Below are 72,089 nucleotides of genomic sequence, written 5' to 3' on the forward strand. Positions count from 1 at the left end.
AGTTTGTTAATTGTAATATTTTCTTTAAGCACTATTAGATGATATTTGTTGTCTTTGAGTTTAAGATAGCGCTACTCACCTGCATATTATGACATGCCGTATTGTGTTGCAAGTTGTTGATTATGAGGAATAAACGGCAATTAAGAAAGAAATGAATTGTTTAGCTAGACATATGGTTTGGATTTCTTCAGACTTTGTAGTAGAAATTCGGAATCTTTTTGATGTAGATCTTCTTGTTTGGGATCTTAATGGGCATGATCAGTTCTTATGGAGTTTTACAGTTTCCTTTGGACAGAACTGAAGAAAATGGAGGAATGCATGCGATGAGTAGTTGTGGTCCATTGTTTCCTTAGGATAATTTCAATGTTGATGCATAGTTGAAGTTCTAAAAAGGATACATTGCTTACTTACGATAAATTGACAGTTTAGATGAGATGAGAGATATGGTTAAATTTATAGTTATGGACAACCTTAGTTTGTATTTAGTTAGATCTTCCAGCATCTTATTTAGACTTGCAGATTTTGGTTTCTTTTGCAAGTAACTGGACATGAACAGCCTAGTCTTAGGAGAATTCGGTCGAAAGTTGTTTAGCTTGAATGTAGCATCTAGACTTTTATTAAGAAGAGCAGTGCAAATTTTTTATTAAGAAGAGCAGTGCAGATTTTTATTAAGTAGAGCAGATTTTATTAAGCATTTTAAGTGCAGATTTTAGTTAACATTCAAGTGCAGTTTCGTTAAGCTTATAGTGCAGTTTTGTTAACACAATATGCAGATTTCTATTAGTTAAATATGCAGAATTTTGATTAGCATAGTATGCAGTTTTATTGAGCATTTCAGTACAGTTTCATTAAGTATTTTCATGCAATTCTGTTAAGCATTTTAGTGCAATGTTAATAAGTATTTTAGTGCAGTTTTGTATGAGATATCCTTTCATTAGAGGTATTAACAAGTATAAGAAAGATAAAGGAAAGAAAGGAAAAGGTCAAGGCCTTAAGTAAATCCCAAAGTCAAGACTTTAGGGATTTTGGCACACAAGGTGCCTATTAAAATGCCAAGGCATTTAAAGAAGAAGTAATTAAGATTATAAGTATTTTACTTTTAAGAAGAGGCTAGTACCCGACTTCACAAGGTTGTCATTAAACAAATCCAAGTGTCCAATTCCAAGGTCTTGGCCCTGGTAGACCAAGGTCTGCTCTTTTAGGATTGGTGGCTCGCTACCCCAACCTATTAGGGAACGCGCATAAAATGGTACTATGTCTGGGCCCAAGAGAAGTTGATTACTATTTTGAAGTATTAAAAGTATAAGCTTTTGAACAAGTAAAATAAGTTTCACATCAGTATAAAAGTATTAAAAAATAAGTTTCACATAATTATTAAAGAATAAGTCTTTAAGCAAGTGAAATAAGATACAGAAGGTATTTAGAATTCAGTAAGTTAAGTTCTTTATGCAAGCATGATAGTATAGACTTGCCTTACATGTTTAGCCTTTCAGTATGTTTCTTTACTAATAGAAGAGCATGAGTTAGCTTACTGTTATTTGCTATTTATGAGCATGATTAGCTAGACATGTTTAGTATTTCAGTTAGTATGATTTCTTTGCTATGTATGAGCATGAGTAGCTTTACATGTTAGCATTCAGTTTTAGCATGTTTTTATTTATATACATGCATATCAAGTTTTTGTGAGTTAGATAGCGCTCACTAAGCTTTATGCTTATAGACTGCATTTCCTCCTACTGCAGATAAAGGAAAAGCTAAAGTATGAAAGGAAGGCGACAAGGTGGTGGTGATGAAGGTGTGTGATGGCTGGACTATGGAGAGATCAAGAGTTTGCTAAGGAGTTGTTAAAACTTACTTGTTTAGAGTTTCCTTTTTCTTTTCTCCTTAATGCTATGATGAAGTTGAGATTGTAATTGAGTCTATTCCGCACTTGTGGCTTGTTATGTTTTATTGTTGGAGTATTATCTGTTTACTATTGCTAGAGTAGTTTCCTTCTTCTTATTGAGTTATTATATTGTGTGGTTGAGTGATTATATGTTCCAGCCGCCTGTGGCTGAGTATACACTATATGTATTGTTGAATATGGTCACCGGTACAAGGGAGATATTGCCGAAATTTTTCGGTAGGGTTTCCATGTGATTTTTAATCATACCGATTAAGTAGAGTTAGTAGTTAAGTAACGGTCATCCTTAGAGAGTAGTAGTAGTAAGAAGGGTGGTCATTACACATACATCCTCAATCATCCGACATACCCTGGCATCAGACATTCTTTGATGTCACATTATGACGGAAGATATGAGAAGTGGTATAAAAAATAATTCTCACCATTGGCCAGGTACGCGCGCACGTACATATCTACTATAGTTTTACTATTTTTTTTCTTCCTGCATTTTTTGCGTTATCCTGTTTCTGACTTAAGCATCTGAGTGTCTGTTCCAGGGGCCCTTTCTTTGGTTCTCGCGTTAACGATCCTGTGTGAATTTTCTATGTTGTATGCGGGCCCACGAGTACTTCCTCCCCTTGCTCTTCTCGAAGATCTAAATCTTACAACACATTTTCGATTCCTAGAGTCCAGTCTTCTCACCATCAATGTTCTCACTCTCCTCACCGACCCCTACCTTCCGAACTAGATCACTTGTTAGTATAGTTTCAAAAGAAAGATTTTTTTTAATTAAAATTAATAAATCTTATTTACACTTAACAATATTTCAAGAAATATAAAATAATTTAATAGTTTTATCAATTGTAAAATGTTTATTATCAAAGTTTGAATAAAAAAATTAATTAGTAACTTTTCAAAAAGTTAAAAAATTAATTTTTATTTAAATATACATTTTTTAAAAAATTAATATTAATTTTTAAAAAAAATATTAAGGCATCAATTTTTTTTCATTTGGAGTCTAAAAATGATTGAGACATCCTTATTTCTGGAACTTTCATGATTCCCGAAGCCAAGATGCCTCTATGACTTCTTAAAATTAAATATTATTTTTTAGGAGCATGTGGCAAAATGTACTACTTATATCCTCTATCTCTATGTTTGATGAGATTGTTGATATCATTACCACACAAATAATATTGCAATGATTTCTTGTTAGCAACTAAACTCAATGTCCATCACCTATATATAGCATCATTGTAGCAGTTGTGACAAAATTTACAATCTATTCCTATCAACAAGAATTTAACATACAATTCAATATATTAGGTATGCAATTATCATAATTCTTGTCACCATAATTCTAAGATTGCATACCATATTAATATTATCATAATTTATGACATTGTGTACAACAACTTATACATATAAGCTGCTTATCTGGCTTCAGCAATAACAAGACAAGTTATTTCTCGCCCTTTTATTTCTGTAATAATAACTTAAGCACACAAAAAATATAAGATATCAAATAGTACATGATCTGCAGCAACTACTGTCATCATGTAACGCCCGCCCTCCCTGCTAACCCTAAGGGACGGGGCTACGATACTCTACGTACATACTACAGCGGAAGACTTAAAAACATTTTCTTAGTTTAATAAAAACCGAACTACACTAATATGGTTTCCATAACATGATAACAAGATAAATAAAACATAACATCAAGTCAACCATATAGTACTACAATTTACGAAACCAAAGTGTAATTCTTAAAAGGTTCTTAAAGCAGGTTCTTATTTGGTTGCCTAGCCACCGCCACACACATCTCCTTGCCTCTCCTGCTGCTCCTTTAGCTCATCCAGCTTTTTCCTTTATCTGTGGTACAAGGAAAGTAAGCTATGAGCACTCATGGCTCAGTAAGTTCCTTTCCTATTCACTAAAACCAAAAATCATCACATAATCAAATAATGTCTCAACATAACATAATCTCAACTAGTCATGGCATAACATATCATACTCTTTAAGCATATCATGCAACATAACAACATCATAACTAGTCATGGCATATTATCTCTTACAGCATAGCATGAAACATAACATAATCATATCTAATCATGGCATATCATAGTATCATCTTAAGGTAGCGTAGCATATCAAGTTCTTAAAGCATAGCATGAAACATAACCTAAGCATATCTAATCATGGCATATCATAGTATCATCATAAGGTGACATGGCATATCAAGCTCTTAAGGCATAGCATGAAACATAACATAATCATATCTAATCATGGCATATCATAAATCATAGCATCATCACAACATGATCATAAATTATATGCAATATGATTTTGAAAACATGTATTCGAAAAAAACATGTGTATGTCTCATGATCTTTAAAACCATTTCTTCTTACATATATATACTTGAACATAATATCAACATATTCAGGGCCCCGGCTTAGTACCACATACATACATAATGCGCGCATCCTAAGTAGATCCAAGGTAGCTAGTCTTGAACCTACTAGGAAACTAGGCCCGTAGCTCGACCTAGGGGCACGTAAGGAGCCCACCCTTTACTAGGCCCGTAATTCGACCTAGGGGCGCATAAGGAGCCCACCCTTTTGGTACAAGCCATTCAAAGTAAAATACATGTCATATTTATATATATCATACATCATACAAGCATGCATCACTTAGGCATACATCATATAAAAGTATGCATCACTTAGGCATACATCATGTCATAAAAGTATGCATCACTTAGGCATACATCATATCATAAAAAGTATGCATCACTTAGGCATACATCATGTCATAAAAAGTATGCATCACTTAGGCATACATCATGTCATAAAAGCATGCATATTTTAGGCACATAGCATATCATCAAAGCATGCACATTTCTATCCACATAGCATATCATAAAAGCATGCATATTCTAAGCATATAGCATATCATCAAGCATGCATATTCTAAGCACATAACATATCATCAAAGCATGCATATTTCTAAACACATATCATATCATAAAAACATGCATATTCTAAGCATATAGCATATCATCAAGCATGCATATTCTAAGCACATAACATATCATCAAAGCATGCATATTTCTAAACACATATCATATCATAAAAAATATAAATCACAAGCATACATATTTAAGCATAAGGGTGTACCATGTGATTATACTATCATAAGAAACATGGTAACATAGTTAACTTGGGTTCTAAGCTTCCTAATCCCTTGGGTTCTTATCATGGCCGAACCCCCTTAGATCTCAATTTAGGTAGAAATAACCTCCAAGCATGTGGAACCTAAATTATCATTACATCAATTTCATAGGAAGCATTATAAGCATGATTTACTTGGTTTCTAAGTTCTCCAAGTCCCTAAACTTCATGTGGCCGAATCCTATCAGGTGTGAAACAAGGTCTCAAATGTCATGAAAGTATGGAAACCTTAAACCACATTTATAGCATTTTTTTTCCAAGTAACATAGTAAGCATATTGAGCTAGTTCCTAAGTCCTTCAAGCCCTTAACATATGTCATGGTCAAACTTTTAACAAGTGTTCATTAGGGCTAAAAAAATAAACATACAAGCATGTGAACTTGAACTAACATCATGTATAAATTCATAACAAGACATTATACAATATGTATGGCCGAAACTTACCCTAGCCTCAATTAGGTCATTAAACAACATATTGCATGGGAACTTTGTCTTTCTACTTATCATATTTCATGTAGAGTGGCATAAGCATATTTAATTTTTGTTCTAGGGTCTCTAGGGCATCTATCTCTTCATGGCCGAAACATACAATGGTCCATTTAGGTCATGGAAAAATTATACAAGCATGTGACACAATCAACACATTATCATATTTTCATAAGAAGCACTTTTAACACATTTGGTTTCATTTCTAAGGCCTCTAGGTCTTTTAAACCCTACTTGGCCGAAACTCAACAGTATATAAACTTGCTTCAAATAGCCTAAAAGCATAAGAAATCATACAAGTTTCATAGCATGTATAAAGACAAGTATAATAAACATACATGTGAATTGTGTCTTAGGCTTCCTAGGTTTCTTTCCCTTTTTCTTTTATTTTTCCTCATGGCCGAAACCTACCAATCTTTAAACTAGGTTTTAAGTGGCCTAAAGCATGGAAAACCTAAGTAAGTTTCATGGCAAAAATTACTAAGAACATCATATACAAAGTTGGTTCATAAACAAGCTGGGACCCTTGTGATCTTACATGTCATATATCATGTAACTAATTTTCTATACTCCAATTAAACATGAGAGCATTAAACAACTTTCATATCATAATATCACAGAGGTCTTGAGCATATTAGAATTTTGTTCAAGCTTTTCTAAACTATCCATCTTATCATGGCCGAAAATCTAAAATAAGAGTTCATGAATTTCTAGCAATGTCCAACATGCAATTCTTTAAGAGAACTCTATATTCTATCATACAAACATGGTTACTTAAATTTAAAGGTCTTCCTAACCCTAAGCCCTTTTCTTGGCCGAAACATATAAATGGATTTCTTTTGATTCCAAGTAACTTTCAAGCAAGAAAACCAATAAAAGACCCTTAGTAGTTCATGGAGAGAATCTTGTACTAGTTTGGTTACACAATGTTTTCCCTAACCTCCTTAAAATATTTTTGGCCGAAATTCTAGGGTTAGGCACTCCTCTGATCAAGCATCAATTAGGTATAAAAACATGAATAAAATCCTTCCTACATAGCATAGAAAACATATCATGAAATAAAGACTTGTTTAAACCTTCCTAGATTTGAAAACCCTTTCTTTAGCCGAATTTTCTTAAATTCTTTCCTAGGTTTTCTAATCCTCATAAAATCTGAAAATCACATAAAAAGCCTTGTACCACAGGTGAGGGGAAGCTTACATCCTTTTCGCTTGTGGATCTAAGGTATGGTGATGGAAGAAGCAGCCTCTTCTTCTAGTTCCTTTCCCTTGATTCCCTTGCTAAGTCCTCCTTGTATCTTAGGCTTTCTTAGGGGAAAAACCTTGGCTTTGGGGCCGAAGATGGAGGAGAGGGGACTGATGGTTTCGGTGAGGGAGAGGAAGAATGAGAGAAAATGAGAGAAAATAAATTTTCTTTTCTTGCTCCCTTTTATGTTAAGGGGGAAGAGGTAGCAAAATTGATTTTTGCTTTCCTTCTCCCTTAGCCTTTTTTTTCTATTTCCTATTTATTTTATTTATTCATTTATTCTTACCATTCATGATGAAATAAGGGGGATTGAATCCTCTTAATTCCCTCTTTAAATTTTCGGCAAAAGCAAAGAGGAAGAGGGAGAGAAAGGGAGGAAGGCAAGTTGCCTTTCTCTTGTTCTTTTCTTGTCTTCTTTTGGCTAGCTTTTACTCTCACCCTTATCATGAATTTTCCTCCTTTGCTATCAACATCTTCTCTCTATCCCAATTGGTTTCTACTAATTAATTCTATGAATAATATAAGAGGTTCAAGGTTCAATCCTTGACCTTCACTTCTTTTTATTTCATTTTATTTCTTTTTGCTTCAACTCACTTCCTATTATTTTTCTAAGGCAAAATCCCACATTCATATATTTATCTTACAAGCTTAGTGGGTATTACACATCAAATAGGGGGATAGGATGAACAAGTAGAGAGAATATATTTTCCTTCATCGTGGTATTAGGCTCTGTGAATGCGTCGACATGCTTGTATATCAATTCGGTAGATCGCGAAGAGTGGAGTGATAGTTCAATTACTTCCCTCGACAATCCAGTTGCATTAAGGAGCTCCTCGTTGATAGTCTTCCATGCATCTTCAACAAAGCCTAGGAGCTTCTCGCATGCAACATCTTTTGATGTTCCATATTCCTTCATATAGCAATCTACCGTTGAGGCAACATGTGCCCTCTTTTGTTCTCGCTTCATCCAAAAAAAAAAAAATCTATCAACCATTTATATATGAACTTGCATATGTTCTAGATTTCCTTTTGGGATTATGAATTATCTCTAAGTTATGGTTACGTTATTGTGTACCTCCTTTGAAGCTATGTCATTAGTGATACGAACAATTATTGCACAAGCTTCGACAATCTTAGGAAAGCTTGTGAACCATTCAAATGCATCCTTTGTGGCCACTGCCTCCTCCATGCCACTCAAAAATGCGCAATAAAACAAGATAAATCCCTCACTAGCTTCTGATTGGTGGTTGCACTAAATCAGAGCAGTACCTGCTCTGATACCACTTATTAGATTGTGAAAGTCGATAGAGGGAGAGAGTGAATATCGATTTAAAACTTTATCAAGAGATTACTCAGCAGAAAATGTATAAGAGAAAAGAAAGAACAACGCTAACATAGTTCGATTTACTTGGTTCGAAGCCTGTGTCGACTTCTACTCCAAGGTTCGCACACAAGGGTACTTTCGATGGGAAATTCACTAACAATTCGAAAATTGATTACAAATTAAGTACAAGAATGCTAATGACAAAATAAAACAATGCCGACAAAGAAAGAAACTAGAGGAACAGCGCGTTGTCAGAGCTTTGCAGCGTCACAGGAGCACAAGAGATCAGATTGTGAGTTCTTGTTGGAGTTTCAGCCTTGACCCTCCTTATATAGGAGGTTCGGGGCGCCTGGAACCTTCAGGGCGCCATGACCATGATGTAGCCGAGCCAACCAGGGTGCTCCAAGTGGCGAGGTGATGCTGAGGATTAATTTTTGCCTCCGGGCGCTCGCGTACCTCCCGGGCGCCTGGACCCTATTTTCCAGCGGTTTCCTACCTGCAAGAAAATGTTAGTCTGAGACAAATATATATCCTGAAAAATAGAGTGTTAGCACAGTTTATCATTAAATAAAATATTAATTAGATTCCGTCTCCTCGAGACCGAAATCTAGTCAAGATCTCGACTTTAGAGTTCCGAAATGATTCTAAGTCGGATCGGCGCCTAAGTTCCCTTCCCGGGAACGCGTCCTCACAGTCACTCCCCTCCAGTGACTTACCTTCACTTACCTTCCAGAGGTTCGGTCAGCCCTTCGACCCGTCTGGACTTCGTGCCAGCTATCTAGTCAGCCCGTCGACCAAGCTGGACTTCGTGCCAAATGTCTGGTCAGCCTATCGACCCGTTTGGACTTCGTGCTAGCTATCCGGTCGGCCCGTTGACCTAGCTGGACTTCGTGCTAGCTATCTGGTCGGCCCGTCGACCTAGCTGGGCTTCTCCTACACACTCGATCAGAGTGTTAAACAACAACAAAACTAACTTAACCTATTTTGTCATTCATCAAAACTTGAGTTAGATCATTAGTGTTAACCGCACCAACAGTACAAACCCATAATGGAAAACCATCGTAATGAAAAACATGGGCAAAGTACCAAAAACTCGATATAAAATACACAAGTGCAATAACTACACATCACAAGTCTGTAGTTCACAAATAAGGAAACACAAGTCCAAAATAGAAAATCATCTCGACACAACGTGGGGACTAGCAACTGAAACCTCCTGACGACCTTAATCTGAAATAGAAATAAGTCAACGGAGTGAGTTCAATGAACTCAGCGGGTATTGAGCAGACATGCATAGTACGATATAGCTATCAGTAATAATTATGTAGTACAGTCTTCTGAATAACAACAGGAAATACAAACTGACAATAGAATAAGCTGTACTCACCAGGACCTCCTATCCAGATGTAAGGGTCGTCAGACCAAATACCTAATGCCTCCTGTATGTATGTCAATCATATGCAATCACCAAAAATGAATCATCCAAATGCAGCAATCACAAGCAATAAATGCAATCCATGCATATGATGCAAATGACATGGTCACCCCTGACGCCAGTCAGCCACCTCACACGCGATGGTGAGGCCGAGTGGATAGGGCTATGACAACTGTGCACTCTGCCATCACTACTCCTGAGTGACCGAATGGAAAGGATGCTGTCGAAGTACACCTATCCTCCTACCCCAAATATAGTGGGGGAGCCAAAGTTCTCATCTCCCTGTGTCATAGTCAAGAGGAGGGATCCCTGTCCGCTACCAAGCTACAGTCACACTACCCATGAGCAGACCAACGGAGCCCTGATAGAGCTAGTCTGCACACACCCTACCTGATATACCACTAATCCATGAGTGGTTGTGTGTGCAGATCATGTAACTGGCGATGTGCTCAACAACAATGGAGCCGACAATTGCTTAGCATGCAATCATGCAAAATGGTGTATGACACTAAAGCATGTTACTCCTGAAAATACCAGCCTCCTCATAATGTGTACCAAAAGGAAAACCGACTCCATAACAATGATTTAGATATACATGCCAAATAGTAAACCTAGGTACACATGCCAAGTAATAAACTAGGTACATATGCCAATTATATCTAGTAGCTAGACATGTATCCGGTAATGCATTATATGTCACTAAATAGGTACACAATGCAAGAATCAAGAGGACATAAGAATAAATACATAACTGATAACAGCAAGAGCATACTACGGTATCAAGCAGTGAAATACCAAGTCATATATAAATATAATCATTACTACTAGATATAACCTACTACGCATATTAAAATGACAATATCAAAAGATAAGTCAAGGGTACCCGCCTTAAACGAAAATCGTATCAGAAAATTCCACGTCGAGACACTCGTCTCGAATCAAGGTCCTGTAACATATGATATATAGATTTAGCTAATTATATATGAATTAAATAGCTAAATCAAATCCCCAAACCTATTTAAGGAATAATTGAAATACGATCATTATCCAATCCAACTATTGATTTAATCATAGTATGAGCACTATATGCTCAACCTATCTATTAACCATAGATCAGCTAATTCTAAACCATTACACACCCAACTCAATCCAACAATATCCAAAACAGAATATGAGATGAAATCTCTACTAATCTGACATTAAGCACATCTTACCCCTTAACCAGATCCAGATCGGATGAATGCTGGATGTAGCTGTGGAGGTGAGTCTGGCAGAGGACGGAGTGATGCCAACACTAGGGCATTGATTTGATAGTAATCAGAGAAGAAGAAGAGTGCCAGGGCAATGTGACATAAACCTCGATCAAGTGGCACTGGTGCAATCAGGCAACGACGTCGCGCAGAGATCCAACATAATTAACCAGCAGCGTTGAGCAAAGATCCAACACCGATGGCCATGGTTCAACCTCGACAAAGGGATCTATGAGACGGAGGCAACAAAACCTAAAGTTCTACCGACGATGACTCCTTGGGTGGTATCAGTTGCTATCTTGTTTGGATCCACAAGTGAGAGAGTCAACACAAGAGATCCAAAGATAAGAAGAGAATCGTCAGCTTACACCTGATGTGAGGTGTGGCTTGGTGTTATAGCACACGATAATCGGGAAAGCAGGATCGATTGAAGGTCGCGTCAAACGTTGTCGATCCAAACCCTCACAAGGAGTCTATGGTGATCTATGCCGACAATAAGGGGAAAAAGGGCACACTGATGAAGAGGAGGGAATCAGGATGTCGGCGCTAGGGAAGAGGGAAGGCGGTTGGCGCTCTATGGATGGCGACCGATGTCGTGTTGTGGCGACCGGAGGTGACGCGTTGCACAGGAGGAGAATGTTGGAACCCCAAGGTTGTTTTAGTGTGATCAACAAGTTAAGTTAGGTCCTGTGTGCTTTTAACCTTGTGTCTAAGTGTACATGAGCTTAGGATCACAGATAGTTGAGTGGAAGACGCAGCTAGCGAGAAGGACGGCACGTGGTGCGCCAGAGGGATGAGGCGCTGCAGAAGAGTACAGGAGGAGAATGTTGGAACCCCAAGGTTGTTTTGGTGTGATCAACAAGTTAAGTTAGGTCCTGTGTGCTTTTAACCTTGTGTCTAAGTGTGCATGAGCTTAGGATTACAGGTAGTTGAGTGGAAGATGCAGCTAGCGAGAAGGACGGCACGTGGTGCGCCCGAGGGATGAGGCGCTGCAGAAGAGTACACCAGTGGACGAGAAGGAAGCGTACGGTGGTTCCGAGGGATGAGAAACCGGAGCGGAAGACTGCTCGCGGAGCAAGAGACGCAACTAGCGAGAAGGTCGGCATGAGGTGAGACCAAGGGAAGAAGACTGCGAATGAGTACGTTGGCGGACGACAAGGAAGCACATGACAATTCTGAGGGACGAGAAGCCGGAGCGGAAGCCTGCTCGAGAAGACTAGAAGTTGGGTTCGGATGAGCCCTATTTCGGATGGCCGAGATCACCCAAGCGAGCGAATGGAGCCGGAGCAGAAGACCTTGGCTAAAAAGTCAACGATGTTGACTTTCCCTATTCGGGGCGCCTGGAACTGTCCGGGGCGCTCGGACCAAAAATATATCCAAATCTCGGTCAAACCGAGATCTGTGCATTGAGGATAAAATTTTATTCTCCCAGGGCACCTGAAACCCTTCGGGGCGCCCCGACTAAGGCTATAAATACAGCCTTGGTCCAGAAGTTTTTATTCAACTCAAGTAATTCATTTCCAACACTTGTACGCTTCATTTCTAGATTAGCTTCTTTGTTTTTGCGCTTCACTGTTGTAAGAGACTTCTCCGCCTGAAGGAGTATTTAGTGCTACACTTTCCTTGGATTAACAACCTCCCCAGTTATAACCAAGTAAAAATACTCTTGCCTCTTCTTTCTGTTCTGTTTAGTTAATTTACTTTATGCAAGTGTTATTCTGTTGAAAGTTTGAGAAGAGTTTCGCTTTATTATTTTTTAGGCTATTCAACCCCCCTTCTAGCCGGCCCCAGCGGTCCAACAAGTGGTATCAGAGCCAAGGCGGTTCAGGAGGACTAACCGTCGAACGAAGCAACGAAATCATGGCCGGACCGAGTAGCTACCCACCGAAGTTCGAAGGGGAATTCGCTAGCTGGAAAAAATAATTGCAGGTATTTTTTAAAACTGATTTCGATTTATTATTAATTATGGAATTTGGTTTTATAGCACCAAAAGGCAAAGAAAAGTACCAATAGACGAAAAAGGAGCAGGTCGACTACATGTCAAATGGCAAGGTAGAATTCCATCTACTGAGCGTTCTCTCACTACAAGAAGTCAATCGGATCGGCAACTATGACTCCGCGAAGGAACTTTGGGAGAAGTTCCTTGAGCTGCACGAAGGAACATCCGAAGACAAGCTCGCAAACGAGATTTACTCCACAACCAGCTCACCAGCCTGCGACTTGGGGAAGACGAGACAGTTGCACATCTGCACTCAAGAATTAAGGAAATCATCACCGGGCTCTCAAATCTTGGAGAAAAGGTAAATAACTGAGATTCGCTAAGGTATGCCCTCAATTCATTTCCTAGAAATACAAAATGGGCATCACTAGTAAATGTCTTTTATATTTCGAAAGATTTAGAAAAAATTATATTAGAAGAATTTTTTTCTACATTTGAAGTGCATGAATCAAGATGTGTAGGTACGAAGGAGCCCAAGAACAACGTCACCCTCAAAGCATCGAGAGACGAACCTGAGCCGGAGTCTTCTCTCGATGACGAGGAAATTATAATGATGGTAAGACGATTCAAGAATCTTTGTAAGTCTAGAAAAACTAACCATCCGCAAGGTAGAAAGAAAAAGACCATCCACTGCTACCACTGCGACGAAGAAGGACACGTCAAGGACAACTGCCCCAAGCTAAAGAACAAGGACAAAGATAAAGGTAAGAAGCCTGTTCAAAAACGCAAGGCATTAAAAGTGACGTGGGACGATACGTCGTCCGAATCGAAAGTCGAAGCCTTCTCCGGACTTGCACTAATTGCAACTCATCAAGACGACGACTGCGAGTCAAGCTCTTCCAAAATGAGCATCGAGAGCATCGATGAAGGGGGAGCTACGTCGGAAGATAGTAGCAATTCTGGGGGAGGCACGGACAACGAAATCGACAAGGTAAGTCAGGTATGATCTCTTCCTCCCGATAAACTATTTAAGTTTATTAAATTGTTAACTAAGGATTGCTGTAAATTAGAAAAAGAAATTAAGAATTGAAAAATAATATTAGCTAAATCTTGTCCAATAGAAGAATTCGACAGAATTAAATTAGAAAATAAAAATTAAAAGTAGAAAATGATAATTTAAAAGTACAAGTAAATAACTTGAAAAATCATGCATGCTTATATAATACCAGTGTTAGAAAATTTAACAATTTAAATTGATATTTTAGATATCATAAGGGACAAATTAGGAATATTTCAAAATGATATGTCCCTAAGAAATTTCTAGTTAATCCAGTAGGCTAGAACCTTTATTGGGTTGCAAAGTCATGTTTAAATTGAACTTTTAATCGAATTTAGCACTTTCAGTGAGAAAATTAAATAGTCAGTTTCTTTATGAGGCTTTGTCTAAAGAAGTGGTTGTTGCTCCAATAACCAAGAAGGACTAGTGTCTCACCACAACATGAAAGTCAAAATATTGAAATAAAGTGTTTAATTAACTTTCTGATAAAGCATTAAGACTAAACTTTAATAATACTTTAAAAAAATTTTCAAACATCTTTTTTTGGAAATCTTTCTAAAATATTTTTATACTTAGAAAAATTTTCGTACGTAAAATTTTCACTTAGAAAAATTCTCAAAAATTATTTTTGCCTAAGATAAAATTTATTCTGAAAATTAGAAATTATTACTTAAATTTCTTTTTACTCAAAAAATTTTTACCTAAAGTTTTTACTTAAAATTCAAAAATTTAAGTTAGAAATTTTTAAAATATTTCTTTTGTAAATTTACTAACTTAGAATTTGTTTAACTTAGAAGTTTTTTTTAACTTAGATACTTTTTGAAAATTATTGAATATTTTTAAGTAAAGTTAAAATAATTTTTCTGAGTTTCAATTTTTTTTTTACACTTAGAGTTTTCTTATAACTCCAATTTTTTTATGTAATCAAAAGGGGAGAAGGAAATGTATAAGTCTAGGGGGAGGTAGACCAAATTTAAATTTTCTATCTTTTTTGTACTTTATTGAAAAATTAGTTAGTTTATTTTTATGTCTATTTACCCTAACTTAACTTGGGTTGCTCACATCAAAAAGGGAGAGATTGTTGGAACCCCAAGGTTGTTTTGGTGTGATCAACAAGTTAAATTAGGTCTTGTGTATTTTTAACCTTGTGTCTAAGTGTGCAGGAGCTTAGGAGTACAGGTAGTCGAGCGGAAGACGCAGCTAGCGAGAAGGATGGCATGCGGTGCGTCCGAGGGACGAGATGCTGCGGAAGATTACACCGGCGGATGAGAAGGAAGTGTACGGTGGTTCCGAGGGACGAGAAGCCGGAGCGGAAGACTGCTCGGGGAGCAAGAGACACAACTAGCAAGAAGGTTGACACGGGGTACGACCGAGGGACGAAGATTGCGGATGAGTACGCTGGTGGATGAGAAGGAAGCACGCGACGATTCCGAAGGACGAGAAGCCGGAGCGGAAGCTTGCTCGAGAAGACCGGAAGTTGGGTACGGGTGAGCCCTATTCCGGATGGCCGAGATCACCCAAACGAGCGAACGGAGCCGGAGCAGAAGACCCGAGTTGAAAAAGTCAACGATGTTGGCTTTCCCCATCCGAGGTGCCCGGAACTGTCCGGGGCGCCCGGAACAGTTCGGGGCACTCGGACCGAAAATATATCCAGATCTTGATCAAATCGAGATCTGTGCGTTGGGGAAAAAATTTTATCCCCCCAAGGCGCCTGGAACCTTTCGGGATGCCCCGACCAAGGTTATAAATACAGCCTTGGTCCAAAAGTTTTTATTCAACTCAAGCAATTCATTTCCAACACTTGTACGCTTCATTTCTAGATTAGCTTCTTTGTTTTTGCGCTTCACTGCTGTAAGAGGCTTCTCCGTTTGAAGGAGTATTTAGCGCTACACTTTCTTTGGATTAACAACCTCCCCGGTTATAACCAAGTAAAAATCCTCTTGCCTCTTCTTTCTGTTCTGTTTAGTTAATTTACTTTATGCAAGTGTTATTCTGTTGAAAGTTCGAGAAGGGTTTCATTATATTATTTTTCAGGTTATTCAACCCCCCTTCTAGCCGACCCCTGCGGTCCAACAAAGAAGAAGGTCGGCGGGAGCGCACAAGGAGATCGGATGGCTGTCGGTGTGAGGTGGAGAAGGATGGAAGACGACGACGCAAGGGGGAGGTATGAGTTTTGTACTCGTGGAAGAAGAGGAAGCGAAGCGTCGACAGGTTGGGGGAGACAATCGGGTTCGAGGAAGAGGAGGAGCTCCACACCGTGAGAGGGAGAGGCAGCGTCGGGCGAGAGGGGAGGGAGATGGCGTGGGTGAAGATGGCTAGGGCACGAGCAAATGAGAGAAAATGAAATATTATAAACTTAGGTATCTCTAATTAAATTCTAAGTTAATTCTTTAATCAACTCCCACTTTTGGATATTCCAAACAAGCTTTTCCCAAGCTTATAAACTCATCTCCTTAAAATACGCCATCCGAGCTCCGAATATTTTTCAGAAAATCCCTAAAAATTTCTTTATAGTTATCCATCATTTTCGGTATTTTACAATATCAATAGTACATGATTGTAACGATACTGTCATCAAACAAGAATAAGATGAAGAAGTAGATAAAAGATATCAAATAGTACATTCCACTAGTTGTTTTGCAATATTTTACAGATGAAGTATCATATCATGTTTTCTAAAAAGTAACCTATCATATCTTAGTCCAACACTAAAATTGAATATAAAGCCAGAATGTTTGAGGTCATTTGGCTTTAAATTTTCTCTCTGAATAACATTTGGATACCATTAATATATTTAAAATCTTGTGTGACAATATTAGCATTACATATCTTGTTACAAATATGGTATCTGGAAATTAATTTTTTTTTTTTTTTAAAAAAAACATGTGGTGAATTGACAACAACTTATTTTCTATATCTCCATGTATGATAAGATTTTAGATACCTTCACCACACCATTAATAAGACAATGATTTCTTATTAGCATCCAAACTCAACATATTCATCACCTCTATAATGTCATTAAGTGTGTAAGAGGATGACATCTTTGTTACAATGGATAATGGATCACTTCCCAACAGTCTCATGATTTACCTCCATATAATCTAGGGACGGATTGTGAAGGAAACTTGAGATGAGTGTAATTATCTTAATTTTGTTACAAAAGCAAGGGGTAATGATAGCAAAAGTAGTAGTAATGAGTCTCGTCGGAGACATCCAATAAATTTGGATACAGAAAAGTAATAGTTGTTGGATATTGGGGCCTTAAATGGACCAAAAAGATTTTGAGGAAGGAAGTCATCAATTGTTGAAAGTCGTAATTGACTTCAAAATTGAAATCTAAGATTCGCGTAGATAGATTTAAACTATTAATTTGCTCAAAACCGATTAAGGGTGAATGAGAAATTAATGTTTAAAATCGGCCCAAAATAACATTTATTATTCATTAATAAAGTGCATGGGAGAATAGTCCCACATCGGAAATTCTCGATGTGTGTTCTCTACTTATTAATGAAGATGTATTAATGGAGTTAACACAAAAAATAAAAGGACAGGTGCTCCCTTAGCCCAGGGCGAGTAGGTGCTCGCACCTGTGAGCCCGCCACCCGCCACGTGCGCACGTGCGCAATGGGCGCAATGGGCGCTTTGTAGGCGCACTTTGCACTTACGCATCGTCGCGAGGAGCTTAAATTTATGCTCCAGGTGACATTGCAGTGCCTACGCACGTACGCATCGTCGCGAGGAGCTTAAATTTATGCTCCAGGTGACATTGCAGTGCCTACGTGACACTCGGGTGACGTGGCAGTACCTATGCGGCATCCTCGTGGGCAAAGGGAGATGACTGGACAGTTGACTTAGGGAATGGATGGCTACCGTTGATCAATGTTGATCAAATAGGTATGATGGATCGCTTGTGATGCGATCTAGAGCGTTGGATCGCAAAGAGTAACGATCTGACGGCTTGGGATGAGACTTGATCTGAAGCATCGAATCAATGGATCCAGATCCGATGGCCGATGACAATAGGCGGGATCTGAGGGTCACAACTCCTCAGATCTGATGGATGAGATTGAAGTGGGCTTGGTGAAGGGTTACAACCCTTCAGAATGGATGATCTAGATCGATCCAGCCCAAGGAACACATCCACTCACCCAAAGGACACTCAACCTCTTCTTTTAGTATAAATAGAACCCTCCAAATGATGGAATATTCACTCAATCCTCTCTTCTCTTCCTCAAGCATTCATCTCATCTTGTGCATTCAAGAGTCCAAGAAGTCTACTAGAAGGTTCGCTGGTCTCGGAAGTCGGAGTACTACGATTCCGAGACGTTCGTCGTCGTTGTATCTTGGGAACGAATTGCAACAATCTGTTAAGCACCGTAGCGGAGCAATATCGTTTACGGAGATAGTGTCGAACACTAGCCTCGACGATCAGTTTGCATACTCCAGAAGCTACCTGGGAATAACAGTCGTAAACGATATTTCGTGCAAACTGATATGACTACCAACGACATTCCGACGGCCATTCCGACCGTCGTTCCGACTGCCATTCCGACAACCATTCCGCACGGAGAAAAGCTGGAGAAATTCACCGGAACCGACTTCAAAAGATGGCAGCAGAAGATGTTGTTTTATCTAACAACGCTAAACCTTGTACGGTTTTTGCACGAAGACACGCCAGCCGCTACGGAAGGTAGTAAGGCTGCTAGCGATGCATGGTCTCACGGAGATTTTCTGTGCCGTAATTATATACCCAACGCCTTGGACAACACGTTATATAACGTATATTGTTCTCTGGAGACGACGAAATCTTTGTGGGAATCCCTTGAGAAGAAATACAAGACCGAAAATGCTAGATTGAAGAAATTCATCGTCGGTCGATTTCTGGATTTCAAGATGGTGGACTCAAAAAGCGTCTCATCTCAAGTCCAAGATATGCAATTAATACTGCATGATCTGGATGCCGAAGGCATGAAGCTGAACGAGACATTCGCAGTTGCTGCGGTAATTGAGAAGCTCCCTCCGTCATGGAAGGATTTCAAGAATTACCTAAAGCACAAGCAAAAGGAGATAGGGCTGCAAGACCTGATCCTGAGGCTACGAATAGAGGAGGATAATCGAAAGTTATCCGACTCCAGAGGAACCAAGCGGACTATAGACGAAATGTCCAACCTGGTCGAGCCGAACGCTAAAAAGCCGAAGCAGTTCAAAAAGAAGGCTCAAGCAAAGAAGTTCAAAGGCTCCTGCTACAACTGTGGAAAGGCAGGACACCTGTCCAAGGACTGCAGACGCCCAAAGAAGCCAACCAAGGGGCCAAAGGATGCTGCGAATCATGTCGCAACCTCTCTTGAGGACTTGGATCTCACTGCGGTTGTATTTGAAGCCAACTTGGTGGATACCAACCCGAAGCAGTGGTTCATTGATACTGGAGCAACTCGTCATATCTGTTCCGATAAGGCGATGTTCTCCAAGTATACTCCGATAAATGGCAGGAAGCTCTATATGGGTAATTCCACGACGTCGCCAATTGTTGGACTCGGAAAGGTTGTTCTGAAGATGACGTCTGGAAAGGAGCTAACACTCATTGATGTACTCCATGTTCCCGACATCAGTAAGAACCTAGTTTCTGGAGCGGCATTGGTCAAGGCCGGATTTAGGCTAGTGTTCCAGTCAGACAACTTTGTACTTACGAAGAATGGTGTCTTCGTAGGAAAGGGGTACCTAGAAAAGGGTCTATTCAAAATGGTTGTAATGCCTGTACTCCGAAATTTTAATGGTAATAATTTATGGCATGATCGACTCGGACATATGCATAATAATACTCTCAAACGTCTCGTCAAATTAAATTTATTACCAAACGTCAATGTTGACGGAACACACAAATGTGAAGTGTGCGTAGAAGCGAAAATGACGAAACTACCTTTTCATTCGGTGGAAAGGACAACAACTCCTCTAGAATTAATACATAGTGATCTATGTGACTTGAAATTTGTGCAAACTAGAGGAGGTAAAAAATATTTTATTACTTTTATCGATGACTGCACAAAGTTCTGTTATGTCTTTCTTTTAAGAAGTAAAGACGAAGCCCTAGAGGCGTTCAGAACCTATAAAACAGAAGTTGAAAACCAACTTGACAAACGAATTAAAATAATTCGAAGCGATAGAGGTGGAGAATATGGTGCACCGTTTGATGAATTTTGTACAGAATCTGGCATTATCCATCAAACAACGGTGCCTTACTCACCTCAATCAAACGGTGTTGCCGAACGTAAAAATCGGACACTAAAAGAAATGATGAATGCCTTGTTGATAAATTCAGGCTTACCTCAAAACTTGTGGGGGGAAGCAATATTATCGGCAAATCACATTCTCAACAGAATCCCTCATAAGAAAAATGATAAAACTCCATATGAACTATGGAAAGGCCACGAGCCATTGTACAAATACCTGAAAGTGTGGGGGTGCTTGGCAAAGGTCGAAGTACCTAAACCAAAGCAAGTAAAGATCGGACCTAAAACGTTCAATGCGGTATTTGTCGGATATGCCCATAATAGTAGTGCATATCGTTTCCTAGTTCAAAAATCAGACATTCCTGATATACATGTGGGAACAACCATAGAATCTCGAAATGCGATATTCTTTGAAAACGTATTCCCAAATAAAAAGGGAAACGTTGAAAGTGATAACAGCGGAAGTTCAAACAAAAATGACGTTACCGAACTTAGCTGTTATAAAAGGACTATTGACGATCAAAGTGAAGAGCCATGTTGTAGCAAACGGGCTAGAGTTGAGAAATCGTTCAGGCCAGATTTCATGACTTTCATGTCAGAAATGGAATCAAGAACATTAAGTGAAGCTCTCTCTAGACCCGATGCTCCAATGTGGAAAGAAGCTGTCAATAGTGAAATTGAGTCTATCATGAATAATCATACTTGGGAATTAGTAGACATTCCTTCTGGTAATAAACCATTAGGTTGTAAGTGGATACTAAAACGTAAGTATAAAGCTGATGGATCAATTGACAAGTATAAAGTCAGACTTGTAGCCAAGGGGTACAAGCAAGAGGAAGGCCTTAATTACTTCGATACATACTCACCGGTGACAAGGATTACGTCCATACGAGTGCTAATAGCCATTGCAGCACTGTATGACCTTGAAATACATCAAATGGATGTTAAGACTGCGTTCTTAAATGGTGAGTTGGAAGAAGAAATTTATATGGAGCAACCTGAAGGGTTCATGGCTCCTGGAAATGAGAAAAAGGTGTGTCAACTTGTTAAGTCGTTGTACGGACTTAAGCAAACGCCTAAACAATGGCACGAAAAATTTGACAAAGTAATGTTGTCAAATGAATTCAGAATAAATGAATGTGACAAATGCATTTATGTCAAAAACACACCTGAAGGCTATGTAATTGTCTGTCTATACGTAGACGACATACTAATAATGGGCAGTAATCATGATGTAATCATGACTACAAAGAAAATGTTGACTAGAAATTTTGATATGAAAGATATGGGTCAAGCAGATGTTATATTGGGAATTAAAATTCTCAGGACACCAGAAGGGATAGTTTTAACACAATCCCATTATGTAGAATCTGTATTGAAAAAATTCAATGCGTACGATCTCTCTACAGTGAAAACACCTATGGATCTAAGTCAACACTTAGCGAAAAACCATGGTGAGATCATATCGTAGTTGGAATATTCTCGGATAATAGGCAGTTTGATATATTTCACAAACTGCACACGTCCAGATATTGCCTGTATAGTCAACAAACTGAGTCGTTTTACGAGTAATCCAAACGACACCCATTGGAAAGCATTGATGCGAGTTCTCAGATATTTGAAATATACTATGAACTATGGATTACATTATGGAAAATATCCCGCTGTGTTGGAAGGATATTGTGATGCTAATTGGATATCAGATACAAAAGACTCCAAATCCACTAGTGGATATGTATTCACGATCGGTGGGGGAGCAGTATCTTGGAAATCCACTAAGCAGACTTGCATTGCTCGGTCAACTATAGAATCCGAGTTTATAGCACTAGACAAAGCAGCTGAGGAAGTTGAACGGCTGCGGAATTTCTTGGAAGAAACCTGTGTCTGCCGTACTAATCCACTGTGATAGTCAATCGGCGATTGGAAGGGCACAGAGTAATATGTATAATGAGAAGTCACGACATATACGTCATAGACATAATACCATTAGGCAGTTGATCTCGAATGGAGTGATTGCAATCGACTATGTTAAGTCCAAAGATAATTTGGCAGATCCTCTAACGAAGGGGTTGAGTCGAGATCAAGTATACTGCTCATCAAGAAGAATGGGATTAAAAATCTACAACTGAAAACGACTGTAGCGGTAACCCAACCTTGTTGACTGGAGATCCCAAGATCTTGGTTCAATGGGACAACGAAGTTACAGAAGTTGTGGTCCAGCACATTAGATAGTTTATCTCTATCCCAATCCTAGGATGAATTTGTGCTGTCCTACCTCATGTAGTGAGGTTAAGCTTATGCTTTTAGTGACTTCTATACCTGATAAGGTGGAGTATGGTAGGATACTCTTGATAGAAGTGTCACCTATGTGAGTGTGAAGACATGCCGCTTCAATGAAACACTCATGAATCCAAGATGGTATCCATGGCCGAAACGGAACCAACCATGAGAACCTAAAGTAGGTGAGATAGATCTCTGTGTGGGTGTTATTGTCTAAGTATACACCAACAGCTGAGCAGTTCAAGACATCACGTTCACTGCGCAGCCTAGTATACTCGATAACATTTCACTACGGAAGGTTCAAAGCCACAAGCTACCTCTCCCGATGCAGTGACTTATCGATTGGACTCTTGTAAAGTGTCAGCATGCATATACGCATTGCATTAATTTCCATTCATGTGGGGGATTTTTGGATATTGGGGCCTTAAATGGACCAAAACGATTTTGAGGAAGGAAGCCATCAATTGTTGAAAGTCGTAATTGACTTCAAAATTGAAATCTACGATTCGCGTAGATAGATTTAGACTATTAATTTGCTCAAAACCGATTAAGGGTGAATGAGAAATTAATGTTTAAAATCGGCCCAAAATAACATTTATTATTCATTAATAAAGTACATGGGAGAATAGTCCCACATCGAAAATTCTCGATGTGTGTTCTCTACTTATTAATGAAGATGTGTTAATGGAATTAACACAAAAATAAAAGGACAGGTGCTCCCTTAGCCCAGGGCGAGCAGATGCTCGCACCTGTGAGCCCGCCACCCACCACGTGCGCACGTGCGCACTTGCGCAATGGGCGCTTTGTATGCGCACTTTGCACTTCTATAATGTCATCACCTCTATAATGCAATTAAGTATGTAAGAGGATGGCAATAATGTCATCACCTCTATAATGCAATTAAGTATGTAAGAGGATGGCATCTTTGTTACAATAGATAATGGATCACTTCCCAACGGTCTCATGATTTACCTCTATATAATCTGGAGACGAATTGTGAAGGAAACTTGAGATGAATGTAATTACCTTAATTTTGCTAAAAAGCAAGGGTTAATGATAGCAAAAGTAGTAGTAATGAGTCTCTTCGGAGACATCCAATAAAATTGGATATAGAAAAGTAGTAGTAATGATAAAATTTACATATCTATAAAAATTACAATTGTCAACAAGAGCTTAACATACAATTCATATTAGGTATGCAATTATCATAATTCTTATTGTCACCATAATTCTAAGATTGCATGCCATAATTAATATCATCATAATTTATCACATTGTATACATGCAACTCGTAAACAACTTGTATATATGGGCTTATTTGACTTCAATAATAACAAGAACAAATTATTTCACTCTTTCTCCCCCTTTTATTTCTACGATAATAACTTAGGCACACAACAATATAAGATATCAAATAGTACATAATTGTAACGATACTGTCATCAAACAAGAATAGGATGAACAAGTAGAGAAAAGATGATTTCCTTCATCGAAGTGTCAGGTTCTGTGAATCCATCGCCATGCTTGTATATAACTTCTGTACTTCGCGTAAAGTGGAGTAATACTTCAGTTACTTCTCTAGACAATCCAGTTGCAATAAGGAGCTCCTCGTTCATAGTCTTCCATGCATCTTCAACAAAGCCTAGGAGCTTCTCACATGCAACATCTTCTGATGTTCCATGTTCCTTCATATAGCAATCTACTGTTGAGGCAACATGTATCGTCTTTTGTTCTCGCTTCAACCCAAAAAAAGAAAAAGGTGTCTATCAAGCATATATAAATTTGCATATGTTCTAGGGTTCCTATTGGGATTATAAATTCCCATACACAAAAAAAAAAAAAAAAAACTTAAGTTATGGTTTCTATATATATACCTCCTTTGAAGCTATGTCATTAGTGATACGGGCAATTGTTCCACAAGCTTCTGCGATCTTTGGTGAGCCTTCGAACCATTCAAATGCTTCCTTTGTGGCCACTGCCTCCTCCATGCCACTCAAAAGTACGCAGGAAAACAAGATAAATCCAACACTTATGATTGAAACACGCATGTGCTCTTCTAACTTGGGCACATACTTGTCATCCCTCCATTGGCATTCCTTGAAGTAAGTTTGAGCTTGAAATTTCCACTACACATAGTTAATTAACAGAGAATAACTAAGACCTGGTTATATATATATATATATATATAAAGTGGGAAAAAAATGTAGCCAGGACGCATAGACATACATGTTCCTTGAGGTACAATATTCGAAACGTCTCCTCCGGTGCAAGTTCATTTTCAAATTCCTGAAAAGTGCTCAACATTTTGAGAAAGAAATCCCTTAAGTATTCTGGTAGTTGATCTACTGCATTAGGGCTCCACCTGCATGAATAAAAAATTAGTTGCTAATTTTAAAAAAATTAAAACAATTGATGTCAATCATGCCTTTGGATTGCGTCTGTCAGTAGTCGACTCTCTTCTAGTGTGCTGTAGCTATCGTAGAAGTCATCCAAGACAGTAATGAACATAAGTAGCTTAGTCGCAAACAGTCGAGCACGAGAACAACTGGGTTCATGACGTATCACCATCAACCAACAGAAAGATTCCACCACCCGGTCTCGAACAAAATTTAGATGCATAATGTCTAAATTCAGATTCTTCCACCACCTGCATGCATGCCAGTGTCATATATAAGTAGGGTGCCTTTATAAAATGGTTTAAATACTCACACGTACATCAAAATATGTGACTCATTTTACCCAAAAACTTACGTGCATATTTTCTTGAGCTCCTCCTGGTGGAGACGTTGTAATATGTTGAAGTCCAACTTTGCAAGCTCAAGTATTGTTTCATTTAGTGTTGGTTCATCTTGGTAAATAGAGATGTAGCTTCTTGTGAAAATTCGTTTCATGCTTCGTTGAATAGGTGTCTTGAGAGTGAGAGACACTAGCTTTGCAAATGTTGGATTTAGATCTTTTAACAAAGATGTAAGATTATCTTTAGTAAAAGAAATGGCTTCATGGAGTATAGTCTCTTTTTTAGTTCCAAGGTAAGCCGCATTATATAAGCTCAGGAGACCCTTAGCATCATCTTTTAGTTCTTCCATAAATTTTCCCTCCTTATCCTTGTACTTTTTAAATACATCTGCATTATATATTATGCACTAAATATATAAATAATCATCTAGCTAGGTCTCTAAATATATAAGAATAGAACATTGAATATATACCTGAAGAAATGTTCAATCCTTTTTGTCTAAGCAGTCGAAAATGAAGAGCAATCTCATAGAGCCCGTATTTGCTTATGTCAATATCCTTGAGATGGTCTAAAGCTCTGTCTATTACCTCCGTGAAATGGTAATCAAGTCCAAGAAGTTGAATTGTATCAATTAGATTCATGGTTTGTAGGATGCCAGCCACGTTTTGGAACATGCTCCTTACTTCATTCTTGAGTTCTTCAGCTCTTTCATTCATCCATGCCTCAGACTACATCATGGATGCATGGGAAAATTGATATATTAACTATATATTGTTGGAGATAATGAAGAGTAGTATACGAAAATGAAGGCTAGAGAGGAAACGGATCTTTGATTTATTTAGGATGCCTTTTTTTCAACACTTCAGTCAGTACAAAGCACATATCTTTATACTAATCATCAGATTGTTCTAGACCCTATCTTAATTCCTTAACACAATTCCAATGACTGATTAACACTATTATCCAGACTCATAGAAAACTGAAAAGACAAGAGTTATCTTAATTGGAAATACAAATTAACTTTTAACACCCCCTTAATTTGTGATTTTCATTTTGTCTTTAAACTTCTCAAGCTTTTCCAATGACACGGGCTTTGTAAGAACATCTGCAGGCTGCTCATTAGTCCCGATGAACTCCAAGTGAATTTCCCTTTTGTTCACCAAATCTCGAATGAAATGACGACGCAACTCAATATGCTTACTTCGGGCGTGAAAAACTGGATTCTTTGTCATTGCAATTGCGGACATGTTGTCACAGAAAATAATAGTCGAACACGTATGTTTCTGTTGCAGATCAGCCATAATTCGCCTAAGCCAAACTGCTTCACAAGCTGCACTTGTTGCTGCAGAATATTCAGCCTCTACAGATGATAAAGCTACTGTATTTTGCTTCCTTGAGCTCCAGGAAATCACCTTTGATTCGAGACAGAAAAGATATGCTGAGGTACTCCTCCTATCTTCGAGGGAGCCGGCCCAATCACTATCCGTAAAACTGACCAAATCATTGTTCGATTCTTTTACATATCTCAACCCATGTTTCATTGTTCCTTGCAAGAATCTGAGCACTCTCTTTGCAGCAGCATAATGAACCTTTCTTGGCTTGCTCATAAACCTCGAGAGTACACTTACAGGCTGAACAATATCGGGCCTCGTGTTTGTGAGATAAATCAAGGATCCCACTAAGCTTCGATAAAGCTTCTCATCTGCCATTTCGCTGTCATCTTCTTGCTGTAACTTCTCATTAAGTGCCATTGGCGTGGGCACGGGTTTGCAAGACAACATCTGAAACTTCTTCAAGAGATCCTCCACATACTTTTCTTGTGAAATGAAAATCTCGCCACTTGATTGCTTGACTTGAAAACCAAGAAAGTACCTCATAAGTCCAAGATCAGACATCTCGAACTTTTTCATCATGGCCAATTTAAAATCTTCAACCATCTTTATATCGGTTCCTGCATAAATCACATCATCGACGTAAAGACAAACGATTAAAAAATTCCCTTTTTCTCCGACTTTCACATAGAGGGAGGGCTTGTTTGGGCTGCGCTGAAGACCGAAATGCTGAAAATAGGAATCAATCTTGCTGTACCAAGTTCGAGGGGCTTGTTTTAACCCATAAAGAGTCTTTCGAAGCCGGTACACTTTTTCTTCCTTCCCTTTCATGACATATCCTTCAGGCTGGCATACATAAACTTCTTTTTCTAATTCTCCATTCAAGAAGGCCGACTTGATGTCAAGTTGGTAAACTTTCATCTCCAACTGAGCTGCCAAAGCGAGAACAATTCTTATCGTCTCCATGCGAGCGAGCGGTGCGAAGGTCTCATTGAAGTCAATCCCCGGCTGCTGTGAGTAGCCTTTTGCGACTACTCTGGCCTTGTGCTTCTGAATGCTTCCATCTTCATTATACTTCGTCTTGAATATCCATTTCAATCCGATTGCATCCTTTCCTGCTGGCAAATCAACCAAATCCCAAGTCTGATTTTCCTCAATGCTTTTAATCTCTTCATTCATGGCTTTTCTCCACACTTCTTGATCTGTAGCTTCAACGTAATTCTGTGGTTCTCCAGCAAACAAAGCCAAATTAGTTTCTGAATATATGTCAGATAAAGAGCGATACCTTTGAGGGGAATCTGATTCTGAGTCATCGGTTGGCGCAGTAGTACTGGAATTTTCTCCTTCTGTGCTCAAACTTTCACCTTCCATCCTGCTTTGTGTCCCCGCAGTTGGTCCAGCAACATCAGCAAATGGAATTATTCCAGCTCCATCCAATAATACAGGCACTTGTGAATCATTATCGTCCCAATTCCACACAGCTAATTCGTCAAAAATCACATCTCTTGAGAGAACTAACTGATTAGTTTTTGGGTTATAAAGACGATACCCCTTGGACTCATCACTATAGCCAATAAAAATCAATTTTTCTCCTTTTTCATCAAACTTCTCCCTGTTCTGTGGCAACACACGAGCATAGGCGACGCACCCAAAAACCTAGCTGATTTACAACTGGCTTTCGATCATACCATGCCTCGAACGGAGTCCTATTCTGAACAGCCTTTGTTGGAGAACGATTTAGAATATACACTGTCGTATTCACAGCCTCAGCCCAAAATTTGTTAGGAAGTCCTTTTCCCTTGAGCATGCTGCGAGCCATTTCTTCAATCGTTCGATTTTTCCTCTCCGCGACTCCGTTTTGCTGAGGAGTGTGCCGAACAGTAAGCTGTCGTAGAATCCCGTTCTCCTTGCAATATTTGAGGAAAGGTTTGTATATAAACTCTCCTCCATGATCTGTTCGGAGAGCCTTAATCGAGCATCCACTTTGATTCTCAACAAGGGCTTTGAAATGTAAGAAGGTGCTGAAAGCATCAGACTTTCTATCGAGAAAATAAGTCCATATCATTCTTGTAAAATCATCAACAAAAAGAATGAAGTACTGCTTGTTACCGAGTGAAGCACTTCGAATTGGGCCGCATATATCAGCATGGACAAGCTCTAATGGACTTCGAGCTCTCCATGCTGTCTTTGGAAATGGAAATCGATGCATCTTTCCATATATACAGCCTTCACAAACTCGATCTTTTGAATGGATTGTAGGAAGACCAGTGACCATTCCCTTTTGCTCCAAAAGCTGCAAGCTCTTAAAGTTTAAGTGTCCATACCTTAAATGCCAAAGATAGGATTCATCAAGGTCTCCACATTTGAGAGCATATGTCTGCAACTTCCCTATCTCGAATGGAAATAAACCATTTGCATTCATTTTCACAGCAGCTACTCTCAAATTGTTCTTCTTATTGATGATATCACAACGATCATTATCAAAAATCAACTTATAACCATCCTTCATTATTTGCCCAACACTCAACAAGTTATGGGTGATCTTTGAAGAATAATAGACATCATGAATATGTTTTTTATTACCTCCTTCTGTGAAGACAGCAACAACTCCTTGCCCTTCGATGCTTACACGCTTGCTGTCACCAAGCTCCACTTGCGTGGAAAATTTATCATCCAGCATAGCGAAAGAATCACGATTTCCGGTTATGTGGTGGCTGCACCCGCTGTCAAGAAACCACGTTTCCTTGTAACTGTGCTCGGAATCCATAGATGAATAAAATAATTTTTCAACATCATTTTCCTTCACAAAATTCGCCTTAGCATCTGCGGCTTCAGCTTTCTCCTTAAACCAACAATCCCGCTTCGAATGATTGGAAATTTTGCACCTAGTACAGCGATGCCAACAACTTTTTGATTCATGTCCTGGCTTTTTGCAGATCTGGCACTCTGTCCCAGACCTCTGCACATCCAATGATGGCTTCCTTCCATATCCCCGGCCATGATTTTGACCTGAGTCTCCTCGTCTTCTACTTGATGATCCTCTGTAGGAAGATGAAAACCCTCTTTCTTCTTGTCTTGCATCAGATTTCTTTTCCCCGAGGTTGGCCTTTACTTGAAAAACTTGCTCGAGTGGCTGATTCGTATAGCCATTGACTCTGCCTTCATGTGCCTCCAAAGAGCTGAACAACTCGTACCGAGTTAGCTGGGATTTATCCTTCGTCTCCTCGATCATGGCAACGATATGCTCGAATTTTTGCGATAATGATCTGAGAATTCTTTCCACTACTTTCTTCTCGGATATTGTATCACCGCAGCCCTTGATTTGGTTGACAATCTCAGCCACCCACAAAGAACAATCTTTAACAGATTCATTTTCTTTCATCGATAAGTTGTCAAAATTTCTCCAATAATTTTGCAACTTAATTGAGATCACTTTATCAGCCCCTTTGAATTCCTTCTTCAGAACGTCCCATGCTTCTTGGGCGCTCTTCATGCCGAAAATTCTAGGGTAAATTGATTTACTTAACCCCTGTTGAATAATTCGCAAGGCTGTAGCATTCTTCTTTATATTCTCCTTCAACTGCTTCTCGGTTTCTTCTTCCGTGACTGTTTCGAATTCTTGTTTCACCACATCCCACAAATCTTGGGAAATGAAGATGGTCTCCATTTGGGAGCTCCAATACTCGTAATGTTCTCCTTCGAATATGGGTATTTGACTAGGAGAATAAGTGAAGAAGGTTAAAGGATTTGAAGAGGTCATTGGCTCTGATACCAAATTTGTTGGAGATAATGAAGAGTAGTATACGAAAATGAAGGCTAGAGAGGAAACGGATCTTTGATTTATTTAGGATGCCTTTTTTTCAACACTTCAGTCAGTACAAAGCACATATCTTTATACTAATCATCAGATTGTTCTAGGCCCTATCTTAATTCCTTAACACAATTCCAATGACTGATTAACACTATTATCCAGACTCATAGAAAACTGAAAAAACAAGAGTTATCTTAATTGGAAATACAAATTAACTTTTAACATATATATAGTGAATTATGTATATATTGATCAATTACTGCAATGCAATACTAATTAATATCTGAATGATGCATCATCCAAAGCATTGAAATGATACGACAAGCTAAATACTGATGTGTATAGATAGATTACCCGTGATTTCTGATTTGTAATAAAGTAATCACCCCAAAAGCTAGGATCGAAACCTGCAACCTGGCGATCAACAACCACGTCTTCGAAAACCTTGAGTGATGGAGAATCAACAAGCTCCATGACTTGTATATGATTTTGAAAAACCTGAAGAACCATCTGCGATTTGTTAGATTATATTTATAGATGATTTCTAACCTTAAATTTTTATAAAGTAGTATTTTTTAATGAGGGTAGTTGGAAGGAAGGGAAAATTTAAAGTTATAAAATAAATGCTCCTATTTTTTTTATTTTTTTTATTTTTTTGAAGGGGCACGAGCTTTACATACTTTAATATATCTATTACATCTTTTTTTATCTGGATTATTATTCAGATTTTTCAGTCGAACGTATAGTTATTCTTACTGATTCAAAGATTATTTAGTGCATCTACTATTCTACCAAAATTAAACGAAATTTTTTATTTAAGAGTTATGGTAAAGAGACATAATGATGATAAGATACAATAAATAAAATAATATTATTGATTTTAAAAGAAAGAACGTGTCTTTGAATTTTCTACTAAATTTGCCAACGGCCCAAGTTTTCATTGATAAGTAATCTTGTTTAAACCGATGTCTATAAAATGAGGATTTTATATAGAGTAAATCTTGCTGGCCAGAATCTGGCCAGCTAGAAATCCCTATCTCCCAATTAAAATGCATGCATGGACATGCATATAATTAATGCGGCCATATGAAATTACTAAAATACCCATGCATATGCATGCATGCATATATTCTAGCTGGCCAGATTCTGGCCGTTTAGCAATACCCTTTTATATAGTCTAAAAGACACGTCCGAGCTACATGCATTAGTCTAAAAAATGTGGTTGAGTTATCTGACTTAGAAATAAAGTAAATAAAAATTAATTATTTCTGAATAATTTTATTAATAAAATTAAAAGATTTATTTATATAAATTATTTAACTAATAATAAAAATATTAAATATGATATAATAATAATAATAATAATAATTGATCTTGTCCGTAGGTCGATGAGATAGATGCTGGAGACATGGCGCTCTTGCTGATCTCCTATGGACTTTTCTTCCGCCTGCAACACAAGCATCGTCCGTGCCGAGTCAGGGAAGGGGTCCCCGATGATGACCCTCAAACGCTCAAGGGGTCCCCGACGATAACCCTCAAACGCTCAAGTCAGTCTTCGGCAAAGCAAGAAACAAGAAAAAAGAACTGTAGCGCAAAAGTAGAAATCGTGTATCAAGCATACCTCTGTCGATACTTGGACCCCTTTTATATAGAGCCCTGGAAGCGCGCGTGCATGCTTCCCAAGATGAGCACACATCTCAAAACTTTCCCTGAAAAGATGTGTTAGTAAAGTGTTCCTGACACAGTACCTTAACCAGCCGAACATATTTCTGAAGTCACAGTGGAAGCTTCCGCCGTACGATCTTCAGTCTGACCATACCGCTTGTCAGCGGCACTAGCTCCCAAAAGGATGTCGAAAGATATCTTGCTGTGTCTGTTGCTTGGCCGAGCGGAATGGCCGCTCGAAATTCTGCTATCCCAGGTTGCTGTGTCTGTTGATCGCCAGGTTGCAGGTTTCGATCCTAGCTTTTGGGGTGATTACTTTATTACAAATCAGAAATCACGGGTAATCTATCTATACACATCAGTATTTAGCTTGTTCGTATCGTTTCAATGCTTTGGATGATGCATCATTCAGATATTAATTAGTATTCCATTGTAGTAATTGATCAATATATACATAATTCACTATATATATAGTTAATATATCAATTTTCCCGTGCATCCATGATGTAGTCTGAGGCATGGATGAATGAAAGAGCTGAAGAGCTCAAGAATGAAGTAAGGAGAATGCTCCAAAACGTGACTAGCATCCTACAAACCATGAATCTAATTGATACAATTCAACTTCTTGGACTTGATTACCATTTCACGGAGGAAATAGACAGAGCTTTAGACCATCTCAAGGATATTGACATGAGCAAATACGGGTTCTATGAAATTGCTCTTCATTTTCGACTGCTTAGACAAAAAGGATTCAATATTTCTTCAGGTATATATTCAATGTTCTATTCTTATATATTTAGAGACCTAGCTAGATGATTATTTATATATTTAGTGCATAATATATAATGCAGATGTATTTAAAAAGTACAAGGATAAGGAGGGAAAATTTATGGAAGAACTAAAAGATGATGCTAAGCGTCTCCTGAGCTTATATAATGCGGCTTACCTTGGAACTAAAAAAGAGACTATACTCCATGAAGCCATTTCGTTTACTAAAGATAATCTTACATCTTTGTTAAAAGATCTAAATCCAACATTTGCAAAGCTAGTGTCTCTCACTCTCAAGACACCTATTCAACGAAGCATGAAACGAATTTTCACAAGAAGCTACATCCCTATTTACCAAGATGAACCAACACTAAATGAAACAATACTTGAGCTTGCAGAGTTGGACTTCAACATATTACAACGTCTCCACCAGGAGGAGCTCAAGAAAATATGCACGTAAGTTTTTGGGTAAAATGAGTCACATATTTTGATGTACGTGTGAGTATTTAAACCATTTTATAAAGGCACCCTACTTATATATGACACTGGCATGCATGCAGGTGGTGGAAGAATCTGAATTTAGACATTATGCATCTAAATTTTGTTCGAGACCGGGTGGTGGAATCTTTCTGTTGGTTGATGGTGATACGTCATGAACCCAGTTGTTCTCGTGCTCGACTGTTTGCGACTAAGCTACTTATGTTCATTACTGTCTTGGATGACTTCTACGATAGCTACAGCACACTAGAAGAGAGTCGACTACTGACAGACGCAATCCAAAGGCATGATTGACATCTATTGTGAACTGTAACTACAATAAAATTAAATCACGTTTTAAATTTTTTAAGATTAACAACCAATTTTTTATTCATGCAGGTGGAGCTCTAGTGCAGTAGATCAACTACCAGAATACTTAAGGGATTTCTTTCTCAAAATGTTGAGCACTTTTCAGGAATTTGAAAATGAACTTGCACCGGAGGAGACGTTTCGAATATTGTACCTCAAGGAACATGTATGTCTATGCTTCCTAGCTACATTTTTTCCCACTTTATATATATATATATATAACCAGGTCTTAGTTATAATTATTCTCTGTTAATTAACTATGTGTAGTGGAAATTTCAAGCTCAAACTTACTTCAAGGAATGCCAATGGAGGGATGACAAGTATGTGCCCAAGTTAGAAGAGCACATGCGTGTTTCAATCATAAGTGTTGGATTTATCTTGTTTTCCTGCGTACTTTTGAGTGGCATGGAGGAGGCAATGGCCACAGAGGAAGCATTTGAATGGTTCGAAGGCTCACCAAAGATCGCAGAAGCTTGTGGAACAATTGCCCGTATCACTAATGACATAGCTTCAAAGGAGGTATATATATATATAGTAACCATAACTTAAGTTTTTTTTTTTTTTTTTGTGCATGGGAATTTATAATCCCAATAGGAACCCTAGAACATAGCAAATTTATATATGCTTGATAGACACCTTTTTCTTTTTTTTGGGTTGAAGCGAGAACAAAAGAGGATACATGTTGCCTCAACAGTAGATTGCTATATGAAGGAACATGGAACATCAGAAGATGTTGCATGTGAGAAGCTCCTAGGCTTTGTTGAAGATGCATGGAAGACTATGAACGAGGAGCTCCTTATTGCAACTGGATTGTCTAGAGAAGTAACTGAAGTATTACTCCACTTTACGCGAAGTACAGAAGTTATATACAAGCATGGCGATGGATTCACAGAACCTGACACTTCGATGAAGGAAATCATCTTTTCTCTACTTGTTCATTCTATTCTTGTTTGATGACAATATCGTTACAATCATGTACTATTTGATATCTTATATTGTTGTGTGCCTAAGTTATTATCGTAGAAATAAAAGGGGGAGAAAGAGTGAAATAATTTGTTCTTGTTAATGTTGAAGTCAAATAAGCCCATATATACAAGTTGTTTACGAGTTGCATGTATACAATGTGATAAATTATGATGCTATTAATTATGGCATGCAATCTTAGAATTATGGTGACAATAAGAATTATGATAATTGCATACCTAATATGAATTGTATGTTAAGCTCTTGTTGGCAATTGTAATTTTTATAGATATGTAAATTTTATCATTACTACTACTTTTCTGTATCCAATTTTATTGGATGTCTTCGAAGAGACTCATTACTACTACTTTTGCTATCATTACCCCTTGTTTTTTAGCAAAATTAAGGTAATTACACTCATCTCAAGTTTCCTTCACAATTCGTCTCTAGATTATATGGAGGTAAATCATGAGACCGTTGGGAAGTGATCCATTATCTATTGTAACAAAGATGCCATCCTCTTACATACTTAATGACATTATAGAGGTGATGAATATGTTGAGTTTGGATGCCAATAAGAAATCATTGTCTTATTAATGGTGTGATGAAGGTATTTGAAATCTTATCATACATGGAGATATAGAAAATAAGTTGTTGTCAATTCACCACATGTTTTTTTTAAAAAAATAAAAATTAATTTCCAGATACCATATTTGTAACAAGATATGTAATGCTAATATTGTCATACAAAATTTTAAATATATTAATGGTATCCAAATGTTATTCAGAGAGAAAATTTAAAGCCAAATGACCTTAAACATTCTGGCTTTATATTCAATTTTAGTGTTGGACTAAGATATGATAGGTTACTTTTTAGAAAACATGATATAATACTTCATTTGCAAAATATTGCAAAACAACTAGTGGAATGTACTATTTGATATCTTTTCTTTACTTGTTCATCTTATTCCTGTTTGATGACAGTATCGTTACAATCATGTACTATTGATATTGTAAAATACCGAAAAGGATGAATAACTATAAGGGAATTTTTAGAGATTTTCTGAGAATTTTTTGGAACTCGTATGACTATTTTGAGGGGATGAGTTTATAGGCTTGGGAAAAACTTGTTTGGAATACCCAAAAGTGGGAGTTGATTAAGGAATTAACCTAGGGTTTAATTACAGATACCTAAGTTTATAATATTTCATTTTCTCTCATTTGCTCATGCCCTAGCCATCTTCACCCGCGCCATCTCCCTCCCCTCTCGCCCGACGTTGCCTCTCCCTCTCACGGCGTGGAGCTCCTCCTCTTCCTCGAACCCGATTGTCTCCCCCAACCCGTCGACGCTTCGCTTCCTCTCCTTGTGCGCTCCCGCCGACCTTCTTCTATGTTGGACCGCTGGGGCCGACTAGAAGGGGGGTTGAATAGCCTGAAAAATAATAAAACGAAACCCTTCTCGAACTTTCAACAGAATAACACTTGCATAAAGTAAATTAACTAAACAGAACAGAAAGAAGAGGCAAGAGGATTTTTACTTGGTTACAATCAGGGAGGTTGTTAATCCAAGGAAAGTGTAACACTAAATACTCCTTCAGGCGGAGAAGCCTCTTACATCAGTGAAGTGCAAAAACAAAGAAGCTAATATAGAAATGAAGTGTACAAGTGTTGGAAATGAATTACTTGTATTGTAATTAGGTATTAGTTTATCTTGACTAATAAATTACACTAGTACACTATGAGTGTATTGAGTAGGACCATTTTAGGTAGTTTCTTTTTATACTAACTATATAAAAGAACAATACCTCTGTTATTATGGAAGTGTGTACTCTTAATCATGATATAATAACAAGCACATATACTTAATATTTATTTCTTTAATTTATCAAAAGGTGCGATTTATCTCGTTAAATCAATAGGTCCGATAAGTTGGTAAATGATATTATTTATATGGTGTGTTGTTGATTATAGAATGAAACTGTATCCTAGTAATCTATGTTGATGATGTCCCTTTGAGGAGCTCATAAGGATTGTCATGTAAATCCTGCAGGTGGATTTAGTCTGGCATGACAATAAAGTTAAGTGATACTACTCTTGAAGCTAGATATTAATTAAGTGAGTTGTCAGTAACTCATTTAATTAGTGGGCATTCTATATTTTAAACACAGGGAGATTAACACACTCATGATAAGAAGGAGCCCATATAGTAATATGGGATTGGTGCGGTAGTTCAATAATAACTCTTTAGTGGTATGAGTTATTATTGATGAACTCGAGTTGGGTGTTCGGGGCGAACACGGGAAGCTCAAGTTCATCGGGAGACCAAAATCAATTCCTCCTCTCGGTCCCTGTCGTAGCCTCTTATTTGTAAAGTCTTATACCCACCTATACCCAACTTCTTACCCACCTTAAGGTGGCCGACCAAGCCTAGCTTGGAGCCCAAGCTAGGGCCGGCCAAACCAAGGCATGATGGGTCAACTTATGGTTGGCCCTAGCTTGAACCCAAGCTTAGGTGGCCGGAAAAAATAAAATAAAAGGGGAGTTTAAATTTAAATCTTTCATAATGTGGAAGATATGATTTTAAAAGAGAGTTTTAAAATTAAATCTTTCCTTTTATAGCTTTCTACAAAGGATTAAGGAAAATATTTGATATCTTTCCTTATTTGTAGTTAAAAGGAAGATTTTAATTTTTGATAAAACTTTCCTTTTTGTAATCATCTTCATGGTTTTAAAAGAGAGTTTTAAAAATTATAAATCTATCCTTTTTTGTTTCTACAAAGGATTAAGAGAAGGATTTGATATCTTTCCTTATTTGTAGTTAAAAGGAAGATTTTAATTTTAGAGAAAACTTTTCTTTTTGTAATCATCCACATGTTTTAATAGAGAGATTTTAATTTATAAAAATTTCCTTTTATAGCCAACCATGAAGGAAATTTTTAAAAGAGAAATTTTTTATTTTAAAATTTCTGGAAACAAATTAGGAAGTTTTAATTTTTGTGTTTAAAACTTTCCTTATTTAGAAGTTTGATATGGTCGGCCATTGAAAGAATTATAAGGAAGGTTTTATTAAATTTTCCTTCTTAGACATTGGCAAGGAAAATAAGAAAATTTTAATTATATTTTAAAACTTTCCTTATTTTCCAAGACCAAGGAATATAAAAGAGACGGTAGAGGTGTCTCACCTAACAACACATCTATTATTCCTCTCCTCTATTCCTTGGTGGTGGCCAGCCCTCATCTTCTTCCTCTTCTCCTTTTCTTCTTCTTTGGTGGCTGGCGGCATCAACTCTCAAGGAGATTTTGGTGGCCAGATTTAGCTTGGAGAATAAGTAGAGAAAGGAGGCTTTGTTTCTTAGCATCCCTTGGAGCTTGGTTGGTGGCCGAAGTTCTTCATCTCTAGGAGATTGTTGGTGGCCGAAACTTGCAAGGAGAAGAAGGAGGCTTGGGTGGATTCTCGTCTCGGTAGATCGTCGCCCACACAACGTCCGAGATAAGAAGAGGAATACGGCAGAAGATCGTGAGGTCTATAAGCTACAAAAGGTATAACCTAGTTATTAGTTTCCGCATCATAACTAGTTTATTCTTTTGTTTAGATCATGAAATACTAAACACAAAAGACTAACGATTCTAGGTTTCGGATTTATGATTCGACTTTGTGTTTCTTTTGGTTTTTTCGATCTTGTGATTTGATTATTCTTAATGGTTAAACCTAAGGTTACTATAAGGAGATTAAATATTGAATTTCGTTGAAAGAGTTTGTCTAGGAAGTGGTGGATGATCTCATACCCAAGAAGGCCTAGTATCTCGCCATGTTTAATTAACTTGGAAGCCGATCTCTGAAATAAATATTTAATTGAATTTGTAACATATGTGAATTTGGATTAATAATGTTAAGTATCGTTTGCGATCCAAGTCTAAACCTCTGAGAAAAGATAAGTTGAATTTGGAATCAATAATGTTAAGTTTGTTGGTGCAGTGAGCACCAGATGATCGAACCTGAGTTTTGATTATGACAAAGGGCTCAAAGTTAAGTTGTGGTGTTATCTAACAAGGTTCATGGAGCTTGCATGAAAGTCCTAAGTGATACTTAGGCAAAAGTCCTAACTGCGGCTAGGCAGGTGAAAACCCTAGGGGGTGGTAACCCTAGGTCCTAGGGGGAGGTAACCCTAGGTGGAGGAAAACCCTAAGGGGCGGCAACCTTAGGTCCTAGGGGGAGGTAACCCTAGGTGGAGGAAAATCCTAAGGGGCGGCAACCTTAAGTCCTAGGGGGTGGTAACCCTAGGTGGAGGAAAATCCTAAGGGGGGGGGGGGGGGTAACCTTAGGTCCTAGGGGGTGGTAACCCTAGGTGGAGAAAAACCCTAGGGGGCGGTAACCCTAGGTCCTAGGGGGTGGTAACCCTAGGCGGAAAGTCCAGTCGGTCTGGAGGACCGGACTTGCATCAGGTAAATCTCCTGAGTGGAGTAGGTGAGGACGCGCTCCCCGCAGAGGGAACAATAGGCGTCGGCTCGACCTAGGGTTTCCAGTTGAAAATCCGAAGTCAGACTCGGACAGTCCGATGATTGTCGGTCACTTATATTATTATGTTTTATGTGCTAACTTTGTGCTGCAGGGTATATTTGGGATTAATGTATCTTGCAGGGACCAAAATGCAAGGAATAGCCTCGGATGAATAGTACCGAGGTGCTTCCATGGAGCTTGGAGGCGCCTCGGGTGCGAGTCGAAGCCTAGCTGCCCAGAAGGGTTGGAGGCGCCTTGAAGGAAGCTCAAGGCGCCTTGAACAGGTGGCTTAAGGCGCCTTGGACAGTGATGAAGGCGCCTTGAGATGGATAAAAGGCAGCGGTCAAAGCTTCATCGCAGAGTCATTTCCGGGATAAAACTTAGGGATTCAAGGCGCCTTGGAGCCTGATGGAGGCACCTTGAACACCCTTTATAAGAGGGTCTCTACCAGCAGCTCTCATCAATGAATTCCAAGCGATCCCTTTGCAACTAGCTGCTAACCAGACGACCCGGAAGTGCTGCGACTTGACACCGACAACCCGAAGCTCCAAATCTTCAGATAACTATACTGTTGTCGGTATAATTATCTTTTTTAATTGCACTTATTGTAATACTTGTAAAACCTTATCGAGCTTATAGTTGTTGCCCACGGAAAGCGATCAAGGATCGCGGGCCTTCGAGTAGGAGACGTCACAGGCTCTGAACGAAGTAAATTTCTTTGTCTCTGTGTTTGATTGTTCTCTTTATTCCGCTGCGTTTTTACTCGTAGTTTTAAATTGGTGAAAAAGCCACGAGTGTTATTCACCCCCTCCTCAGCGCGTCTCAATCCAACAATTGGTATCAGAGCAAGGTCGCTTCGAATAGGTGAAACCACCATTCGAGCATTTCTTTTGTGGCTTTTTCGTCTATTTAGGCTAAAAATAAAACCTTACGCCTTTCATTTTTTCCCTCCAAAACTGTTTTCAAAAACTTCATTTTCATCTTTTCACAATTGATTGGGATTAACAAAATATCGCATTTAGCAAATTTTGAAATAATATTTTTTATATTATTTTAATAATATTTTTTTATTATTTTATTACTTTTTTTTCAAAATTTGTATATTGTTATTTCTATCTTTATTCTGCACTACTAATCCAAGACTAAGTCTTGGAACAAGTTTTTTGTTTATATTGCGTGTTAGGTTTTTAAATGGCCTATGAAGATGGATACAACACCGCAAGCCTACCACTCTTGTCCAGCGAAAATTTTGGTTACTGGAAAGACCAAATGGAGCACCAACTGAAAACCCAAGTGGAGACATGGACCATAGTCCAGATCGGACTCATTCTCCCAACTGAAGAAGGTGTACCCATCACCTGTGACAAGTGGGATGCACAAACGATAAGAAACTTCGAGACAAATGCAAAGGCAACATGTATTATCCTAGGCGAACTATCAAATTCAGAGCTTGATCGAGTTGGAAGGTTCGACACTGCTAAAGAGCTTTGGGAGAAACTACTCAAACTTCATGAGATTCCTTCAGAGTTAGAAATTGAACAAGACTGCGAACCCAAATATGAATCTCTAGAGTCAACCTCCGAACCAGACTCAGAAGAATCAGATCAGACCGATTTTATAGCACTAATGGCCAGAGAGGAAATTGCTGAATCTGAGTCTGAACTCGAGGTGACAATAGTCAAGAGGGAGGATCCTGTCATGAATTTGAGAGTTAAGATTGTAAATTCAAAATGCAAATGTCACATAACTTGTTTTAAGTGTAGAGAGAGAGGGCACTATAAAAACGAGTATCCTACTCATAAGACTCGGCCGGTACAATCGAAGGAGAAGGAGAAAATGATCAAAAGAGGGAAGGAACAAATTAAATGCTCCAAATGCAAACAAATGGGTCACTGCAAAAGACAATGCCAAGAAAGAAGACCCAATAATCCAGAGGGAGAAATCAAGTTAAATAAATTTACATTATATGAAAATCATGTTTTTACAACACATGATTGCAGTAGTTCAACTAATCTTGCTTGCTCTAGTATAGATTTTTCTTCAAAATTAGATACACATGCTAATAATACCATGATTAAATTTAATTTATATCTAAACAAGAGTAACTCAAAATTATTAAGTAAAAATAAGAAACTAACTTTAAGAAAATTAGGAATACAAAATAATATTTTAAAAGATAAAATTGATAAATTAGAGAAGATTGTTAATAATTTAGTAAAATCACAAAATCTAGACTTAGATTACAAGTCTAAAGTAAAACTTAAACACTACAAACCAAGCTATAATCAAGTACCTTTTATTTACTAAACTTAATTTAAATATAACTCTAACCTAATTTAAAAATTATCAATAATGTAGGGGGAGGCTCTAGAATAGCTGGCACCTTCAAAACAAACTTACCCGGCTGGGTAACCCAAACCAAACTACTCGTTAGGGTAACTAGGACTAGATTAAAAAAAGGGCTAAGCTTAACTTGACCCACGGTACTGGTGAAGTATTGGATGATAGTACATTAGAGAAGCTTAGTCTATGCATGTGTAGGAAGATATGATTTCGACCTGGTGCATTTGGCTAAGTGGAACTGACCGAAACTACCCTTTATGGATCATAACCAGTTAGACCAAGGTTTTGTACTAAGTTCAATGGGTAGGACTATTTGGAAAACCTCGAAGGCATGGTTACTTTAATGATGTCCTTGTGACTCACCATAGCCCAGAAGTTTATCCAAAGAATGCCTACTTGTTGAACCCAAAGCTAAACCCGAATCTAACACAAAGTTAAACCAAATCCTAAAAATGAACCATAATTCATCTCACAAAAATTATAGGATTCCCTGATAAAAAATTTAGATCGGGTGAGATGACTAAGGAATAGAAATTCAAATTTAAAATTAATTCAAATTCAAAATTAAATTCATAATTATAATTAATTCAAATTCAAAATTAAATTCATAATTATAATTAATTCAAATTCAAATTAAATTCGTAATTAATATTATTTTTTTCAAATGAAATTAACTCAAAACTATTTGAAAAATTCTTTAAAAATCATTTTAAAAATTATTTAAAAAACTTTTAAAACTTAATTTCAAAATTATTTGAAAAATCTTTTAAAAAATATTTAAAAATCTTTTAAAACTTAATTTCAAAATTATTTGAAAAATTCTTTAAAAATCATTTAAAAAATTATTTAAAAATCTTTTAAAACTTAATTTCGAAATTATTTGAAAAATCTTTTAAAAATTATTTTAAAAAAAACTTTTAAAACTTAATTTCGAAATTATTTGAAAAATCTTTTTAAAATTATTTTAAAATCTTTTAAAACTTAATTTCAAAATTATTTGAAAAATTCTTTAAAAATCATTTTAAAAATTATTTAAAAATCTTTTAAAACTTAATTTCAAAATTATTTGAAAAATCTTTTAAAAATTATTTTAAAAAAACTTTTAAAACTTAATTTCGAAATTATTTGAAAACTATTTTTAAAAATTATTTAAAAATCTTTTAAAACTTAATTTCAAAATTATTTGAAAAATCTTTTGAAAAAAAAAATATTCAAAAATCTTTTAAAACCTAATTTCAAAATTATTTGAAAAATTCTTTAAAAATCATTTTAAAAAAATTATTTGAAAAATTCTTTAAAAGTGATTTTAAAAATTATCTGAAAAATTATTTTAAAAATCATTTTAAAAATTATTTGAAAATTTATTTTAAAAATCATTTTAAAAATCGTTTGAAAAAACATTTTAAATATTCAAAATTATAACTATCTACAAAATTATAGTTTTTCAAATTATAATCAAATTTCAAGTTATTAAAATTTTAATTCTTTTCAAATCATGATTTCAAACTTAATTAATTGAAAATCTTCAAAACTTTAAATGTTTAGTCTTTTGAAATTCTAACTTACTTTAAATATCAATTAAAGTAGAGTTAAATCCATCTCACACTCACTTATAAGCTTTACATGATTGGCAATCTAGAATAGGTGAGATGAAAAATTGACTTAAGAGGAAAAAGAAAAGTCAAGTTTGACTTGACTTTATGCCACATCATTTGTGACTTGGCATTAAGTGGCCAATGATGACGTGCCACATCATCATAGTTAACACATGTATGTGCCACCTAATGGAGGTTACAAATTCCCTTTGCTTCAATGTGGCCGGCCACATTAAATGAGAGGAGTTACAATGTTGTGGTCGGCCACTAAGGGGAATGAATGGGATTCATTTTCATTCAAGCCAATTCAACTCATGTTCTTCCTTGCTCTCTCTTCTTGCTCCCCCTCTCCTCATCTTGCCGAGACCTTCTTGGAGTGCTAGCACACTCTAAGGTTCTCCCTCCATCGAGTTGTTCATGTGGATACTTCTAGAGGGTTGTCTACTTTGACAATCTTGAGATCCGGCACCTTGGACGAGCGGGATTCGCGAAAGGCACGCATCAAGGGTAAAACTCATACTCTAATGTAGATCTAGAGTTTGTAAACTCGTACTCGTAGTTTTTCAAAATTTTATTCTTCGCACGGATCCGGTGGCGGGGTTTCGGGGGTTTCTGCGACGCGAAAAAGCAGTTTTCGAGACCCGAAAAACCCAACAGTGGTATCAGAGTCACGTGCGAAGAATTGTACGAGTTTAGTTTGTATTTTTATGAAAAATATAGATTCTGTAACATTCTGTAATTTTAAGTATTTTATGGTTTTTATGGGTAATTTTCTCGTAGAAGCGAAGCACAAGTGTTTCGACACTTGTAGGCTTCGACTACCGAGAAGATTTTTCCGAAACGGCAAGGTTTTGCCCCAAAACTTTTTGGGACAGCGGGCTAAGGCGCTGTAGGATCGCTAAGGAACACTCGTGATGGTTAGATCGCGAGTAGGGGCGCTGCCCCTGGCCTCGCAAGGGGATTCGTTCCGCGATTGCACCCGAAAATCGCTATACGGGACCGCCGGGAATTTTTACTCGTAAAAATTATAAAAATTGGTATTAAAATTACATAAAATTATGGAAATTACATAATTTAGAATTATGTATAATTTGTGATGGTCATGGCCCAAAACGACCCAATCTGATTGGAAATGTGTTGTAATTCATATTACGGCCTGCGCGTCGTCATTTGTGTTGTGTGTGATGTATATTTGATACACGACCTGCGCGTCGTGCCTTTCTCCATTTATTCTTGTTGTAAAATTAGTTTGGACTCGAATATAACTCGAGTTTCAAAATTGTAATGTACAAAATTGGAGCGGTGGAAGGTCTACTCGAGACGGAGTTACGAGGAGGGCGCAAGCAACACAAGGTGGTCAAAGGGAGGAGCTTGAGAAGCTGTTGACCTTAGGTTGACCATCCGATCTTCTCATTGGCTTGAGAAGATCGTAGTAGGGTCATGACTAATCACAAATAAATTTAATTAATTGCTTGTGTGTATGTGATGCATGATTAATAATTAATTAGTGCCTAACGATTAGATTAGATCTAAATCGTGTACAAGATGCACCCTCTCGATTAGATTAGATCTCAATCGCATCAACTCTAATGCCTACCGTGCCGTGATACCTATCACTACCTTGATCACATGTGTTGTTGAATCTGCCAAAGCAAAGCAACACATATTATCTTGGTAGGGTACGGAGGGACAATCTTGGTCCCGCTTATCAACGCATGGGCGAGTACAAACTCAATTAAATTGAGTATTCCTAGTTAACTCGGTTGGATTGAGTACAACTATAGGCATTCTTCCAATGGTTGGAAAGATAGGACATAAATCACATTTATATTAATTCTTGGGCGTATTAGCCAAAGCTAACTCAAGTTTTAATATAACTGCGGATAATGATCCTATAAACAAGAGTTGCATAGAGATGTAATTGATAAATCGTTACCTACCAATCATACTAAATCTTGGGCGTATTAGCCAAAGCTAACTCAAGGGTTAGTATAATGTGGATCTTGTCCCACATGAATTATAGAATTCAGTGGGAGCATCATTTAGTTAAAGGCCTAATTAAATGATTTAAAAGAATATGATATTTATTTTCTGCATTTTTCTGTTGTAGATAACTATGACATCGAATACGAACACCTTCTCTCTGCGTTCTGTCCTTGAGAAGGACAAGCTCAATGGAGCAAATTTCCTGGACTGGTACAGGAATCTGAGAATAGTTCTCACCCAGGAACGTAAACTGTACGTTCTGGAGCAGCCCATTCCGGAGGCTCCTCCTGCCAATGCCACGCGAGCAGACAAAGATGCTTATAAGCATCAAGATGACACATTAGATGTGTCCTATCTAATGCTCGCGACCATGAACTCTGAGCTTCAGAAGTAACACAAGTTGATGGGCGCTTACGATATGGTTGAATATCTTCGTCAACTGTATCAAGGACAAGCGCAGCATGAGAGATTTGAGATCTCAAGGGCACTATTTCAGTGCAAGATGTCAGATGGGGCTCCCGTAGGCCCATATGTACTCAAAATGATTGGGTACATAGAAAACCTACAGAGGTTGGGATTCCCGCTTGGCCAAGAGCTGGCCACTAACCTGATCTTGCAATCCTTGCCGGATAGCTATAGTCAATTCGTTCTAAACTACAATATGAACGAAATTGACAAACCACTGCCCGAGCTGCTTAGCATGTTGAGAACTGCTGAGTTGAACCTTAAGAAGGCAAAACCCCACTCTGTTCTGATGGTTCAGAAACACAAGGGCAAGGGCAAGCCCAAAGGCAAAGGAAAGTCCCAAGCCAAGGGCAAAGGCAAGGCACTGAAGCCTAAAGGAGGGGTCGCCAATGATGCTACCTGTTTCCACTGCGGTCAGACCGGGCACTGGAAGAGGAACTGCAAGGTGTACCTGGAAGATCTTAAGAAGAAGCGGAGTGAGACTTCCACTTCAAGTATATATGTTATAGAAGTCAATCTATCTATTTCTTCATCATGGGTATTAGATACCGGATGTGCTTCTTGTTAGGATCGATGGTCGCGGCTAGAGAGGGGGGGTGTGAATAGCCGACCCTAAATCTTCGTTTCTTTCTACAAGTTGACGTTAGCGCAGCGAAAAATAAAACAAAGAAACAAAGACAAGAAGATCAAACCTCAACACGCAGCGATGTAACGAGGTTCGGAGATAAACTCCTACTCCTCGGTGTGTCCGTAAGGTGGACGAAGCCTACCAATCCGTCGGTGGATGAGACCCCGGAGAACCGGCTAATGAACACTCCTTCTGGGTGGAAAAACCTCACCACAAACTTTGCAACAGCAAGCAGAAGTACAAGTACAGCAAGAAGCTAAGAACATAAATGTAACAACACTAGCTTGCCTTCTTCTCTTCGACTGGATGAAGCAGCAGCTTCACAAGACGCCTACAACAGCAGGAACCAGCCGATGAAGCTCACACGAAGCTTCAAGCAGAAGCGAGCTCAGCAAAACTCAAATCACAGCAGCGAAGAAGAAGAAGCAGAAGCTTCGAACCAGAAGAAAAGTATCCTGTAGCAGCCCTCGATCTCCTTTATATAGCCTGAACCTGCAACTGCACCTGCAAAGCAGACAGCGAAGAAGACGGAGATACCCGTTGAATCTCAACGGATATACCTGGACCGATCAGGACATATCCTGATCGGTCCAGGAAGACCCTGATCGGTCCTGGGGACCGATCAGCATGCATGTCCCTTCCTTTTCTCCCGAACTTCTGTTCGCTTTCTGATCGGTCTGCAGACTTATTAGATAACATACAGTAGTATACTGTTTGGTTACTGATCGGTCACCAGACCGATCAGATAACCCAGTGTATCACTGGATCGATCCACTGATTGATCCAGCTCTTGGTTTTTGCCCCAAACCAAGTCCCACGCCTTCCAAACCAATATCCGGTCAACCTTGACCTATTGGTATCTCATGCTTAGCATCTGGTCACTCCCTTGACCTGCTAAGACTCCCTACCAAGTGTCCGGTCAATCCCTTTGACCCACTTAGACTTTTCTCTTCGTGCCAAGTATCCGGTCACTCCCTTGACCTACTTGACCTTCACAACACCAGATGTCCGATCAGCCTTGATCCATCTGGATTTTTCCTTGCCCGGCTTCACTCACCAGGACTTCCCAACTGCCTGGCTTCACTCACCAGGACTTTCCCTTGCCTGGCTTCACTCACCAGGACTTTCACCAACTGCCTGGCTTCACTCACCAGGACTTTCACTTTCACCTAGCTTCACTCACTAGGGTTTTCACCTGGCTTCACTCACCAGGATTTCCAATCTGCCTGGCTTCACTCACCAGGACTTTTCCGTCTGCCTGGCTTCACTCACCAGGACTTTCCATCTGCCTGGCTTCACTCACCAGGACTTTTCCGTCTGCCTGGCTTCACTCACCAGGACTTTCCATCTGCCTGGCTTCACTCACCAGGACTTTCACCTAGCTTCACTCACCAGGATTTTCACCTGGCTTCACTCACCAGGATTTTCCATCTGCCTTCCTGATCTAGAGAACGAGCTACCGAGCCCTCTCTGACCTAGTCCGGAGAACAAGCTACCGAGCCCTCTCAGTCTTTCACTTCCAGTCCAGAGAACGAGCTACCGAGCCCTCTCTGACCTAGTCCGAGCTACCGAGCCCTCTCCGACTTCCACTTGCCAAGTTCCCATACTTGGACTTCTCCGTGCCAAGTCTTCATACTTGGACTTTCTCCCGTGCCAAGCCCCCTGCTTGGACTTTTCCCGTGCCAAGTCAACTCACCTCGGGTCAACCAGGTCAACCTTGACCAAGGGTTGCACCCACAACCTCCCAAGTTTCTATTCATGTCAAACATCAAGATACAACTTGAGTCAGGTCAACCAGGTCAACCTTGACCTAAGGTTACACCAACAATCTCCCATCAAAATACAACTCTTCTGTTCTCGTCAAACATCAAAATACAACTCGAGTCAGGTCAACTCGAGTCGGGTCAACCAGGTCAACCTTGACCTAAGGTTGCACCAACAATCTCCCCCTTTTTGATGTTTGACAAAACCATAACCTAACTTAGGTTTTCTAATGTTCTTCCTTGAACATTCTCCCCAAACCTACACTCTCCCCCTTTTTGACACACATCAAAAAGAGTGAATCAAGGTCAAGAGTTTCTTTCTAATGAAGGTCCCATACCTTTCATTGAAACCCTTAATTTCCCCCTTGATACTAAGGTCAACAATTAACTTAGTGATAATCCCATATCACTCAAGTCTTTAGGAGTAAAAACTCCCCCTAAAAGTCAACTCCCCCTTGACTAATAGGTAAAACTCCCCCTAAAGGTCAACTCCCACTTGACCATTGCACCAACAATGTCTTGGAGAGTTTCAAGCCTTTAGAAATCCAAAACACCAACTCCCAGCTGAAATTTCAGACAAAATAGTCGAAAATCATCATGTTGGCACGCGCTGATCGGTCACCTGACCGATCAGACCTTCCCTGGATCGGTCACCAGACTGATCCACACTTCCCTAGATCGGTCCAGTGACCGATCCAGAGTGCCCTGGACCGATCAGAATCCCCTCTGATCGGTCCCCAACTCTGATATCAGAAGTTTCTGATTTTTCTACTTCCGAAATTCAAAAACCTCTCAAAAATCACATAAAATTTCAAAAATTGTAAAATTTTGAGGATACATTCCTCATAACATATATTATCACGGAAAAATAATTTTCGATGAAAATAACTTCAATTTTCAAAACTTGATACAAAGTTCGAAAAACTTTGAAATAGTTCAAGTTTAACTCAACTTTGTTTCAACTTGCTCAATGATGAATGCTATCACTAGAAAAGCTTCATCAAGGTTTTTCAAATCAATTTTAAAATGATTTTAAACCCTTTAATTTAGGACCATAATCTCAGGACTATATGTACATGACTTGTACACAAGTTTTCCCTATGATCCTCCATTTCGAATTAGGCTCATCTAGGTACAAGAACTATGCACCTTGATCCTAACTCATGATCCTAATATCTCACACACATCTAAGGTGTATCAAACACATCCAAGTCAATTTTGATGTGAGATATGGGTTTAGGTCATCTTAGGCTAAGTTCTCATGCATTTTCTAAACAACAATTTGATCTCCATATCAAATTGTGTTTTTGTCCTTAAATCAAATTAATTGATTTTAAATGCAAAAGATGATGACATGGCATATAATGATATCATAAGTAAAAACATGTGCCAATGTCATGATGTCATGTCATAAAGTATGAAACTTAAATAAGGCATGACCTTTAACTAACCTAAGCATCATCATGACATTTCAAATGATAGTAAATTAGATATGATGTCATGACATGGCATATGGCACACAATATATGGTAAATAACATATAAAGGTATAGAAAATACCTAATTCTAGCTTTAGTTGCCATTTTTGATAATTTTGATCATTTTGCCATAAATTATATATTCCTAAGTGTAATAGACCTAGCATCATATACCAAAGATTTTTAGATCACTATGTGCCAATTAAATTGACTCTAGAAAACTCCTCAAATATGATTAGCACATCCTAATCACCTTAGGAATAACTTTCCATTTCATTTTCAAGGCTTGATTACACCTTGAAAATTCCTAAAGTGCCACCTTTTGCCATGATTAGGTTACCTACCTATTCAAGTAAGGTTAGTGTTGGACCGTTAGATTCGATAGAGGGGGGGTGAATATCGATTCGAAAAACAAGAGTATAAGCGCAGCGGAAAAGTAAAATAGACACAGTTGTTTTACTTCGTTCGGAGCCTGTGATGACTCCTACTCGAAGGCCTGTGGTCCTTGACCACTTTCGTTGGGCAATCACTAGCAATTCAAAATAATGATTACAAAGGAACCGTACAGTGAATGCTAATGAAAACTAAAAACAAAATACCGACAAGAAGGGAAAAGAATGGAGCTTAGTGTCGGAGCTTTGTTGGCGTCGCACTGAACGTTGAGCAGCAAGACCAGCAGTAGAAGAATTCTCAGCTTAATTGATTGATTCTGAAGCTCCTGCCTGGGGCTTCTTTTATATGTTGTTCCAGGCGCCTGGATCCCTTCCGGGCGCCTGGAATGTGACGTAACTGCACAAACCATGATGCTCCACGTGGCGACGACTCGGCTGGATAGAATTTGCCTTCCGGGCGCTCGGATCCCCTCCAGGCGCCCGGACCACCTTGTTCCAGAAATCTCCATTTTCCTGCAAAACAAAGTTAGTCCGAGGCAATATATATCTTGCAAAATAGATTATTAGCACATTTATAATAGTATGAATTAGCATAAGTTAGTATGACTTAGATTCCGTCTTTCCGAGACCGGAATCTAGTCACGATCTCGACTTAGACATCCGAAATGGATCTAAGCCGGATCGACGCCTAATGTTCCCTTCCCGGGAACGCGTCCTCGCAGTCACTCTCCTCCAGTGACTTACCTCACTTACCTGCCAGACGTCCGGTCAGCCCGTCGACCCATCTGGACTTCTCGCCAAGCGTCCGGTCAGCCCGTCGACCCGCTTGGACTTCTCGCCAGCTATCCGGTCAGCCCGTCGACCTAGCTGGACTTCTCGCCAAGCGTCCGGTCAGCCCGTCGACCCACTTGGACTTCTCGCCAGCTATCCGGTCAGCCCGTCGACCTAGCTGGACTTCGTGCCAGACATCCGGTCAGCCCGTCGACCTGTCTGGGCTTCTCCTGCACACTTGATCAAAGTGTCAGACAATAACAAACTAACTTAACCTGATTTGTCATTCATCAAAACCTGGGTTAAATCGTTAGTGCTAACCGCACCAACAATCTCCCCCTTTTTGATGGAATGACAACCTGGTTAAGTTAGTGAAAACATATGCAAGTAACAACATGCATTTATGTGGTTTTTAAGTTAGTTAGTATTTTCAAATTGGTTTAGCTAACTTAACCACCTAACCCTTCTCCCCCTTTGGCATTCATCAAAAAAAATGAACAGAGGTAAATAATCATAGTGAAGAGTTATTGTAAAAAAAATAAGCACAGATTTTTTGAAATGTCAAGATAATCTGGGGGAATTTATACTTTTGAAAATTTGTTTAAAGCATCAGCTTTTAGCTTTTAGAAAGCTAGCTAAGTTTAGATAGTTTCATTTACAAACATAAGTTTTCAAACACCAAAATCCAAAACTAAGTTTGAAAATTTTATTTTTCCAAAAACTGATTTATTTTTCAACACTAAGTTTTGACAATGATTTAAGTTTGAAAAATCTAACTTTCATAATTTGCAACACTGAGTTTTTGCAAATCAAATTGATTTTGAACTTTACTTTTAGTTTTCAAAGGAGTTTGGTAGAACTAATTTTGATAAAGTAAAATAATTAAATCTAATTTTCAAAAATTAAAATTTTAAAGTTCAAAAGTACTAGTTTCAAAACCATGGTTTAAAATACTTGAAAAGTTGAGTTTTCAAAGACTAAGTAAAAAAGGATAAAAGGTTTGTGATTTAAAACAAACAATTTTGAGTTGATTTAGAGAACTTAGTTTGTAAACTTAAGTTTTGAAAAATCTAATTTCCACAATTTTCAAAACTAAGTTAATTTTCAAAACTTAATTTTCAAAATCGATTTTCAATAAAAAGTAAAACCCAATTCTTAAGAACAACTTAGTTTTATAAGAGTTAGTTTTCAAAAGTAGGTTTAAGAAATTTTTAAGAAAACATTTTTCAAACAAAATTTAAAATATTTTATATAAAGGGAAAATTTTACTTAGTTCCTCTCCTTGAACCTGACATAAAATTTGAAAATATTTGCTAAAAATATTCAAAACTAGTCCTATGGGTACATGCTTTCTAAGGATTCAAAACTAGTCTAAGGCCAAAACTGTTTTTGAAAATCTAAAAATGGTAAGTTTTTGAAAACATACAGTTTTAACTTATAAGTAAAAAAAACTAGTTTTTAGAAAAATTATAGTCTACCGAGATAAAACATAATCAATGTAGGTCTGAAATATCACTAGATAAATCCAAAATATTTTACAAGTAGTGTAGCTACAGAAGTAGGTCATCACTAAAGTACTTTCGCGCTGAGGTTCGAAGTGAACCTTGGCAAAAGTGAGAGTGAGTGGTGCAAAGATTGGGGGCGCCTGCTGCCCCTTATTTATAGGGGACTCCGGGCGCCCGGATCCTTTCCGGGCGCCCGGGGTTGATTTAGGGCGGGGTGCCCGGATCCCCTCCGGGCGCCCCGGAGGGGAATACCAGGGGCGCCCGCCCTTGGTTTTTGACTGCATTTTTTTTTTTTTTAGGTTTTGGAGTTAAGTTTTAAAATTTTGAATTAAATGTTTTGAAACTGAATTTTTAAAAAAAAGGTTAAAATTTTGAAATTAATTTAAGTTTAAAATTAAAATTTTGAAATTAATTTTTAAGTTAAAATTAAAATTTTGAAAATAATTTTTAAGTTTAAAATTAAAATTTTGAGAATAATTTTTAAGTTTAAAATTAAAATTTTGAAAATGATTTTTAAGTTTAAAATTAAAATTTTGAAAGTAATTTTTAAGTTTAAAATTAAAATTTTGAAATTAATTTTTAAGTTAAACTTAAAATTTTGAAAATAATTTTTAGGTTTAAAATTAACATTTTGAGAATAATTTTTAAGTTTAAAATTAAAATTTTGAAATTAATTTTTAAGTTTAAAATTAAAATTTTGAAATTAATTTTTAAGTTTAAAATTAAAATTTTGAAAATAATTTTTAAGTTTAAAATTAAAATTTTGAAATTAATTTTTAAGTTTAAAATTAAAATTTTGAAAATAATTTTTTAAGTTTAAAATTAAAATTTTGAAATTAATTTTTAAGTTTAAAATTAAAATTTTGAAAATAATTTTTAAGTTTAAAATTAAAATTTTGAGAATAATTTTTAAGTTTAAAATTAGAATTTTGAAATTAATTTTTAAGTTTAAAATTAAAATTTTGAAATTAATTTTTAAGTTTAAAATTAAAATTTTGAGAATAATTTTTAAGTTTAAAATTAGAATTTTGAAATTAATTTTTAAGTTTAAAATTAAAATTTTGAAATTAATTTTTAAGTTTAAAATTAAAATTTTGAAAATAATTTTTAAGTTTAAAATTAAAATTTTGAAATTAATTTTTAAGTTTAAAATTAAAATTTTGAAATTAATTTTTAAGTTTAAAATTAAAATTTTGAAATTAATTTTTAAGTTTAAAATTAAAATTAATTTTTAAGTTTAAAATTAAAATTTTGAAAATAATTTTTAAGTTTAAAATTAAAATTTTGAGAATAATTTTTAAGTTTAAAATTAAAATTTTGAAATTAATTTTTAAGTTTAAAATTAAAATTAATTTTTAAGCCTTATTCATCTCACCCGATCTATATTATCAATCAGGGAATCCTATGATTTTGTGAGATGAAATTGGTTTGATTACAGAGTTTTGGTTTAACTTGTGTTAGATTCAGACTTACCTTTGGTTTCCACAAATAGGCATTCTTCGGATAAACTTCTAAGCTTGGTGAGTCACAAGGACATCATTAGAAATAACCAACCTTTCGAGGTTTTCCGAATAGTCCTATCCACGGAACTTAGTACTAAATCTTGGTCTAACTGGTTAGGATTCGTTTAAGGGTAGCTTCGGTCAGTTCCACTTGGCCAAATGCACCAGATCGAAACCATATCTTTCTAGACATGCGATGCCCAAGTTTCCCTAACGTACTATCATCCAAAAATTTCACCAATACCATGATTCAAGTTAAACTTGGTCTCTAATTCTAATTGCCCTGCCGGGTTTGTTAGTTTTGGGTTACCCTGTCGGGTAAGTTAGTTTTGGAGGTGCCAGCTATTCTGGAGCCTCCCCCTGAATCATTGGCCATTAATTTAAGTTTTGATTTTAGGCTTGTGTCGATTCTTTTTATAGTTATGATTAACTTGGTGATAATTTTGTTGATTTTCAAACTGTTTAGATTTTGAATTTGATTTAGGTTTGTATTTTGGATTTTGGTTTGGTTTATTCGATTTTATATAATGTATTTTTTCTTTAGGTATATAGTATTGATTAAGTCCTACTTGCGTGGTCAGACACGCTTTCGGAACCCAAGCTAGATTGGTTGATTTGTATTGGGTTATTAATGAGTTGAAGGTTTTATTTGAATTCGACTTATATCCCAGTCCGGTTTTATTATAACATGCTTTTTGATTATTTAGGATTAAGTCTAGATTTTTTGATCTTGTTGTAAATTTTTCTAGTAATTCTTTTAAATTTTTAACATCATTTTTTAACGATAGATTTTCCTCTTCAAGTGTTAGATCTTGAGTTGGATTCGAATTTTTTAATTGTTCCTTGAGGTTTTGATTTTCCTCAAGAAGTGATTTATTTTCATTTTCAACTTTAGTTAATTTACTATTCAAACAGGAGATGATTCTAAAATATTTTTTGTTTAAATTAAAGTATACCTCATTCGAGCCTTCGAACGAGCACGGACTCGTGGCTTGTTTCGTTCTGCACTGCCTTCATCTTCCGACTGCCTTCGTCTTCTGACCATGGGCCATCGATGCGAGGTGGCTCGATGTTTCTGTTCTTCTTCTTCCGATTCGTCCGAGGAGTCGTCCCACGTTGCTTGCTTTCCTTTTGGTTGGCTTTGGTTTGTCGAACTTCATTTTGGGCATTCGTTCTTGTAGTGTCCCTTTTATTGCAGCAGTAGCAAGGTTCTTTTGTTCGAGGGAGAGCTGATCTTTTGAAGGTCCTTTTGCTGAAGCTCCTCTTTCTCTGGTGAACATTTTTCTTACCAAGTTCACTGTGTGTTCTTCGTCTTCTGAGTCTTGTTCATCTTCATTTTCAGGCTTGCTTTTCTTTTCTTTGGAGGAACCTGCAAATAGAGCTATACCTTTCTCGGCTCCAGCATTAGTTTGTTCATGTAATTCTAATTCACAGAAAAGCTCATCTAATTTTAAGTTAGAAAGATTCTTAGAAATTTTGTAGGCATCTACTATTGATGCCCACAAACTATTACGTGGAAAGGCGTTTAATGCGTACCTTATTAAGTCTCTGTTCTCCATCTGGTGGCCTATCGCATGGAGCCCGTTGAGGATGTCCTTGATCCTCGCGTGTAGTTGATTCGCCGTTTCACTTTCCTGCATTTTTATATTAAAAATTTTATTTAAGAGAAGGTCTCGTTTTGTTACCTTGGCGTCGTTCGTTCCCTCGTGCAGCTCGATCAACTTGTCCCATAGCTCTTTAGCATTTTTGTGTGGACCGACTCTGTTCAGTTCTTCTCTTGTCAATCCACATTGTAGAGTGTTGATTGCCTTATTTTCTGTTGATGCTTTTTTCTTCAAATCTGCTGTCCAGTCTTCAGGATCTACTAGATTGCCGGCGTTGTCCACTGGAATTTTGTAGGGTCTCGTAATGCTCATCCACTGGTCGAAGTCTGTTTTGAGGTAGACCTCCATGCGCTTCTTCCAGTACGGGAAGTCTTCCCCGTTGAAGAGTGGAGGTCGCACCGTGCTAAATCCTTCTTGTTGGGACATTCTGTGCACAGGTAAAAAAAATATCCCAAGACTTGATCTTGGATTAGTAGTGCGGGAAGAGAAAAATAGTAAAAAAAATCTAGATTGATATTGCAAAAAAAATGATAAACAAGTTTTGAGTGTAAAACTGAAAACCAAAAAAAATCACCCCCAGTCTGATTGGTGGTTGCACCAAATCAGAGCGGTACCTGCTCTGATACCACTTGTTGGACCGTTAGATTCGATAGAGGGGGGGTGAATATCGATTCGAAAAACAAGAGTATAAGCGCAGCGGAAAAGTAAAATAGACACAGTTGTTTTACTTCGTTCGGAGCCTGTGACGACTCCTACTCGAAGGCCCGTGGTCCTTGACCACTTTCGTTGGGCAATCACTAGCAATTCGAAATAATGATTACAAAGGAACCGTACAGTGAATGCTAATGAAAACTAAAAACAAAATACCGACAAGAAGGGAAAAGAATGGAGCGTAGTGTCGGAGCTTTGTTGGCGTCGCACTGAACGTTGAGCAGCAAGACCAGCAGTAGAAGAATTCTCAGCTTAATTGATTGATTCTGAAGCTCCTGCCTGAGGCTTCTTTTATATGTTGTTCCAGGCGCCTGGATCCCTTCCGGGCGCTTGGAATGTGACGTAACTGCACAAACCATGATGCTCCACGTGGCGACGACTCGGCTGGATAGAATTCGCCTTCCGGGCGCCCGGACCACCTTGTTCCAGAAATCTCCATTTTCCTGCAAAACAAAGTTAGTCCGAGGCAATATATATCCTGCAAAACAGATTATTAGCACATTTATAATAGTATGAATTAGCATAAGTTAGTATGACTTAGATTCCGTCTTTCCGAGACCGGAATCTAGTCACAATCTCGACTTAGACATCCGAAATGGATCTAAGCCGGATCGACGCCTAATGTTCCCTTCCCGGGAACGCGTCCTCGCAGTCACTCCCCTCCAGTGACTTACCTCACTTACCTGCCAGACGTCCGGTCAGCCTGTCCTCACTTCCTGCCAGCGTCCGGTCAGCCCGTCGACCCGCTTGGACTTCTCGCCAGCTATCCGGTCAGCCCGTCGACCTAGCTGGACTTCTCGCCAAGCGTCCGGTCAGCCCGTCGACCCGCTTGGACTTCTCGCCAGCTATCCGGTCAGCCCGTCGACCTAGCTGGACTTCGTGCCAGACATCCGGTCAGCCCGTCGACCTGTCTGGGCTTCTCCTGCACACTTGATCAAAGTGTCAGACAATAACAAACTAACTTAACCTGATTTGTCATTCATCAAAACCTGGGTTAAATCGTTAGTGCTAACCGCACCAACAGTTGGCACACCCTAAACCATCTAGCGTGATGGAATCACGCTCTTAGGAACCCAATACCTATTGGAGCTCATTGGGTTCACTAAATATTCACTAGGGATGACTTCCCTAGCAACCCTCCTAATGACCCTCCTAGGCTTTAAAGCCTTGGTCATTTGGGACTCAACAAGATCAACTCTAGGGGTGACTCCCCTTCTGACCTTGGTGATGGTCTTTCTAGCCCTAGGTCTTGTTCCATAATCGAATGGAACATTATGATAAGTGGGCTTTGATTTTGACCCTTAGATCCTTGAGTTGACTTCTCTAAATTCTTAATGGCCTTTTCTAAATTGTCAAGTCTTGACCTCAAGACTTGATTTTCCTTTTATAATACCTCAAGTTTTAATTTGTCATTTTTCTTTGAGGTATACCTAGGTATATGTCTAGTTGTTTTGGGATTCCTACCTAGGTTTTCCTTAACCTTAGATGAGTTAATTCTAGGGTTGGTTTTTCTAGTATTGTCCTTATCTATGCTAACATGTTTGGCACCTAAGCACGTGTATCGGTTACTATAGTTATCATGCTTATTATTATTGACAATAGCAATAAGGCTACTAGCATGCATCCTACTAGAATTGCAAGAGTGTGCCTTAGAGATTACCTTAGGGTTTGCCTTAGCTCCCCCTATAGACATGCTCGGTCTCTTGTCCTTGTGAGATTCCCTCCCCCTCGGACATTGGCTCCTATAGTGTCCCCTTTGCTTGCATTGGAAGCACACCACGTGCTCCTTACCCTTGCGTATCGGGACTCCGGCTTTCTTGACCTTTGGCACCGGTGGAGTCTTCCTAATCCTCCTTGGACATTTACTCTTGTAATGCCCAAATTCCCTACACTCAAAGCACATTATATGTAATTTACAAGAAATTAAATTGCTTGAGTTACCTAGGGTTGAGGATGGTTGTATGCTTTCTTCTTCATCCCTTCCGGAAGTAGAGGCTTCTTCTTCTTGCTCCAATCTTGAAGAAGAACTCTCCTCCTCTTCTTCCTTAGATGTTGAGTAGCCCTCAACTTCTAATTCCTTACCTCCATGAAGTGAGCTACTTGACTCACTTGACTCCTCTTCATGACTTGAATTGGGGCTTCCCTCATGGAACTTGGCCAAGTTATTCCACAATTCCTTGGCATTGTTGTAACCACCTATCTCACACAAGATATCGTTAGGTAATGAGAATTCAAAAATTTTCATTACCTCGTCGTTGATTACGGATTGGTGGATTTGTTCCTTCGTCCACCTCTTCTTCTCAAGAATTTCTCCTTCTTCATCCCTTGGAGGAGCAAAACCTACTTGTACACAATTCCAATTAACTAAGTTAGTCATAAGAAAGTACTTTATTCTTACCTTCCAAAATGCGAAGTCGTCGCGATCGTAGAAGGGTGGAATCGTGATGTCTTCTCCAAGTCGATCCATTCTCTAGCTTGTGCTCCCTTGGGTGTTAATCCGACGAAGAGCAACCTTGCTCTGATACCACTTGTTAGGATCGATGGTCGCGGCTAGAGAGGGGGGGTGTGAATAGCCGACCCCAAATCTTCGTTTCTTTCTACAAGTTGACGTTAGCGCAGCGGAAAATAAGACAAGAAGATCAAACCTCAACACGCAGCGATGTAACGAGGTTCGGAGATAAACTCCTACTCCTCGGTGTGTCCGTAAGGTGGACGAAGCCTACCAATCTGTCGGTGGATGAGACCCCGGAGAACCGGCTAATGAACACTCCTTCTGGGTGGAGAAACCTCGCCACAAACTTTGCAACAGCAAGCAGAAGTACAAGTACAGCAAGAAGCTAAGAACATAAATGTAACAACACTAGCTTGCCTTCTTCTCTTCGACTGGATGAAGCAGCAGCTTCACAAGATGCCTACAACCAGCCGATGAAGCTCACACGAAGCTTCAAGCGAAGCGAGCTCAGCAAAACTCAAATCACAGCAGGAAGAAGAAGCTTGAACCGGAAGAAAAGTATCCTGTAGTAGCCCTCGATCTCCTTTATATAGCTCGAACTCGCACTCGCAGCGATAAATAAGAAGACGGAGATACCCGTTGAATCTCAACGGATATACCGATCGATCGGACATATCTCGATCGATCCAGAAGACCTCGATCGGTCCCGGGACCGATCGAGCTTCTCCGATCGATCCGGGACCGATCGGCATGTATGTCCTTCCTTTTCTCCCGAACTGTTCGCTCGATGCGGAGATCGATCGATAACATACACATCTTGTTTGGTTCTTGATCGGTCACCGACCGATCGAGATAACGATGTATCACTGGATCGATCCACCGATCGATCCAGCTCTTGGTTTTTGCCCCAAACCAAGTCCCACGCCTTCCAAACCAATATCCGGTCAACCTTGACCTATTGGTATCTCATGCTTAGCATCTGGTCACTCCCTTGACCTGCTAAGACTCCCTACCAAGTGTCCGGTCAATCCCTTTGACCCACTTAGACTTTTCTCTTCGTGCCAAGTATCCGGTCACTCCCTTGACCTACTTGACCTTCATAACACCAGATGTCCTATCAGCCTTGATCCATCTGGATTTTTCCTTGCCCGGCTTCACTCACCAGGACTTCCCAACTGCCTGGCTTCACTCACCAGGACTTTCCCTTGCCTGGCTTCACTCACCAGGACTTTCACCAACTGCCTGGCTTCACTCACCAGGACTTTCACCTGGCTTCACTCACCAGGATTTTCACCTGGCTTCACTCACCAGGATTTTCCATCTGCCTTCCTGATCTAGAGAACGAGCTACCGAGCCCTCTCTGACCTAGTCCGGAGAACAAGCTACCGAGCCCTCTCCGTCTTTCACTTCCGGTCCAGAGAACGAGCTACCGAGCCCTCTCTGACCTAGTCCGAGCTACCGAGCCCTCTCCGACTTCCACTTGCTAAGTTCCCATACTTGGACTTCTCCGTGCCAAGTCTCCATACTTGGACTTTCTCCCGTGCCAAGCTCCCTGCTTGGACTTTTCCCGTGCCAAGTCAACTCACCTCGGGTCAACCAGGTCAACCTTGACCAAGGGTTGCACCCACAACCTCCCAAGTTTCTGTTCTTATCAAACATCAAGATACAACTTGAGTCAGGTCAACTCGAGTCAGGTCAACCAGGTCAACCTTGACCTAAGGTTGCACCAACAATCTCCCATCAAAATACAACTCTTCTGTTCTCGTCAAACATCAAAATACAACTCGAGTCAGGTCAACTCGAGTCGAGTCAACCAGGTCAACCTTGACCTAAGGTTGCACCAACACTTCTCACATTTGTACTAATGTGCAGGCGCTGAGAAATAGTAGGGCATTGGCAAAGGGCGAGGTGGACCTACAAGTAGGCAATGGAGCACGGGTTGCTGCTGTTGCTGTAGGAACTTATCATCTATCTCTGCACTCTGGGCTTGTATTAGAATTAGATGAATGTTGTTATGTGCCTGCATTAACAAAGAACATAATTTCAGTTTCTTGTTTAGACAAGAAAGGTTTCTCTTTTATAATAAAGGACAAATGTTGTTCGATTTATTTAAAAGATATGTTCTATTGTAGTGCACCTATGATGAACGGACTCTACATTCTAGACCTTGAAAGCCCTACCTATAACATAAATACCAAGAGGTTCAAGTCAAATGACGTGAACCAAACCTATCTCTGCCACTGTCGCTTAGGTCATATATGACAAGCGCTTATCCCAGCTCCATAAGGATGGTTTGCTGGACTCATTTGATTTTGAATCTTATGAGACGTGTGAGTCATGCATACTAGGCAAGATGACCAAGACTCCCTTTAGTGGGCACAGTGAAAGAGCGACTGATTTGTTAGGACTTATACATAGTGATGTATGTGGCCCTTTCAATGTCGCTGCTAGAGGCGGTTATAGGTACTTCATCACATTTACTGATGACTTCAGTAGACATGGTTATGTGTACTTGATGACACATAAGTCTGAATCCTTTGAAAAATTCAAAGAATTCAAGAATGAAGTACAAAACCAGCTTGGCAAGAGTATTAAGATACTTTGATCAGATCGAGGTGGAGAATACCTTAGCCATGAGTTTCGTGACTATCTAGCTGAGTGTGGGATTCTATCCCAACTCACTCCTCCTGGAACACCACAGTGGAATGGTGTATCTGAAAGGAGGAATCGTACCCTATTAGATATGGTACGATCTATGATAAGTCAAACAAATCTTCCGACATTCCTTTGGGGTTATGCTCTAGACACGGCAGCTTTTATACTCAACCGAGTTCCATCCAAGGTCGTGATAAAGACACCATATAGGATATGAACTGGGAGAGATGCCCAGGTGTCTTTCATGAGAATTTGGGGTTGTGAGGCTTATGTTAGACGTCAAGTCTCAGACAAATTAGGACCCAAATCTGACAAGTGCTACTTTATTGGATATCCCAAGGAAACTAAGAGATATTACTTCTACATTCCCAGTCAGCACAAGGTAGTTGTGGCAAAGACTACGGTCTTTCTAGAAAGGGACTTTGTTTCTAGAAAGACTAGTGGGAGTACGTTCGATCTTAAAGAAGTTCAAGATGTGGACCATAGCACTGAAGCCTCGATGGAAGTTGAACTGGAACCACAAAGTGTTGTGGATGATGTTGTTCCACAAAGAGTTGAGGAACAACAACCAGTTCAAGTAGACATACCTCTTCGCAGGTTTGATAGGGTACGTCATCAGCCTGAGATTTACTCATTTCTCTTATCTGACCATGATGACGTTGTGCTCATAGAGGATGAGCCTACCACCTATCAGGAAGCTGTGATGAGACCAGATTCCGAGAAATGGCTAGAGGCCATGAGATCCGAAATGGAATCCATGTACACCAACCAAGTATGGACATTGGTTGATCCACCTGAAGGGATAAAACCCATTGGGTGTAAGTCGATCTTTAAGAGAAAGACTTACATGGATGGACTTATCTATAAGGGTCGCTTGTGTTGGGTTTTTCGGGCCGCAAAAATCGCTTTTTCACATCGCGGAAACCCCGAAACCCCCGCCACCGGATCCGTGCGAAGATAAAACTTTCGAAAACTTACGAGTACGAGTTTCTAAACCTTGATCTACAATAGATCTACAAAGAAGAAAGGTTATACCTTTGTTGCGAAGCCCTTCACAATCCCGCTCATCCTCGGTTCGCCGGATCTCGAAAGTGTCAAAGTAGACACTTCTCTATGTGTATCCACACAAGCAAGAGATGGAGAAAAATCTCTAAGGATGTGCTAGCAACCTTAGAGATCAGTAATGGAGGAGAGGGAGAGCAAGAAGAAAGCTAGAGAGGAAGAAGATGGGAGTTACCACAAAAAATGAAACTCTCCACATGAAAAATCAAAGTGGCCGGCCACTTTAGTCGAGGTTGTAACCTCCATGGGATACCAAGAGTCACAACTCTTGGTAACTCCCATGAGGTGGCATTTCACTTAAGTAACCATGATGATGTGGAGCATCATCATTGGCCCACTCAATGCCAACTCACCAATGAGGTGGCATAAAGTCAAGTCAAACTTGACTCTTCATCTTCCTCTCAAGTCAAGTCAAACTTGACCACTTTTCTTCCATGGTTGATCAAATCTAACCATTGGTTCAAGTCAATTTTAATTTAATGAATCTCTATTCATTGAATTAAATTGATTCAATGAGTCTAAGTCCAAATTAGACTCACTTAACACATTAACCAAATTGAGTCCAACTCAATTAGCATAATTTGGATTACTCTTAATCCAATTTGGTTCATCACATGAACCTAATCTCCATCTAATTGCCCTTAGTGTGTGACCCTATAGATTCTTGTAACGTTGGCAATGCCCCTAAACCCATTTAGGAGCATAAGTAATGAGCGGTATCTAGCAACACATCATTACTACCCAAGTTACAAGAATGTTGAGAACCAACATCACCTTGTGACTACTAATTGTGACTCCTCACAATATATGACAAATGTCCTTCTATCTTAGACATCTAGATTGATCAATGTGAGACATAGACCGTGTCATCCTCTGACCAATCTAAATCTTGAACTCCAAGTAGACTCACTAAATCAAATTAGCTCAATATTTCATATTGACTCATTTGGGCATGGCCATGCACTTCGTGGTCTCACTCTATCAAGAATATCGATGTCGCTCCCGTCATATAGGAGGGATAGATCCCATCTACATCACTCGCATCCCTCTGCATAATTCGTTACATATCTAGTAATCGCCTTTATAGTCCACCCAGTTACGGGTGACGTTTGACGAAACCAAAGTACATAACTCCTTATGTAGGGAACCATGGTGACTTTAGGTCTAAGGACTAGTAGTTATACTAATAGCCACATGAGAAAGTATATGACACTCATATAACGATCCATGATACTTTCTCATGGCGGGTCATTCAGTATACATTCTCCAATGCATACTCATGTGTCAACTTGATATCTCTATATCCATGACTTGTGAGATTAAGTCATCGAGTTGACCTACATGCTAGTCTTATTGCATTAACATTGTCCCTGAATGTTAATACACGACTAGGAATGATTAAGAGTAGTGTTCCCTATATCATCTCACTATCGGTTTAACTAACCGATTGATATAGGTGAGAACCTTCTACTCAAGGACGCTATTATACATAGTTTATTTAGCACTAATACAAGTAAGTATAATAACCAAAACAAATGCCTTTATATATAAGAATATGATACAATAAGTCCATAATACAATCATCAAATGATTGGCTCTAGGGCTCTAACTAACAATCTCCCACTAGCACTAGTGCCAATCAGTGTAGGCTCTAAGCCCCAATGACCTAGTGTGACCATCATGCTTCCTCTGTGCCAAAGTCTTGGTCAAGGGATCTGTGATGTTAGCCTCCGTAGGTACTCTGCATATCTTCACATCTCCTTTCTCGATAATCTCTCGAATGAGATGGAAGCGCTGTAGTATGTGTTTGGTCCGCTGGTGTGAGCGAGGTTCCTTCGCCTGTGCTATAGCTCCATTGTTGTCACAATAGAGCTCAATAGGGTCAGCGATACTGGGAACCACCCCAAGTTCAGTGATGAACTTTCAGAACCAAACTGCCTCTGATGCAACAATGTACTCGGCCTCTGTCGTAGAATCAGCTACTGTGTCCTGCTTCGAACTCTTCTAGCTCACAGCACCACCATTAATGCAAAATACGAACCCTGACTGCGATCGGTCTGGAAGCTAGCATCACTGTAACCCTTTACAGCTAGCTCATCATTGCCTCCATATATCAAGAAATATTCTTTAGTCCTTCTTAAGTACTTAAGAATATTCTTGACCGCTATCTAGTGACTTTCACCTGGATCTGATTGGTATCTGCTCGTCATGCTCAAAGGATACGAGACATCAGGTCGAGTACATAGCATGGCGTACATGATAGATCCTATGGCTGAGGCATAAGGGATCTGATCCATGCGATCTCTCTCCTCTCTAGAAGAGGGACCTTGAGTCTTCGAAAGACTCACGCCATGTGACATCAGCAGAAATCCCTTCTTGGAGTTCTGCATGGTAAACCGAAGGAGTACCTTGTCAATATATGTACTCTGACTTAGGCCAAGCAATCTCTTAGATCTATCTCTATAGATCTGTATCCCTAGAATGCGGGATGCCTCACCTAAGTCCTTCATTGAGAAGCAACTCCGTAGCTAGGTCTTGACAGACTGAAGCAAAGGGATGTCCTTCCCAATGAGTAGTATGTCATCCACATACAATATGAGAAAGACAACTATATCCCCTACAACCTTCTTGTAGACACAAGGCTCATCTTCGTTCTTGATGAAACCAAACTGTTTGATTGCATCATCGAATCGAAGATTCCAGCTCCAAGAAGCTTGCTTTAGTCCATAAATGGACTTATGCAGCTTGCATACTCTGCTAGTATGCTGTGGATCTACAAAACCCTCAGGTTGTGTCATGTACACATCCTTGAGCAGGTTTCCATTCAGAAACGTGATTTTGACATCCATTTGTCATATCTCATAGTCATGGTATGCTACAATAGCAAGCATGATCCGAATGGACTTAAACATCGCTACTGGAGAAAAGGTTTCATTATAGTCAATACCATAAATTTGCTTGAAACCTTTAGCTACTAAGCGACCCTTATGGATAAGTCCATCCATGTCAATCTTTCTCTTAAAGACCCACTTACACCCAATGGGTTTTACCCCTTCAGGTGGATCAACCAAAGTCCATACTTGGTTGGTGTACATGGATTCCATCTCGAATCTCATGGCCTCTAGCCATTTCTCGGAATCTGGTCTCATCACAGCTTCCTGATAGGTGGTAGGCTCATCCTCTATGTGCACAACGTCATCATGGTCAGACAAGAGAAATGAGTATCTCTCAGGCTGACGACGTACCGTATCAGACCTGCGAAGAGGTATGTCTACTTGAACTGGTTGTTGTTCCTCAACTCCTTGTGGAACAACATCATCCACAACACTTTGTGGTTCCAGTTCAACTTCCATCGAGGCTTCAGTGCTATTGTCCGCATCTTGAACTTTTTCAAGATCTAACATACTCCCACTAGTCTTTCTAGAAACAAAGTCCCTTTCTAGAAAGACCCCAGTCTTTACCACAACTACCTTGTGTTGACTGGGAATGTAGAAGTAATATCCCTTAGTTTCCTTGGGATATCCAATAAAGTAGCACTTGTCTGATTTGGGTCCTAACTTATCTGAGACTTGACGTCGAACGTAAGCCTCACAACCCCAAATCCTCATGAAAGACACCTAGACATCTCTCCTAGTCCATATCCTATATGGTGTCTTTATCACGGCCTTGGATGGAATTCGGTTGAGTATAAAAGCTGCCGTGTCTAGAGCATAGCCCCAAAGGTATGTCGGAAGATCTGTGTGACTCATCATAGATCGTACCATATCTAATAGGGTACGATTCCTCCTTTCTGATACACCATTCCACTGTGGTGTTCCAGGAGGAGTGAGTTGGGATAGAATCCCACACTCAGCTAGGTACTCATGAAACTCATGGCTAAGGTATTCTCCACCTTGATCTGATCGAATTATCTTAATACTCTTGCCAAGCTGGTTCTGTGCTTCATTCTTGAATTCTTTGAACTTTTCAAAGGATTCAGACTTATGTGTCATCAAGTACACATAACCATATCTACTGAAGTCATTAGTAAATGTGATGAAGTACCTATAACCGCCTCTAGCAGCGACATTGAAAGGGCCATATACATCACTATGTATAAGACCTAACAAGTCAGTCGCTCTCTCAATGTGCCCACTAAAGAGAGTCTTGGTCATCTTGCCTAGTAGGCATGACTCGCACGTCTCATAAGATTCAAAATCAAATGTAAAATACCGGAAATAGGTGAATATTAATAAGGGAATTTTCCGGAATTTTTGGAAATTTTTCGGGAATTTTTCAGAGCTCGTACGGACGAGTTGACGGGGATAAAAATGGGACCCGGAAAAGCCTGTTTAGGCTACCCATTTAAGCGAGGAAAAGTTTGCTTTTTCTTTTATTTCTTTTCTTTATTTGTTTTTCTTTTCCTACGATTTCTCTTTGTCGCTGTTTCCCTCTTCCCCTGCCGAAGCTCTTGCGCGCCCGAGCCTCACTCGCGACTGTGCCCTAACCGCTGAGGCGGTTTCCCTCTCCTATTTCTTCTTCTCCTCTTCATTTCGCTGCTGCCTCCATTCACAGGAGACCATCTTCTCTTCCGACGTGTCACGTGCCCTAGCCATCTTCTCGCCGAGCTTTCCTTTTTGACCCAGCGCCACCCTTGCTCCGCCATTTCGCCGAGCGACGGCGCCACTACAGTCGACCACCGAGCCCTAGCGCCGGCCACCGCTGAGCCCTTCCTTTGATCGCCGAGCAGAGCCCTTCTCTCTGCTCTAGCGTCGTCCTCCTTCCTTCTCGTCTCTGCCCGACGACACCACCCGAGCCCTCACGGCGAATTTTCCCTAGCCAACGTTGTGCCCTAGCTAGTCACCGACCACCGCAGTGTCGCCGGCCTCTCCTGTGCCCGAGCATCGTGCCGACGCTGATGCACAGCACCTCTCCGCCGTTCCTAGCAGTGATCCTTGAGGTAGGCGATCTAACTAGTTGTGGAATTAGGGATTTCAGTTGATTGATTTCCTTGTTGTGATTTTCTTCCTGTTCTGGACTAGGAGGAAGATCTCGGATCAGTTCTTATAGTATTTCCAGATCAGAGCTTGGATCTTCTCCTCTGTTCTTGATCATTCCTTTCTGGCGGTGGATTTAGGTCACGGTTGAGGTAAGTTTGGGATGTCGATTTTGCATCTTCTGTTCTTGATCCGAACAGTGTAAATCGTTCCCAATTAAAAGTTGTTTCATTCTTGATCCTGTTCTGGACAGAATCTTTGCGGTGGATTTTAGCAGCAAAGCTTTAAAACTTCAGCAGCAACGATCCTTGCTATTGAGCCACAACGACTGTGGTTGAGGTATAGTGTAGGAATTGATCTTCGTTGTAGAGGATTCCTAGTCGAGTTAGCAATAATTGTTAACTTGGATTCATGTGTAGGTTTTAATGAAATCGAATAGTAGAATGGTTAGGGTTAATGGAGCTAATCCTAATTGATTTTTGAGTTCAATTTAATTAGGATTCCTGAAGAAAAATAGTTTGGTTTAGCTATTTTAGTTATAATTAAACTTAGCTAAACTGTACGATTTATTACAGGATATTGATTCGAGACGGTGTCTTAACGGGGGACCTGTTTTGGATACGATCCTTTTCTATTAGAGGCAGGTACTTTGACTTATGTCTTTTGATATCCATAATAATGTGTTTAACATATAGCAATGATTGTGTTTCTTCCATTTGTTTCGGTTGGTCACTACATGATCTATTATATGTTTGTTTGTTTACTTATTATGCACTGCATGTTATTATTTTCCTGATCATACATGCTTTAGGTAGTGACCCAACCATATGATACATTATGTTCAGGACCTAGGGTTTATTTGATACCCTATCTGTTTGTGTACCTTCCATTTAATTCATTATCTTGTAGTACACATTTTATATTTATGTATGGAGCATGCTATGCTATTCGTGATATTGCCATGTTTAGTGTCATGCATCATCTTGCATGATTGCATGTTGTACGATTGTCTGCTCCATTATTGTTGAGCACATCGCCAGTTACATGTATTTGCACACACCACCACTCATGAGTTAGTGGTATATCAGACAGGTGTGTGGCAGTTTTGCTGTTTGGCTCCGTTGGTCTGGTGACTCAGCGTGGTAGCCGGCAGACAGTTCCGCTCTATTTGGCTCCGTTGGTTTAGTGTAGCAGCGTTGTAGTCGGCAGGCAGTTGGACTTTGTTTGGCTCCGTTGGTCCGCTCATGGGTAGTGTGACTCAGCGTGGTAGCCGGCAGAGACTCCTCCCCGTCATCGTGTACCGGGAGATGAGAGCATTGCGCTCCCCCATTTATTATTTCGGGGTAGGGTTATGTGTGTACTCCGACAGCATCCCGTCCACTCGGTCACTCATCAGGGGCAGTGATGTTAGAGTGCACGGTTGTCACAGCTCTACCCACTCGGACTCACCATTGTGTGTGAGATGGCTGACTGGCGTCAGGGGTGACCATGTCATTGGCATCATATGCATGATGCATTTATTGTTTGTGTTTGCTGCATTTACTTGCTGCATTTATATGGATACATATGATTGACATGCATACAGGATTATGACACCCTCGGTTTGACGACCATGTTACCTTTATACCTTGGTCCTGGTTAGTACAGTTTTCTCCTGTTGTTATTTCAGTTGCATTTATTCTTCTCGTATTCAGGAGACTGTACGCATGATTAGTGTTGTCTGTTATTTACTTTATTATGCATATCAGTTGTACCTGCTGAGTGTTGGACTCACACCCTCCTCCGTTGATATTTTCAGGTTGAGACTGTCCGGAGCAGTTCCAGTCGCTAGTCCCCATTGCACGTAGTGCTAGTCTTCTGCTGATCACGAGTTGTTATTTTAGTTTTCTCTATCAGACTATGTCTTGGTCTTGTAAGGTTTTACTTATGGATCTTGTATGGATTCTTATCGTTGATGGATTTTGGTATGATTTAGATATGTTTTACTCCATGCCTGCCTGGACGGCAGAAGAGGTGAGTTTGTCGGATTTGTGTTTTTTGAGTGTAGTGGAGTAGGAAAAATCGGATTTGAGCTTTACGAGTGTAGTTGAGTAGGGTTGTTTTCGAGTCATCGTATTACTGTTCTATTTGTTTACTATTAAACTACGTGGTTGTGTCAGCCAGAGGCTGAAATTGATATTAACTGCGTGGTGATTATTTTATTATTGTTATTATTCTAGCCGCATGTGGCTGAGGTATATGGTGATTGTAGAAAGTTTCAGATTGTCCGCCGTACAAGGGAGATGCTGCCGAAATTTCTTCGGACAGGGACTCCTCCGGGGTGTGACAATTTATTTGGTATCAGAGCGCAGTTTTACGATCTTTGTTTTCGTATTTTGGATATTTGGGATAACCTGATACCAATTGATATGGTATCAGAGCGCCAAGGTTTAGCGATACTTGTTTGGTTTCCATGTGTTGGATTTTCAAGATTTATCTGATACCAATTTATTGGTATCAGAGCAGGATGTGATACCTGCTTTTAGTATTCTAGATATATTATGCTAGCCCAAGTTTGCGAGTCAAACTGGGTAGTTATTTTGGTTGCACGGATTTTTCCATTACGTATATGTTTTGGACTTTCGTTTCGGATTTATATGGATTTTCGATGATTTTCTTGTACGGAATTCTGAGGTCAATTTGGGGACTGGACAGCGATGGAACATCTCCAGACAGCAATTAGGTATGATGTTATTTTGGTAATTGGTTATACTGGTAGTAATATCTGTAATATAATTTAACAAATATGAGGCGATCTACGGGTATTGCTGTGAGACGTGGTGCTGGACGACCACGTACGAGGACCGCAGGATCTCTGGATATGCCAGAGATGCCTACTGAGGCTGAGCCTGTCAATCAGGGACAGACTCAGCATACTGCGGGCGCATCGGGCTCTCAGACCCCGATGGCTCCCTTAGAGGTACCTACCTCAGCTGCACCGACAGTATCCACTCCTACTGTATTTCCGGTATCACCAGGGGTACCATTGGCATACCCGACACCAGCTCCAGCCCAGCCTATGGCGTACTCGGCACCACCGCCACCTGGGCCTACTGTGTACCCAACACTAGCGGCACCTGTGCTCCCAGTACATACGGTGTACCCAGCAGCACCTGCATTAGGGATACCGGCTGCTCCACATCCAGTACCATTGCCTACCGTACATCCAGCCGCGACCACCTATGTTCACCCTACAGTGCCACCGACGGCTTATGCTCCAGTTTACCCAGCAGCACCGGTAGTACCTCCTCCAGTTTATTCAGCGGTACCACCTGTAGCATCAGCTCCAGTGGTTCCGCCAGTTCCGACAGCCGTTCCGACACACCTCACTGACTTTGTCACGGCACGAGCTAGGATTCCAGCATTGGCAGAGTCGATGAAGAGTCGATTTACACTCTTCCGAGGAGACCGTGATCCGAGTGTGGCCCTATCTTGGATTGAGACTATGGAGCGGACCTTCTTCTATATGGCTTGCTCCGAGTGGGAGAAAGCAGAGCTGGCTGCTTTTCACTTACGGGATGCGGCCGACACTTGGTGGCTTACCTAGCGTTCCATCATCGGTGAACAGAACATCACTTGGGCCAGATTCAGAGAGGCTTTTGAGAGCCGTTTCTTTCCACGAGCTTATCAGATGGCTCGCCGGCAGGATTTCCTGAGTCTGCGACAGAACAATCGGACAGTGACTGAGTATAATGTAGAGTTTGACAGATTGGCCAGATTTTGTCCAGAGCTTGTTGCTGAGGACAGTTCGCGTATGCAGCAGTTCATTCAGGGGTTGGATGGACATTTGCAAGTAAGACTTGTCGGTCTTGGTACCACTTCCTATCTGGAGACTTTAGACAGAGCCCTATTGATTGAGTCAGCGCAGCAGAGAGCGTTTCCAGACAGAAAAAGGAAACAGCCGGGTCAGACATCTGGGCAGATCCAGCAGCCTCAGGCTACACCACCGCAGAGCAGGCGTAGTCGGTCAGATCAGGGTACATCTGGGGTATCACGTAAACCTCAGAAATCAGGGCAGTCTTCTTCAGGACGTTTCCGGTCTCCCCAGCAGAACCGGAAACAACCCGCCAGCGATATTCGCTGTTTCAGATGTGAGTCCAGAGATCATATCACCTCAGCCTGCTCTCTGGGACAGTCAGTTTGCTTTCATTGCAAACTGCCTGGGCACCAGAGTCGAGATTATCCGCAGAATACTCAGCATATGACTTCCGGAGGGTCTGATCATGGAGGACAATCCAGTCAGTCTAGAACTTATCGAGGAGGGCGAAGAGCCCAACCTTGGCATGGCCAGCAGCGGAGTGCTTCACCTGCAGCAGCGGCATTTGGCATGCTTGGACAGGAGTACTCCAGTGCTTCCATAGCACCCCAGAGTTCTATTCCGGGACTTTATTATCTGACGCAGGGGCAGTATCAGATGCAGCCTCAGCCTTTAGGCCAGTACCAGACTCAGTCCCAGCCAGCTGCACAGTATCAGTCACCGTCCTCTCAGTCTTCTCTGGCACATTATCCAGCACCGCCTCAGTGGCAGGCTTCTACCCAGCCACAGCAGCCGCTGGCAGCGTTACCTCCTCCTCCGCCAGAGACTGGTCGTATACATACGATTACCAGAGAGGATGCCCAGCGAGCCGACGGATCCGTTTTCCGCGGTATGATTTCCATTTATGCATTTTCCGCTGATATATTGATTGATACTGGTAGCTCGCATTCTTTTATATCCTGTACCTTTATGCGGGAGATTGGTAGATTACCTACTTTTAGACTGCAGCAATTAACCGTCTCCCTGCCGTCCGGTGATACTTTAGACGTCACCCAGGAGGTCAGAGGTTGCCCGTTAGACTTTGGCAACATGATATTTACGGTAGATCTTCTAGTATTGGAGATGGTCGAGTTTGATATCATTCTTGGCATGGATTGGCTGTCAGTATATCATGCTACCGTTGATTGCCAGACGAGGGTGGTCACCTTCCGGCCTCCGAACCAACCCTCGTGGGATTTCACTGGCATCAGAGATGACGGCATATCGATCATTTCGGCGATTCAGGATCAGAAGCTGCTGTCACATGGCTGTCAGGCTGAGGACAGCAGTAGTTCGCAGCTCTCCGACGTTCCTGTAGTCCGGGAGTACCCAGATGTATTTCCAGAGGAGCTGCCAGGTTTGCCTCCCAGAAGGCAAGTCGAGTTCG

At 39.4% G+C, this 72,089-nt stretch overlaps 3 protein-coding genes across 3 annotated transcripts; 1 reads left to right on the forward strand and 2 right to left on the reverse strand.

The window, feature by feature from the left end:
- Positions 1–7,504: 7,504 nt before the first annotated feature.
- On the reverse strand, positions 7,505–8,066 carry LOC121978124 ((S)-beta-bisabolene synthase-like). The gene is made up of 2 exons (XM_042530502.1): positions 7,922–8,066; positions 7,505–7,807 (listed from the first exon to the last, which is right to left on the reverse strand). The coding sequence occupies exons 1-2, from the start codon at positions 8,033–8,035 to the stop codon at positions 7,505–7,507; spliced, it is 417 nt and encodes a 138-aa protein (XP_042386436.1). The 5' UTR covers positions 8,036–8,066.
- A 15,530-nt stretch (positions 8,067–23,596) lies between these two features.
- LOC121974765 ((S)-beta-bisabolene synthase-like) lies at positions 23,597–30,761 on the reverse strand. Its single transcript, XM_042525985.1, has 7 exons — positions 30,595–30,761; positions 25,571–25,826; positions 25,113–25,485; positions 24,787–25,008; positions 24,588–24,723; positions 24,236–24,487; positions 23,597–24,097 (listed from the first exon to the last, which is right to left on the reverse strand). The coding sequence occupies exons 1-7, from the start codon at positions 30,748–30,750 to the stop codon at positions 23,804–23,806; spliced, it is 1,689 nt and encodes a 562-aa protein (XP_042381919.1). The 5' UTR covers positions 30,751–30,761; the 3' UTR covers positions 23,597–23,803.
- An 887-nt stretch (positions 30,762–31,648) lies between these two features.
- LOC121978125 ((S)-beta-bisabolene synthase-like) lies at positions 31,649–34,571 on the forward strand. The gene is made up of 8 exons (XM_042530503.1): positions 31,649–31,787; positions 32,130–32,245; positions 32,416–32,671; positions 32,757–33,129; positions 33,234–33,455; positions 33,550–33,685; positions 33,787–34,038; positions 34,180–34,571. Exons 1-8 carry the CDS (start codon positions 31,649–31,651, stop codon positions 34,471–34,473), a joined length of 1,788 nt encoding a protein of 595 aa, XP_042386437.1. The 3' UTR covers positions 34,474–34,571.
- Positions 34,572–72,089: the final 37,518 nt, after the last annotated feature.

The sequence above is a fragment of the Zingiber officinale genome, chromosome 4B, assembly GCF_018446385.1.
Source record: "Zingiber officinale cultivar Zhangliang chromosome 4B, Zo_v1.1, whole genome shotgun sequence".
Classification (NCBI taxonomy): domain Eukaryota; kingdom Viridiplantae; phylum Streptophyta; class Magnoliopsida; order Zingiberales; family Zingiberaceae; genus Zingiber; species Zingiber officinale.

Bases quoted from the DNA above. Each gene is read 5' to 3' on its own strand.
- LOC121978124 (XM_042530502.1), bottom strand. From the start codon at position 8,035: ATGGAGGAGGCAGTGGCCACAAAGGATGCATTTGAATGGTTCACAAGC. The intron at 7,808-7,921 runs GTACACAATAAC...TTTTGGATGAAG, and splicing joins ATGACATAGCTTCAAAGGAG to CGAGAACAAAAGAGGGCACA.
- LOC121978125 (XM_042530503.1), top strand. From the start codon at position 31,649: ATGGCGCTCTTGCTGATCTCCTATGGACTTTTCTTCCGCCTGCAACAC. The intron at 32,672-32,756 runs GTATATATTCAA...TATATAATGCAG, and splicing joins AGGATTCAATATTTCTTCAG to ATGTATTTAAAAAGTACAAG. The intron at 33,456-33,549 runs GCATGATTGACA...TTATTCATGCAG, and splicing joins CTGACAGACGCAATCCAAAG to GTGGAGCTCTAGTGCAGTAG.
- LOC121974765 (XM_042525985.1), bottom strand. From the start codon at position 30,750: ATGGTTCTTCAGGTTTTTCAAAATCATATACAAGTCATGGAGCTTGTT. The intron at 25,827-30,594 runs GTAATCTATCTA...TCCATGATGTAG, and splicing joins TTACAAATCAGAAATCACGG to TCTGAGGCATGGATGAATGA. The intron at 25,009-25,112 runs GTAAGTTTTTGG...GCATGCATGCAG, and splicing joins GAGCTCAAGAAAATATGCAC to GTGGTGGAAGAATCTGAATT.